Source organism: Pan paniscus, chromosome 18 (assembly GCF_029289425.2).
Source record: "Pan paniscus chromosome 18, NHGRI_mPanPan1-v2.0_pri, whole genome shotgun sequence".
Lineage (NCBI taxonomy): Eukaryota > Metazoa > Chordata > Mammalia > Primates > Hominidae > Pan > Pan paniscus.
In genome coordinates, this window is record NC_073267.2 from 82,555,300 (window position 1) to 82,606,452 (window position 51,153).

The 51,153-nt window shown below is 42.9% G+C and overlaps 1 protein-coding gene, 1 long non-coding RNA gene and 1 pseudogene across 6 annotated transcripts; 2 read left to right on the plus strand and 1 right to left on the minus strand.

Annotated features, from left to right (window-relative positions):
• Positions 1-18,464: 18,464 nt before the first annotated feature.
• On the minus strand, positions 18,465-39,423 carry LOC103783436 (uncharacterized). Of its 5 annotated transcripts, none has more exons than XR_008621454.2 (6): positions 39,262-39,423; positions 38,178-38,328; positions 31,892-32,357; positions 27,866-28,044; positions 26,150-26,309; positions 18,465-20,791 (listed from the first exon to the last, which is right to left on the minus strand). It is a non-coding gene; the product is annotated as an uncharacterized LOC103783436 (long non-coding RNA). The 5 variants fall into 5 exon arrangements; XR_008621455.1 differs by having other exon boundaries at positions 20,447-20,791; positions 38,178-39,041; positions 39,262-39,400; XR_008621453.2 differs by lacking the exons at positions 18,465-20,791; positions 26,150-26,309 and adding an exon at positions 38,713-39,038 and having other exon boundaries at positions 27,209-28,044; positions 39,262-39,402.
• TAT (tyrosine aminotransferase) lies at positions 27,948-38,719 on the plus strand. Its single transcript, XM_014341838.5, has 11 exons — positions 27,948-28,194; positions 28,349-28,453; positions 30,771-30,838; positions 31,689-31,847; positions 32,053-32,191; positions 32,719-32,771; positions 33,546-33,698; positions 33,980-34,108; positions 34,440-34,523; positions 35,569-35,667; positions 36,094-38,719. Exons 1-11 carry the CDS (start codon positions 27,960-27,962, stop codon positions 36,232-36,234), a joined length of 1,365 nt encoding a protein of 454 aa, XP_014197324.2. The 5' UTR covers positions 27,948-27,959; the 3' UTR covers positions 36,235-38,719.
• A 1,433-nt stretch (positions 39,424-40,856) lies between the features above and the next one.
• On the plus strand, positions 40,857-40,955 carry LOC112437525 (U6 spliceosomal RNA; annotated as a pseudogene).
• Positions 40,956-51,153: the final 10,198 nt, after the last annotated feature.

A 51,153-nucleotide genomic window follows, 5' to 3' on the forward strand; every position in this document is an offset into this window, starting at 1 on the left:
TTGTATTTCTGTGGGATCAGTGGTGATATCCCCTAAGCCAAAAGAACAAAGCTGGAGGCATCACACTACCTGACTTCAAACTATACTACAAGGCTACAGTAACCAAAAAAGCATGGTACTGGTACCAAAACAGAGATATAGATCAATGGAACAGAACAGAGCCCTCAGAAATAACGCCGCATATCTACAACTATCTGATCTTTGACAAACCTGAGAAAAACAAGCACTGGGGAAAGGATTCCCTATGTAATAAATGGTGCTGGGAAAACTGGCTAGCCGTATGTAGAAAGCTGAAACTGGATCCCTTCCTTACACCTTATACAAAAATCAATTCAAGATGGATTAAAGACTTAAACGTTAGACCTAAAACCATAAAAACCCTAGAAGAAAACCTAGGCATTACCATTCAGGACATAGGCATGGGCAAGGACTTCATGTCCAAAACACCAAAAGCAATGGCAACAAAAGACAAAATGACAAATGGGATCTAATTAAACTAAAGAGCTTCTGCACAGCAAAAGAAACTACCATCAGAGTGAACAGGCAACCTATAAAATGGGAGAAAATTTTCGCAACCTACTCATCTGACAAAGGGCTAATATCCAGAATCTACAATGAACTCAAACAAATTTACAAGAAAAAAACAAACAACCCCATCAAAAAGTGAGCGAAGGACATGAACAGACACTTCTCAAAAGAAGACATTTATGCAGCCAAAAAACACTTGAAAAAATGCTCATCATCACTGGCCATCAGAGAAATGCAAATCAAAACCACAATGAGATACCATCTCACACCAGTTAGAATGGCAATCATTAAAAAGTCAGGAAACAACAGGTGCTGGAGAGGATGTGGAGAAATAGGAACACTTTTACACTGTTGGTGGGACTGTAAACTAGTTCAACCATTGTGGAAGTCAGTGTGGCGATTCCTCACGGATCTAGAACTAGAAATACCATTTGACCCAGCCATCCCATTACTGGGTATATACCCAAAGGACTATAAATCATGCTGCTATAAAGACACATGCACACGTATGTTTATTGCGGCATTATTCACAATAGCAAAGACTTGGAACCAACCCAAATGTCCAACAATGATAGACTGGATTGAGAAAATGTGGCACATATACACCATGGAATACTATGCAGCCATAAAAAATGATGAGTTCATGTCCTTTGTAGGGACACGGATGAAATTGGAAATCATCATTCTCAGTAAACTATCGCAAGAACAAAAAACCAAACACCGCATATTCTCACTCATAGGTGGGAATTGAACAATGAGATCACATGGACACAGGAAGGGGAATATCACACTCTGGGGACTGTGGTGGGGTGGGGGGAGGGGGGAGGGATAGCATTGGGAGATATACATAATGCTAGATGACGAGTTAGTGGGTGCAGCGCACCAGCATGGCACATGTATACATATGTAACTAACCTGCACAATGTGCACATGTACCCTAAAACTTAAAGTATAATAAAAAAAAAAAAAAGAATTTTCCCAGATTGTGACGCCTTTTTCAAAGCATCCCTTGTTTTCAGAAAAGGTCTATAAAATCATGAATATATATTAATTTTATTTATTTATTTTTTTAGACAGAGTCTCACTCTGTCACCCAGGCTGGAGTGCAATGGTAGAATCTTGGCTCACTGCAACCTCCGCCTCCTGGGTTCAAGTTATTCTCCTGTCTCAGCCTCCTGAGTAGCTGGGATTACAGGTGCACACCACCACGTACAGCTAATTTTTGTATTTTTAGTAGAGACAGAATTTTGCCATGTTGGTCAGGCTGGTCTCAAACTCCTGTCCTCAAGCAATACACCCATCTTGGCTTCCCAAACAGCTGGGATTACAGGAGTGAGCCAGTACCCCTAGCCTTATTAATTTTAAAAGTAATGTAATAATGTAAAAAATAACCCCTCCTCTAACTATGTACTATTTTCATTTTTGCATATCCTATAAAGGCTTTGTCTGCAAAAATATTATTTACATTTTATTTATTATTATTATTATTATTATTTTGAGACAGAGTCTCGCTCTGCCACCCAGGCTGGAGTGCAGTGGCGCAATTTTGGCTCACTGCAAGCTCTGCCTCCCGGGTTCATGCCATTCTCCTGCCTCACCCTCTCCGAGTAGCTGGGACTACAGGTGCCCGCCACCACGCCTGGATACTTTCTTGTATTTTTAGTAGAGACGGGGTTTCTCCATGTTGGTGGGGCTGGTCTCGAACTCCCAACCTCAGGTGATCCTCCCGCCTCGGCCTCCCAAAGTGCTGGGATTGCAGGCGTGAGCCACCGTGCCTGGCCTTCTATGCACTGATCTTTACTGCATTATCTTACATATTTCTCAAAAACTCTGTGAAATAGGAAGATGATAATGATGATTATTATTATTATTTTGAGAGCAAGAGGGATCTCGCTGTTTTGCCAAAGCTTATCTTGAACTCCTGGGCTCAAGCAGTCTTCCTGCCTCAGCTTCCCGAGTAGCTAGGATTGCAGGCACACGCCACCATGCCCAGCTCAAAGTAGGAAAATTATTATCTTCGTTTTGCGGGTGAGGAAGTGGAAGTTAAGTAACTCATCCAAGGTCACAGTTGACTTAAGTGGTAGATACTGGATTCAAAATCTGGGTTTCTCTAATACTGAAGTCCAGGATTTTAAACACTATAGACCAAAGATTTATTTCCACGCCATTTATTTTTTAGGATACATTCTCAAGAGTAAAATTCCTGGACCGAAGAATAGAGATCTTTTTTTTTTTTTTTTTTTTTTGAGACGGAGTCTTGCTCTGTCGCCCAGGCTGGAGTGCAGTGGTACCATCTCGGCTCACTGCAAGCTCCACCTCCTGGGTTCACGTTGTGCTCCTGCCTCAGCCTCCCGAGTAGCTGGGACTTCAGGCGCCCGCCACCATGGCCGGCTAATTTTTTGGATTTTTAGTAGAGATGGAGTTTCACCGTGTTAGCCAGGATGGTCTTGATCTCCTGATCTCTTGATCTGCCTGCTTCGGCTTCCCAAAGTGCTGGGATTACAGGCATGAGCCACTGTGCCCGGCTGAGATCTTTTTGTGTCACAATGTGTTTTGCCACTTTGTTTTTCCAAACAAAGAGAACTGTTGTGGCCTACATCTGAAACATAGCCATAGCAGATTGGAGTCCTGTGTAATTATTTGTCTCTCTTCTGGGCCTCTCCACGGTTTCAGGACTGCACAGTGCCCTCTGAACATCGTTCTGTTTTCTGTCATAGCACCAATGGATGAAGTCCAGGAGGTGCTGGAGAAAACTGCAGTTCTCTAGACCTGAAGAGGTCAGTGATGACACATGGACAGTCCTTGCCAAGGAACGGCACCGGCATCAGCCCATCTGTGAGCCTGGGCGACCTTCTGCACACTGATGTCCGCTGTGTGCCCTATCCTGCTCTCAAGCCCCGCCTCTCCCAGTCGTACCCTGGTGTTGGTGATTCCCAACGTGGGTTTCACAATCTCCCAAGGAAGGTGGATGAAAGCAAGAAGCAGGCTAGGACCAAGGAGGGTGGAACTCTGGAACTCTGACTCTAAGAGCCAGTTTCCAGTACAGTCTGGACACAAACAAAGAGTGCTGTTCACCACGTTGAGACTTCTCCATTCAGCATCTTTTCCTTCTCTGGGAATGCATGTCACCCCCAGCAGGCTGCAGTCTTTACCTCCACATCCCCTATCCCCCAGAATTTGCTCCAAGTTAACTTTCACACAGAGGAACAAATGATCTATTTCTTTTTTTCTGTTTCTTAATTTTTTTTTTTAATTTAGAGACAGGGTCTTGCTCCGTGGCCGAGGCTGGAGTGCAGCGGTATGATCATAGCTCACTGCAGCCTCAAACTCTCGGGCTCAAGCCATCCTCCCACCTTGGCCTCCCAAGCAGCCAGGACAATCTGCAGGTGCTAATTTTTAATTTTTTTTTGTTTATTTATGTTTTTTTAAAAATTTTTATTTGTTTATTTTTTTTTTTGAGTCAGCCTCACTCAGGCTGGAGTGCAGTGGCGTGATCTCAGCTCACTGCAACTTCTGCCTCCCGGGTTCAAGTGATTCTCCTGCCTCAGCCTCTGGAGTAGCTGGGATTATAGGCACATGCCACCATATCCAACTTATTTTTGTATTTTTTTTGTAGAGACGAGGTTTCACCATGTTGGCCAGGCTGGAGCAAAAAGTTTTTTGTTTTTTATTTTTTTGAGATGGAATCTTGCTCTGTCGCCCAGGCTGGAGTGCAGTGGCGCGATCTCGGCTCGCTGCAAGCTCCGCCTCCCAGGTTCACGCCATTCCTCTTGCCTCAGCCTCCCGAGTAGCTGGGACTCCAGGCGCCCGCCACCACACCCGGCTAATTTTTTTGTATTTTTAGTAGAGACGGGGTTTCACCGTGTTAGCCAGGATGGTCTCGATCTCGTGGCCTCGTGATCCACCCGCCTCGGCCTCCCGAAGTGCTGGGATTACAGGCGTGAGTTACTGCACCCAGCCTGGAGTAAAAAGTTTTAAGCAAGGATGAAGGAGAGAAATGTGACATGATCAGAAAATACTTTGGGATGATATTACTCTGACTGCAATACTGAGAACAGGTTAGGATGAGGGAATATTACCAAGGAGGCGATTACAAATAGTTCTGCCAAGAGGTGATGGTGATGTAGCTAGGGGTAGGAGGAGATGATGAAATAAGGAGAAGGAAATGGATTCCGGAGATATTTAGGAAGTAAATTTTTTTGTTTATTTTGTTTATTTTTTAATTTTCCATAAGTTATTGGGGTTAAGGTGGTATTTGGTTACATGAGTAAGTTCTTTAGTGGTGATTAGTGAGATTTCGTTGCACCTATCACCTATGTGCACGCTGTACCATATTTGAAGTTTTTTATTCCTCGTCCCCCTTCCACTCTTCCCCCCAAGTCCCCAAAGTCCATTGTATCATTCTTATGCCTTTGTGTCCTCATAGCTTGGCTCCCACATATCAGTGAGAACATACGATATTTGGTTTTCCATTACTGAGTTACATCACTTAGAATAATAGTCTCCAATCTCATCCAGGTCACAGGCAAATGCTATTAATTCATTCCTTTTTATGGCTATGTACTATTCCATCTCTATATATATACCACAGTTTCTTTATCCACTCATTGACGGGCATTTGGGTTGGTTCCATGATTTTGCAATTGTGAATTGTGCTGCTATAAACATGCGTGTGCAAGTATCTTTTGTGAATAATGACTTCTTTTCCTCTGGGTAGATACCCGGTAGTGGGATTGCTGGATCAAATGGTAGTTCTACTTTTAGCTTTTTAAGGCGTCTCCACACTGTTTTCCATAGTGGCTGTATTGGTTTACATTCCCACCAGCAGTGTAGAAGTGTTCCCTGTTCACCACATCCACACCAACACCTACTGTTTTATGATTTTTTGATTATGGCCATTCTTGTGGGAATAAGGTGGTATCGCATTGTGGTTTTGATTTGCATTTCCCCGATTATTAGTGACGTTAAGCATTTTTTCATATGTTTGTCGGCCATGTGTATATCTTCTTTTGAGAATTGCCTATTCATGTCCTTAGCCCACTTTTTGATAGGATTGTTTGATTTTTTTCTTACTGATTTGTTTGAGTTGGTCGTAGATTCTTGATATTAGTCCTTTGTCAGATGTACAGATTGTGAAGATTTTCTCTCACTCTGTGGGTTGTCTGTTTACTTTGCTGACTGTTCCTTTTGCTATGCACAAGCTCTTTAGTTCAATTAGGTCCTAGCTATTATCTTTGTTTTTATTGCATTTGCTTTTGGGTTTTTGGTCATGAAATCCTCGCCTAAGCCAATGCATAGAAGGAGTTTTCCAGTGTTACCTTGTAGAATTTTTATAGTTTCAGGTCTTAGGTTTAAGTCCTTAATCCATCTCGAGTTGATTTTTGTATAAGGTGAGAGATGAGGATCCAGTTTTATTCTCCTACATGTGGCTAGCCAATTATCCCAGCACCATTTGTTGAAAAGGGTGCCCTTTCCTCACTTTACGTTTTTGTTTGTTTTGCAAAGATCACTTGGCCATAAGTATTTGGGTTTATTTCTGGGTTCCCTATTCTATTCCATTGGTCTATGTGCCTATTTTTATACCAGTAGCATACTGTTTTGGTGACTATGGCCTTATAGTATAGTTTGAAATCGGGTAGTGTGATGCCTCCAGATTTGTTCTTTTTGCTGAGTCTTGCTTTGGCTATGCGGGCTCTTTTTTGGTTCCATATGAATTTCAGAATTTTTTTTTTCTAATTCTGTGAAGAATGATGGTGGTATTCTGATGGGGATTGTGTTGAATTTGTAGATTGCTTTTGGCAGTATGGTCATTTTCACAATATTGATAGACATCCATGAGCATGGGATGTTTCCATTTGTTTGTGTTGTCTATGATTTCTTTCAGCAGTGTTTTGTAGTTTTCCTTGTAGAGGCCTTTCGACTCCTTTGTTAGGTATATTCCTAAGCTTTTTTTTTTTTTTTTTTTTTTTTGCAGCTATTGTAAAAGGGGTTGAGTTCTTGATTTGATTCTCTGTTTGGTCGCTGTTGATATATAGAAGAGTTACTGATTTGTGTACATTAATCTTGTATCCTGAAACTTTGCCGAATTCTTTTATCAGTTCTAGGAGCTTTCTGGAGGAGTCCTTAGGGTTTTCAAGGTAAACAATCATATTATCAGCAAACAGTGACAGTTTGACTTCCTCTTTACCAGTTTGGATGCCCTTTATTTGTTCCTCTTATCTGATTGCTGTGGCTAGGACTTCCAGTACTTTGTTGAAGAGGAGTGGTGAGAGTGGGCATCCTTGTCTTGTTCCAGTTCTCAGAGGGAATGCTTTCAACTTTCCCCATTCAGTATTTTGTTGGTTGTGGGTTTGTCATAGATGGCTTTTATTATATTAAGATATGTCCCTTGTATGCTGATTTTGCTGAGCGTTTTAATCATAAAGATATGCTGGATTTTGTAGAATCCTTTTTCTGCATCTATTGAGATAATCATGTGATTTTTGTTTCTTAATTCTGTTTATGTGGTGTATCACATTTATTGACTTGCATATGTTAAACCATCCCTGCTTCCCTGGTATGAAACCCACTTGATCATGGTGGATTATCTTTTTGATATGTTGTTGGGATTCAGTTAGCTAGTATTTTGTTAAGGATTTTAGCATCTATATTCATCAAAGATATTGGTCTGTAGTTTTCTTTTTTGGTTATCTCCTTTCCTGGTTTTGGTATTAGGGTGATGCTGGCGTCATAGAATGAATTAGGGAGTGTTCCTTCCTTCTCTATCTTGTGGAATAGTGTCAAAAGGATAGGTACCAATTCTTCTTTGAATATCTGGTAGAATTCTGCTGTGAATCCATCTGGTCCTGGATTTTTTTGTTTGTAATTTTAAAATCACCATTTCAATCTTACTTATTATTATTGGTCTGTTCAGGGTATCTAATTCTTCCTGATTTAAGCTAGGAGGGTTGTATTTTTCCCGGAATTTATCCATCTCTTCTAGGTTTTCTAGTTTATGTGTGTAAAGGTGTTCATAGCAGCTGTGAATGATCTTTTGTATTTCAGTGGTGTCAGTTATAATATCTCATGTTTTGTTTCTTAGTAAGGTTATTTGGATTTTCTCTCTTCTTTTCTTGGTTAATCTTGCCAATGATCTATCAATTTTATTTACCTTCAAAGAACCAGCTTTTTGTTTCATTTATTTTTTGTATTTTTTTTTGTTTGTTTCAATTTTATTTGGTTCTGCTCTGATCTTCGTTATTTCCTTTCTTCTGCTGGGTTTGGGTTTGGTTTGTTCTTGGTTCTCTAGTTCCTTGAGGTGTGACCTTAGATTGTCTGTGCTCTTTCAGACTTCATTTTTATTTATTTTATTTTTTTTGAGACAGGGTCCCACTCTGTTGCCCAGGCTGGAGTGCAGTGGTGCGATGTCAGCTCAATGCAATCTTCGCCTCTTGGGTTCAAGCAATTCTTGTGCCTCAGCCTCCCAAGTAGCTGGGATTACAGGCGCACGTCGCCACGCCCAGCTAATTTTTGTATTTTTAGGAGAGACGGGGTTTCACCTTGTTGGCCAGGTTGGTCTTGAACTACTGACCTTAGATGATCCACCCGCCTCGGCTTCCCAATGTGCTGGGGTTACAGGGCATGAGCCACCATGCCCAGCCTCTTTCAGACTTTTTGATGTAGGCATTTAGGGATATGAACTTTCCTCTTAGCACTGCCTTTCCTGTATCCCAGAGGTTTTGATAGGTTGTGTCATTATTGTCAGTTTGAAGAATTTTTAAACTTCCATCTTGATTTTGTTTTTGACCAGTGCTCATTCAGGAGCAGGTTATTTAATTTCCATGTATTTGCATGGTTTTAAAGGTTCCTTTTGGAGTTGATTTCCAGTTTTATTCCACTGTGGTCTAAAAGAGTGCTTGATATAATTTCAATTTTCTTAAATTTATTGAGGCTTGTTTTATGGCCTATCATATGGTCTATCTTGGAGAAAGTTCCATGTGCTGTGGAATAGAAAGTGTATTCTGCAGTTGTTGGATGAAATGTTCTGTATATATCTGTTAAGTTCGTTTGTTCCAAGGTATACTTGAAATCTCTTGTTTCTTTGTTGACTTTCTGTCTTGATGACCTGTCTAGTGTTGTCAGTGGAGTATTTTTTTTTTTTTTTTTTGAGATGGAGTTTCACTCTTGTTGCCCAGGCTGGAATGCAATGGCACAATCTTGGCTCACTGCAACCTCTGCCTCCCAGGTTCAAGTGATTCTCCTGCCTCAGCCTCCTGAGTAGCTGGGATTACAGGCATGCACCACCATGCCTGGCTAATTTTTTGTATTTTTAGTAGAGACGGGGTTTCTCCATGTTGGTCAGGCTGGTCTCGAACTCCCGACCTCAGGTGATCCACCCACCTCGGCCTCCCAAAATGCTGGGATTACAGGCATGAGCCACTGCACCCAGCCTCTAGTAATTGTTTTATAAATTTGGGAGCTCCAGTGTTAGGTGCATATATGTTTAGGATTGTGATATTTTTCTGTTGGACAAGGCCTTTTACCATTATATATGGTTCCTCTTTGTCTCTTTTAACTGCTGTTGCTTTAAAGTTTGTTTTGTAAGAATAGCTACCTCTGCTCGCTTTTGGTGTCTATTTACATGAAATGTCTTTTTCCACTCCTTTACTTTAAGTTTATATGAGTCCTTATGTCTTAGGTGAATCTCTTGAAGGCAGGAGATGGTTGGTGAGTTCTTATCCATTCTATGGTTCTGTATCTTTTGAGTGGGAGCATTTAGGCCATTTATATTCAATTCCATTCAATGTTAGTATTGAAATGTGAGGTATTGTGCTCTTTGTTGCCTGTGTACTTTGGTTTTGTTTTTTGTTTTTGCTTTTTTTTTCTTTTTGAGACAGAGTCTCACTCTGTCACCCAGGCTGGAGCGCACTGTTGGGATCTCGGCTCACTGCAACCTCCACCTCCCGGGTTCAAGTGATTCTCCTGCTTCAGCCTCCTGAGTAGCTGGGATTACAGGTACATGCCATTATGCCTGGCTAATTTTTGTATTTTTAGTAGAGACGGGGTTTCACCATGTTTGCCAGGCTGGTTTCGAACTCCTGACCTCAGGTGACACACCCGCCTTGGCCTCCCAAGGTGTTGGGATTACAGGCATGAGCCACCTTGCCCGGCCCTTATTTATCTATTTTTGTTTTGTTTTGTTTTGTTTTAAGGAAAGGAAACAGGAGTTCCTGGGAGACCCCAGAATAGCCAGCATTCACATTTCTTATAGTTATTGATTGTTGCTCTGACATCAGGCAATATTACATCACCATCTCTGCACATTCTGTGGGCCTTTGTACAAGGAACTTTGCAGGATCAATCATTGGTCACTGTTTGTTGGTTCTTTTGTCACCCTCTTGCATCCCTGGGTGGCCCCTAGTTCTTCCCCATCTCATTTACCAGGATTTAGCTTTGCTTTGGCCACTCGATTCTCATTTGTGGAGGGAGTCGGGGTGAGGGGGATGAATAGATTCATCCCTGTGGCACACGCAATAAGGTGCAACACTAAACTCATCGAGCTCAACATTTCCCAATATTTGCTCTGGCAGAGGTAGGGAGCTAAAGCTGATCTTTTGTTCCAAGGGATCAAAAACTATTTTGTAAAGAGAAGGGAGCAAATACACCCAGCTTTAGGTCTAGAGGGCAGGAGGTTTGGAGGGCAGTACGTCCAGTGTTCCTTTGTTTGTCCACTTGGCAAATTGTAATTCCTCCTTCAAGTTTCAACTCAAGGTAGATATGGTCCCCTCTCTTCCTCCAGGCTCATCCTGAACCTCCTACAGACCTCCATGGTGATAATCATTTGTTTACTGTCCTCTCACCTCTGTGTTGGGAATGCCTGTGTCTTATCTACCTATCCCCAGCAACTAGCACATTGCTTTTCACATCAAGGGCACCCAGCAAATGTCAATAAAACAAAAACCAACCAGGGCAGGTTGACTTGGTCTTACTTTTGCCTATTGATATTCACCAGCCAGGAAACAAAAAAGCCTAATCAACTGGGGGCTGAAGGGAGGTCACTTTGGTCACAAAAGTTAATAATTTTTGTTGCTTTATTGATTTCTTAAATGCCACTTAAGTACTGTACCAATAGAGAGAGAGAGGGAGGGAGGGAGGAAGACACACACACACAACACACACACACACACACACACACACACACACAGAGAGAGAGAGAGAGAGAGAGAGAGAAAGACAGAGAGACAGAAAAGAAAAAAGATCACCTCCAAAAAACAAGACCAAACAAAACAAACAAAGCAAAAACCTGGCTGAGAAAGGTACCACTGAATCTCGGTCCCATATTTGACCCTTCAAAGTAATTTTGCAGAAATAGGTGGAATGACCTCAGTTGGAGGGTGTCTTACTGGTCCTTTCAGGTAACTATCCTTTGGGAACAAAATATATTCAGTATCAGGAGGACAGCAGCTTGGTGTGGTTTTGCCGTTAGGAGTCTCCCAATTGAGGAATGTTTGCATTCCAATTTAGGGGACACAAAAATCCCTGTCCTCATCACCATTGCAATGTAAACTCAACTGGATTGCTCGCCCCTGGAGCCCATTCTCCATGTTTCATTGCCAGAAAGATCTTAAACTTCACATTCCTCCTTTAAACCTTCAGAGGGCTTCCCTTTGTACTTGAAGTAAAATCTAAGCTATCCAGAAGGCTCCCCCACCACCATCCTACCACATTCCCCCCAATTCTCCAAGCTTGGCCACACCAGCCTTTTGGGTCCTTGAACAAGCAGAAGTACCCATTTCACAGGGAAGCTGAGGACTGTTACAGCAGAGGAATAATCTCCACTCAGTCTTTGATTTCCAAAAAGGATTATTGAAATCCATTTTAGAGGTAATAGTTATAAAAGTCAGAGCTTTTGATTCTCTTCACTTTGGAAAAGGAAAGAAAAAAGGCTTTTGGCAAATCAAATGAAGCAAAGTTCATAGTTTACATGCAATGGATTGAAAAGACAGCTCAGATGAAAAAGCAGAACAACCCTTCTCTAAGCAGAGGATTACAACTGGGACCTGGGAGGGGGCAAAGCGGCTAGGAGCTCTGTCGCTCTCATAGTCCTCCTGCCACCATCCTGCAGATGACTTCCCACTTTAGAGACCAAACTTGGAGACTCATTGAACTGCCCTGTGTAGACAACAAGCTGTCCAACAGCCAGTGACATTCACTAAGATCAGGATACAGAAGGTGGGCCCAGAACATGGGATGGAGAGGAGGGAGGAGAAAGGGAAGCTGTCTAAGCTTGGATGGAAGAAGCCCAGGCCCAGCACTCAGTGCGGTGGGGGGTTGGGGATAGATGAAATCCAATTGGCCCCAGATAATTTCCTCCTAAGTTGTGACAGTCTATGTTTGCCCACTTCACCCTTGTTAAACCTGATTAAGAGAGAAATCCTATCTAGCAGTCAATTGGTCCATAACTAATTTCTAGAACAAGACTGAAACCAGTGAGGTGGCTCAAGCCTGTAATCCCAGCACTTTGGGAGGCTGAAGCGAGAGGACTGCTTGAGGTCAGGAGTTTGAGACTAGCCTGGGAAACATAGTGAGATCCCATCTCAACCATAAATAAATAAATAAATAAGCCAGGCATAATGGGACATGCTGTAGTCCCAGCTACTCAGGAGGTTGAGGTGGGAGGATTGCTTCCTAGCAGTTCGAGGCTACAGTGAGCTATGATTGTGCAACTGTACTCCAGCCTGGGCAAATGAGTGAGGCCCTGTCTCTAGCAGGGGGAAAAAAAAAAGAGTGGGATATTAAATAATTAACTAATTAACTAATAGCTTTCAAATTCCTCCTATAGAACCCAACAGGGACTGAAATCATTGTTCCTTGAAACCATCTGTCCATAGGACTCTCAGAGAAGGGCCAAGAAAATGACTGGATTTGAAGGTCCTTTGGTGAGATGGGTGTGTGTGAAATCCCTGTGCTGGGAGGAGTGCAGAGCCCTGGTTCTGTGCAGATGCAAGCAGAAGGACAGCCCTCATCTGCATCTCTTGTTTGATCCCACAAGTCTGAGCCCAACTCCCACAGAGTAGGGTGACCCTGCTGACCCACTCTGTTAGCAGCACATGCCTACTGTGGATTTTATTAATATTTTAGTTTCTGAGTGGGGCAGACACACTCTCCCATCCCTTCATATCCAGAGGCATTCATAGGTGACTAGTTGACATCTATACAACCGGGGACATGAAAACAAATTTATCTGTGTTGAACCAGTAGCCCTTGTTCATCCTCTTGGAAGCAAGACAAAGCAATTTCGCTCTGACATCCCTGCCACATTCTGCTTTGCTCACCCCAGCCCCCTTGGCTGGTTGTGCCTTGAGCACACCAAGCGCAGTCCCACCCCAAGGCATTTGCCCCTGCCATACCCTCTGCCTGGGGCATTGTTCACCCAGTCATCCACAGGAATCATTCCCATCTCCCATTAACCATCACTACCTTAGGGGACAATTCTAGTGATTATACACAAAATACTGCCCTTTCTAACCCTACATCTTGCTTTATTTTTCTTTATGGCATTGGTGGCTTCTAACATCTGTTTCTCTATTTATTACTTCTCTCTCCCAACAAGAATGTCAGCTTCATGAAAGTAGGGCTTGGTTTGGTTCTTTCATTGCATTCAGAACAGAGCCTGGCTCATAAACACTTACTGAATGAGTGTATTAATGAAACATGATTGCAGGACTCTTGCTATGGAAGAGCTTTAAGTGACAAGTAGGCACAATGTCCCACCTCTCCTGTCCCACCTCTCCAGGTTTGACTTGGTTCAAACCTGAATCCTCTTATTTGACTTGGTTCACTCTTATCCCATCTCATTCTTTTTCACTCTGTCCCTACCAGTCCTCCCACGAAACATATGTACTCATCCTCTCCAATCCTGGAGACCCCATTGTGTCTCATCTTTGTTTTGCCCATGGTGCTGCGGGAACTCGATGTTCCCAGACTTGGGTAATTCAACTGTCATTTGGCCCCATCGATGGTACTGTCCCTTCTGCAGATTCTGGAAGTGAATCTGGATAAAGTTTGCTGAGTTGCATCACCTCTGGCACTTGTTTCCAGGCAGAATAGGGAAGGAGTGGTCTTGAGGCCTCCCTGGGGGATGGCCATGACAAACCCTTTTACCTTTGGAGCATTCTATGATTCTTGGCTGACAGAATTCTTCAGAACTACAGACCATGGGGATCTACTCAGGCCTCTCTACAGCATAGACACTAAGCTCAGTTCCTGTCTCGTATGGAAAGCAGACCTTGTATTACCCACCAAAGCACAGAATAGGGGATGCTTCAATATACTGTGCTACCCCAAGATAATCTTCCTCATGAAAAGCCCTGTCTTGTGCTCAGAGCTCTCACTGCAGTGGAAATGTAGGCCTGAGTAAAAGGTCAAAGGATGGAACTCCCAAGGCCAGGGATCCCAAATAGGTCAGCAAGAGAGAGAAAGGTTTTGTATATCATGTCATTATTTATTTTTATTTTTATTTTTTTATTTTTTTTTTAATTGATCATTCTTGGGTGTTTCTCGCAGAGGGGGATTTGGCAGGGTTATAGGACAATAGTGGAGGGAAGGTCAGCAGATAAACAAGTGAACAAAGGTCTCTGGTTTTCCTAGGCAGAGGACCTTGCGGCCTTCCGCAGTGTTTGTGTCCCTGGGTACTTGAGATTAGGGAGTGGTGATGACTCTTAAGGAGCATGCTGCCTTCAAGCATCTGTTTAACAAAGCACATCTTGCACCGCCCTTCATCCATTTAACCCTGAGTGGACACAGCACATGTTTCAGAGAGCACAGGGTTGGGGGTAAGGTCATAGATCAACAGGATCCCAAGGCAGAAGAATTTTTCTTAGTACAGAACAAAATGAAAAGTCTCCCATGTCTACTTCTTTCTACACAGACACAGCAACCATCCGATTTCTCAATCTTTTCCCCACCTTTCCCCCTTTTCTATTCCACAAAACCGCCATTGTCATCATGGCCCGTTCTCAATGAGCTGTTGGGTACACCTCCCAGACGGGGTGGTGGCCGGGCAGAGGGGCTCCTCACTTCCCAGTAGGGGCGGCCAGGCAGAGGCGCCCCTCACCTCCCGGACGGGGCGGCTGGCCAGGTGGGGGGCTGACCCCCCCCACCTCCCTCCCGGACGGGGCGGCTGGCCGGGCGGGGGGCTGACCCCTCCACCTCCCTCCCGGACGGGGCGGCTGGCCTGGCAGAGGGGCTCCTCACTTCCAGTAGGGGCGGCCGGGCAGAGGCGCCCCTCACCTCCCGGACGGGGCAGCTGGCCTGGCAGGGGCTGACCCCCACCTCCCTCCTGGACGGGGTGGCTGCTGGGCGGAGGGGCTCCTCACTTCTCAGACGGGGCGGCTGCCGGGCAGAGGGTCTCCTCACTTCTCAGACGGGGCGGCCGGGCAGAGACGCTCCTCACCTCCCAGATGGGGTCGTGGCCGGGCAGAGGCGCTCCTCACATCCCAGACGGGGCGGCGGGGCAGAGGCACTCCCCACATCTCAGATGATGGGTGGCCGGGCAGAGGCGCTCCTCACTTCCAGGCAGAGACGCTCCTCACTTTCCAGACTGGGCAGCCAGGCAGAGGGGCTCCTCACATCCCAGACGATGGGTGGCCAGGCAGAGACGCTCCTCACTTGCCAGACGGGGTGGCGGCCGGGCAGAGGCTGCAATCTCGGCACTTTGGGAGGCCAAGGCAGGTGGCTGGGAGGTGGAGGTTGTAGCGAGCCAAGATCACGCCACTGCACTCCAGCCTGGGCACCATTGAGCACTGAGTGAACGAGACTCCGTCTGCAATCCCGGCACCTTGGGAGGCTGAGGCTGGCGGATCACTCGCGGTTAGGAGCTGGAGACCAGCCAGGCCAACACAGCAAAACCCCGTCTCCACCAAAAAAATACGAAAACCAGTCAGGCGTGGCGGCAGGCGCCTGCCATCGCAGGCACTCGGCAGGCTGAGGCAGGAGAATCAGGCAGGGAGGTTGCAGTGAGCTGAGATGGCAGCAGTACAGTCCAGCTTCGGCTGGGCATCAGAGGGAGACCGTGGAAAGAGAGGGAGAGGGAGACCATGGGGAGAGGCAGAGGCGGAGGCGGAGGCAGAGGCAGAGGCATGTCATTATTTAAACCATATTTTTGGTTGATTGCTCAGAAATCAGGCTTGATGGGAAAATAATCTCTTTCTTTCCCTTTGTACACATATTATAGCTGCATCTATATATGTTCCTCTTATTTACAGAACTAGTTAGATGTTTACAAGAGGAAATGGGCTCCATTTTGGGTACCAACATTCATGAAAGTTTTCCGGGAAGGACAAGGAATAATATGCAAGGGCTGACCAATTATGGGATCTTGGAGGAAGCTACAAAAAATTGATTTGTTTAGCCTGGAAAAGAAAAAAACAAACGACGCTTTCTTGAGAGTATAAGTAATTCAATATGTAGCAGGATCCTATCTCTCCTCTTGAAAGTGGCTTGTGAAAAGTCCTGAGATTTAAACACTGAGGTTCTCTGTTTAAAATAGGGTGAATAGAGACCCATGTATGCAGGATGACCTAAAGCTGATGGCTTTTCAGGATTATCCCAACCTTTATTACTCATAGGATCCTGTGATCCAGGTGAAAAGTTAGGGGTGAGATTTTGGTTTCCAGGCATTTTTGGTTGTGGTTTGGGGTTGTGGTCATGGGGTCCCAGAAGGAAACAGATGTTGTGCACAAACTAGGCAATTTGAAAAGAATTTAATAAAGGAAACATATGCAAAGATGTTCTGGCATAAAGTAATTTACTTTTGATGTCTTGTACTTCAGAATATTGACTGGGAATATTTGAGTGAATCTCACCTGGGATTTCTCATGCAGTTGCAGCCATCTTGGTCTGGTGTCATCTGAAGGCTCAGATAGGCTGGACATCCAAGGTAGCTTCCTCACTTACTTGTCTAGTACCTAAGTGCTTCTCTCTGCGTCCTCTCTCAACAGCAGAGTAAACTGGATTTCTTACATGGATGCTCAGGGTGCCAAGAGCAGGAAGCAGAAGTCGGCACAGTAACGAGCCCATCTCTGGAACTGTCACAGCGCTACTTCCCCCAACTTCCATTGATCAAAGAAGCCACAGGGCATGGCCAGAGGCAAGAGGGTAGAGAAATAAACTCTACGTCTCAATGGGGACCTGGCAAGGTTGCATTGCTGAAGAGCATGTGGGATAGGGGTGTTGCTGCAGTTATTTTTGGAGACTAAAGTCTACCATAAAAGGTGTGAAGAGGAATTACAGCAAACAACAGGGGAGCTGGCCCCAATGAAGCCTCAAGGGACAAGGGGAGGAAGTGATTCAAAGGACCCAGAAAGAATGGCTGTATGAAAACAGCCTCCTGATACTAGCAGTGGCCTCTGGAAGATGCAACCCAACAAGAAGGGAGCCGAGGATGAATTGCTCAACTTTGCACATCTCCCTTTCAAATCTCCTGCCAGTGACCCCCAATGGTCAAGAGACCCCTTTGACTGGGTTCCTGCAGGGCAGCTCCATGGAGCAATGAGAAGGATGGAGAAGGGCAAAGAGTAGATCTAAGGAGGCAAACAGAAGACATCCAACATATCAGTGGATAACAAAAACATCGAGGATATGTTATCCATGGGCAAGAATAAGGTTTAGGACCAAAATTACTCCTTTTGGGACTGGAAGGAAAACTGCCTACTTTTGAGCAGCTCGTAGGATTTCTAAATGCCCTGGTGTGTTGAGAGACAGTTCAAGCCTTGTTTTTTGGGGAAAAGTAGCTGCTACAGCTACTGATCACTTTACCCATAAGCACAGTCCAGCCAGCCCCCTCTACGTCTCTCTAGCCTCATTGTCCATGACTCCCCTGTTACTCACCCTGCACCACCACTTTCTCTCAGGCCTCTAGCCCATCAAGGCTTCGGCATGCTATTTTCACAGTTTGGAATCTCTGTCCCCCCTTCTGCCCAAACCCTCATCTTTCCAACTCAAATTAAATGCCACTTCTCCAGTGAAGACTCCTTTAACCCCTATCCTCACTCCAAGCTATTCTCCATGCACTTTTCCTTTATGGAACTTACTCTAATAGCAATTGAAATATTAATTTCTATAATAATTTGCTTCATGTCTATCTGTGACACTAGACTGTAAGCTCCATGACAGTGGAGTCTGTATCTATCTTCTTGACCCCTACATCTGTAGGACATAGAACGTTTAACCTGTAGTAGATACTCAGTAAATATGTGTGAATCCATTACTGTATGCATCTGATAGAAAAACCAGCAATGGTTTCTGTAAAGGTGATCTTTTTTATTGAGATGGAGTCTTGCTCTGTCGCCTAGGCTGGAATGCAGTGGCGTGATTTCAGCTCACTGCAAGCTCCAACTCCCAGGTTCAGGCCATTCTCTCGCCTTAGCCTCCCGAGTAGCTGGGACAACAGGCACCCACCACCATGCCCAGCTAATTTTTTTGTATTTTTAGTAGAGATGGGGTTTCACCATGTTAGCTAGGATGGTCTCTATCTCCTGACCTCGTGATCCACCCGCCTCGGCCTCCCAAAGTGCTGGGATTACAGGCGTGAGCCACCGTGCCTGGCTGTAGGTGATCTTTTGGTGTTCCTGTGTTTGTTTTTAGCTATAGCCACTGTTTGGCTATATTTTGTTTGTGGGCTAGACATGGGATTGACAAGGAAAACAAGGTGTGACACCAGGAACTGAGTCAATTAGTAAACACTGAGCAGCTACCAAAACATAGTCAACTAGGACATGAACCAAATTTCCATTAGCTGGTGAATAGATACGCAAAATGTGGCATAGTCCATGTGAATAATGGAATATTATTCATCCACAAAAAGGAATGAAGTGCTGGTACATGCTATAACATGGCTGAACCTTGACGACATTATGCTAAGTGAAAGAAGTCAGATACAAAAGACCACATATTATGTGATTCCATTTTTATGAAGTGTCCGGTATAGACAGATCCATAGAGGTGAAAGGTAGATTAGTGATTGCCAAGGGCTGGAACAGAGAGAAATGGGAGTAACTGCTAATGGGATAGGGCATAGGGTTTCCTTCTGGGATGATAACAAGGTTCTGAAATTGGATAGTGGTGATGGTTGTATCATTTGTGAATATAATAAAAGCCACTGAATTGTACTCTTGAAAAGGATGCATTTTATGGTATGTGAATTATATTTCAATTAAGAAAAACACAATCAACAATGTGTTACTATAAAAATAATAGGACATTGTGGTCCAGAGGTCGGCTGATAGATTGGACCATGGTTTGGACTCTAGATTATTCTGAATGTCAGAATGGCAAGAATGCAGAATGATTTCCCAGGAACCTAGGTGTATTTGCTTGGTGGCTTCCTCTGTGAGTACAAATGACAGCCTTTCTTGATGAATGCTAAGAACTAGAGTGGGGTTCAGGTTTTAACCATTCACAAGTGAAGGAACACTAAGTTCCAACGAAATGAAAATGACTGAGTTAATGGCCATGGTTTAAACGGTTATGCAAAGCTCAAAACAAACAGGATGATGTTATTTGCTAAGCTTCATGAGGAAGTGGCCCGCAAGCATTTCAATCAGCAAACAGATGAAGATTCTATTTCTTTTTTAACCTTTAGAGCTCTGATGTGGAATGAGTGGCTGTAACTTTGAAAGCTCAACTGGTCTTTCCAGAACCCATGAGAAAAATATCAGACAAACCCAAATTCAAGAATATTCTACACCAAAGCTGCCAAGGTCATGAAAAACAAAGTCTAAGAAACTGTCACAGACCAGAGGGGACTAAGGAGACATGACCACCAAATATAATGTGATATCCCAGATGGGATCTTGGAACAGAGAAAGGATGTTAGTAGGAGAAACTAGTGAGATCTGAATAAAGTGTGGAGTTTAGTTAATATTAACGGGCCAATGTTTGTTTCTTAGTTGTGACTAAGAATTTACCATGGTAAATATAATATGTTTGAAAAGGGAGAAACTGGGTGAGAGGTGTGTAGGAACTCTACTATCTGCAGCTTTTCTGAAAATCTCTTTTTTTTTTCATTTGAGATAGAGTTTCACTCCATTGCCCAGGCTGAAGTGCAGTGGCATGATCTCAACTCACTGCAACCTCTGCCTCCCAGGTTCAAGTGGTTCTCCTGCCTCAACCTCCAGTGTAGCTGGGATTACATGCATGTGCTACCATGCTCAGCTAATTTTTGCATTTTTAGTAGAGACAGGGTTGTTGCTCGGGCTGGTCTCGAACTCCTGACCTCAGGTGATCCGCCCATCTTGGCTTCCCAAAGTGCTGGGATTACAGGTGTGAGCCACCACCCTGGCTGTGAAAATCTTTAAATAAATAAATAGTTTCATTAAAAAAAAGAAAGCTCAACCAGGCTTACCTCTCCATTCTGACAGCCTTCTCCCTGTCTAGCTTATGGGGTGAGAGAGAGAGAGAGAGAGAGAGAGAGAAGGAGAGAATGACATAAGATAATTGAGATAATGAGTGGGAGATCAAACCACAAAGCCCTCTATAAATGTAAGGCATTATACATTATCAAAGTCCAACCTGGTCTCTTAATCCCTCCTAAATTCTTCACCCCACCATCTACAAATACAATAAATATGAAGAGACTTTGGTTTCCCTTCAATTACCACTTCTTCCACCATTTTCCCCCCTCTGTATCATGTACTGTAATTTATTGCCAACTGGCTAATGAGTATTGAACACGGCTTCTGTAAAGTGCTGGGCCAGATACAAAGGAGGATGTTGAAAGTATTAGGAATGTCCCCGCTGTGCACTTCCTCACGTAACATACAGTCGGCTAGGGGAAGTAGAACATGTACATTCTCTTTACCCAACAGATGAGTGATAACTAATGATGATTCAGGGTGCAAAGATACAAAATAATTAATAAAGATGAGCAATAAAAGGTCAGAGAGTAGTCCATACTTAATCCACATAGTTAATTCACTATTTTCTTAAGGCTTTCCCAGTTGGCTCTGTCTTCATGTTTTCTCTTTTTATATTCCTTAGAGAAGAAAAGACTGTGCTTCTCAACTTACTTTGTCCGCTAAAGAGAGGCAGACTTGTGTAGTGAGCTCTGGAGCCAGATTATGAAGCTTGAACTCCAACTCGCCACCAATTACCAGTGTGACTTAGCTGTCATTTGTAAAGTGGGAATGAAACAGGCTCTACTTCTAGGACAGATGTGAAGATTACATGACTCGATTCAGGTTCAAGATGCCAGACAGTGCTTGGTGTGGGATAGATGCCCAATCTGCATAGGTGGAGAAAAGAAAGGGTGTGGGAAACAGGTCTGTAAAAATGAGGGCCCTGGGGTTTTAGGCGACTATTGATAAGCAAGTTTACAAAAATTTTTATAGTCTTAGGAAAATGTTCACAATATATTGTAAAATGAAAACCACGGAATACAAAACTCTGTATATCTAGAAAAAAGTAGAAATTTCAAGATGTTAATTGTGGGCAAAATGGTTCACAGTGGTTATCTCTAGGTGATGGCGCTATTTCACAAATACTTTTCTATCAGAAAGTGGAAAGGTAGTTGTGAAGGGCTAAGGGGAAATTGAAGGGGGAATTCGTGCTTAATGGGTGTAGAGCTTCAGTTTTACAAGATGAAACAGTTCTGGAGATCTGTTGTACAACAACGTGAATAAACTAAACTGTACATTTAAAAATGTTTAAGTTGGCTGGGCATGCTGGCTTATGCCTATAATCCCAGTACTTTGGGAGGCTGACGTGGGAGGATCACTTGAGGCCAGGAGCTCAAGACCAGCCTGGACAACATAGCGAGATCCCGTCTCTACGATAAAATAAAAAATTGGCAGGGCGTGGTGGTGTGTATCTGTAGTTCTAGCTGCTCTGGAGGCTGGGGTATGAGGATCACTTGAGCCCAGGAGTTTGAGGCTGCAGTGAGCTATGATCACACCACTGCACTCCAGCCTGGGCAACAGAGCCAGGCCCTGCCTCTTAAAAAAAGTTAAGATGGTAAATTTAATGTTAAGTATTTTTTTTACCACAATTAAAAAATTTTAAATACAAAATGGCAAACAACAATTTTATACTTAAGAAAAAAAAAGGCCAGGTGTGGTGGCTCACACCAGTAATCCTAGCACTTTGAGAGGCTGAGGCGGGTGGATCACCTGAGGACAGGAGTTCGAGACCAACCTGGCCAACATGGTGAACCCCTGTCTCTACTAAAAATACAAAAAATTAGCCGAGAGTGGTGGTGGACACCTGTAATCCCAGCTACTTGGGAGGCTGAGGCAAGAGAAACGCTTGAACGTGGGAGGCGGAGGTTGCAGTGAGCTGAGATAGTGCCATTGCACTTCAGTCTGGGCGACAAGAACGAAACTTTGTCTTAAAACAAACGAACAAACAAAAAACGAGTGTTTCTACAGTTTACTGGGTCCTGACTTCCCTGTAAAGTTTATCTGGCATCAGGAAAGCTTCCTAAGTAGACTTGGGTCCTCTCACGTTCTCTCTGTCTGCATTTTTTTTTTTTTTGAGACGGAGTCTCGCTCTGTCGGAGCACTTTCGGCTCACTGCAAGCTCCGCCTCCTGGGTTCACACCATTCTCCTGCCTCAGCCTCCAGGTGGGACTACAGGCGCCTGCCACCATGCCAGGCTAATTTTTTTTTTTTTTTTTTGTATTTTTAGTAGAGACGGGGTTTCACTGTGTTAACCAGGATGGTCTCGATCTCCTGACCTTGTGATCCACCCACCTCGGCCTCCCAAAGTGCTGGGATTACAGGCGTGAGCCACCGTGCCCGGCCCTCTCTGTCTGCTTTCTACCAAGGGAAAACATTAGCTACAGAAGAGCGCATGACCAAAACTTGTTTGCCTTGTCTGTTTTTCCTTCTGATTTAGGTTTCGTTGTCAACTGCCAAAGCCGAGGCGAGGGTGTGTCCATGATGATGACCTTCTGGTACAGCAGCTCTTGTCCCCATCACACACCCCTTGGCCTGCAGATTCTGCGTCAGCGGCACTATTTGCAGGACAACCCGCCAAAATTTTGTGCTGCTTGCTGTTTTTTGATCTGTAAACCCGAGTCTCAGCCAGTCAGGTTGACACAGAGGAGACTGGGCCAGTGATCTCAAAGCAGCTGTCTTGTTGCTTTGCAGTGGCTTCCTAGGCCAAAGTCCTACCTACGAAAAAGATGAGTCCCCTTGTAGACAGACGGGTGAGGGACATGAACAGACAATTCACAAAATGGGAAGAGCAAAGAAACATGAAACATGACCACCCTCGCTAAAATAGAGGGGACAGAGTTAACAGAAATAACAGCAGCACTTGGATACCATTTTTCCTCCATCAATCAGTTTGGCAAAGATTTTTTTAAGAAAATAATTCCCAGGGTTTGCAAACAATTACTGATAGAAAGGTAAATGGCCTTTCTTAAAGCAATGTGGCTGTGTGTATAAAAAACTGTAAGAATGTTCATTCTGGAATAGCATATGCCAGAAACAGAGTCAAGAAGATACAGGAATTTAGTACAAAGTGACATTTTAAGTAAGGAAGAAGACAGATTTCCTTTTCTGGCTGTATTGAGGACAGGATAACCTAGAAAATCTTCCATTACAAAAATATTTAGACATACTTGATAAAATATAACAAAATGCCTGAGCTCCCAAGATAAAAAGGGAAGACCCCAGGGGTCACAACCTATAAGGGAATAATCTAAGTCTCCTGGTTTAATGTCCAGTTGGAGACAGGACACCAATCTTACAGGCTGTGTAAATGTGGGAGGGGGAGTTGGATCCATGTCTCCTTGAAAATCTGAACCTTGAGGCCAGGTGCAGTGGCTCACGCCTGTAATCCCAGCACTTTGGGAGGCTGAGGCGGGAGGATCACTTGATGTCAGGAGTTCAAGACCAGCCTGGCCAATATGGTGAAACCCCGTCTCTACTAAAAATACAAAAATTAGCCAGATGTGGTGGTGCGTGCCTGTAGTCCCAGCTACTCGGGAGGCTGAGGCAGGAGAATGGCATGAACCCGGGAGGCGGAGGTTGCCGTGAACTGAGATAGCGTCGTTGCACTCCAGCTTGGGTGAGGAGGGTGAGACTCCGTCTCAAAAAAAAGAAAAGAAAATCTGAACCTTGAGTGACAGAAATCAGTCATAGTAGCCTTCTCACATTGAGAAAAATCTGATCCTTACTTGATCTCTTTTAAAGATCAGTGGTCTCAACCTCTGACAAAGATTCTCTGATTGACCAGACTTTTGTCAGGCTTCTGGATCTTCTTCTAAGCCCATCTGCATTCCTTGCAAGATCCAGTTTTAGCAAAGAACCCTGAGTCATTTTGGCAAGATTTCCCACCCTGCATATCTGACCAGGTTCCTCATTCTTTGCCGTCCCCCAGGGAATGTTTGGTCACCATGGCCTGTCTTCAGCAGGATGACACTGACACTGGCCTTCTAGGTCAGTTTAGCAGAATCCCCCTTACTCCTGATGATTCCTCTTACTTTTTCCATCCTTGGCTATAAATCCACACTTGCCTGATCATCACCATATTTGGAGTTGAATCCAATTTCTCTTCCCCACTGGAAAATCCATTGCAGTGGGCCGTCTAGCTATTGGAACGGTCCTGAATAAAGTCTGCCTTACCATGCTTTAACAAGTGTTATTGAATAATTTTTTTTAATACCTCTGAGTCTCTGTCCACCTGGAGAACCACTACAGTAACACTCAGTGGGGTACCTGTGTCATCTCTCAAGCACAGTATATTGTCATGACAGGTAGTCTGAACTCCAAGAGGTTGTTCAAATTAAACATATTTGCATTGCTTTCGTCTTTGTATAGTCCATAATTGAAACTATCCCTCAAATAACAGGATATGCATAAAAGTTCTCTATCAATCATGAATGTACAAGGACATTCGATATGCTTTATTTTTTATTTAATTTATTTATTTATTGAGACAGAGTCTGGCTCTGTCGCCCAGGCTGGAGTGCAGTGGCGCGACCTCAGCTCACTGCAAGCTCCGCCTCCTGGATTCATGCCATTCTCCTCCCTCAGCCTCCCGAGTAGCTGGGACTACAGGCGCCCGCCACCAGGCTAGGCTAACTTTTGTATTTTTAGCGGAGACGGGGTTTCACGGTGTTAGCCAGGATGGTCTCCATCTCCTGACCTCGTGATCTGCCTGCCTCAGCACCCCCAAAGTGCTGGGATTATAGGCGTGAGCCACCACACCAGGCTATTTATTTTTATTTTTTATTTTTTGAGACGGAGTCTCACTCTGTCGCCCAGACTGGAGTGCAGTGGCACGATCTCGGCTCACCACAACCTCCACCTCCTGGGTTCAAGTGATTCTCCTGCCTCAGCCTCCTGAGTTGCTGGGATTACAGGTGTGCACCACTGTGCCTGGCTAATTTTTGTATTTTTAGTAGAGATGGGGTTTTGCCATGTTGGCCAGGTTGGTCTTGAACTCCTGATCTCAGATGATCTGCCTGCCTTGGCCTCCAAAGTGCTGGGGTTACAGGCATGAGCTGCCACGCCCAGCCCACACATTATTAAGATTTTTTAAAAAGCAAGCTACAGAACAGCCCCTGTCCAATAGACAGAATGCAAGCCACATAGTGACTTCAAATTTCCTAATAGAAATATTTTAAGATATAAAAACAAATAGGTGAAATTAATTTTAAGAATGTATTTTATTTTACTCAGCACACCATATATTTTATTATCATATATTTTATTATATATAAGGTGTACTGAGTAAAATAAAATACATTATATATATATATACATATATATATATATATTTTTTTTTTTTTTCTGAGGCAAGGTCTCATTCTGTCACCCAGGCTGGAGTGCAATGGCATGATCACAGCTCTCTGCAGCCTTGACCTCCTGGGCTAAGGTGATCTTCCTACCTCAGCCTCCCAAGTAGCTGGGACTACAGGTTCATGCCACCATGCCTGGCTAGTTTTTGTATCTTTTTGTATGGACGGGGTTTCACTATGTTGCCCAAGCTGGTCTTGAACTCCTTAGCTCAAGCGATCCATCCACCTTGGCCTCCCGAAAGGCTGGGATTACCAAAGGTGTGAGCCACCATGCCCAGCCCCAAAATATTCTTTCAACATGTAATCATACAAAATTATATGAGATATTAATATTCTTTTTTTATACTAAGTCTTCAAAACCTGATGTGTATTTTACAACACATCTTAATTCAGACCAGTCACATTTCAAGTATTCAACGGCCACTTATGACTAGTAGCTACAATATTAGACAGTGCAACTATAGACCACGTTTAGTCTCTATTTTTTTAGCAACTCCCAAACCAGCTTTATATGTATTGTAATAAACATAGAAAACATTTGGAAGGGTACACAAGAAATGACTAAAAATGATTTTTTTATATAAAATGAGAATGCAGGGAGGGAAGGTGATCAGGGTTTAATTCACGTACATCTCTATTTGAATTTATTATATAAGGATATATCATATTTACTAAAAATGTAACAGAGAAATGCTTATTCTTTGCAACACAGTCCTTGTATAGAAATCTGTCTTAAGGAAATAATCAAATATGTAAACTAACATTTATGACAAGGATGCCCTTGGCCCAAGACGTGAATAATTTTTTCTAGTGTATCCATGCTATAGACGTTACCTGCCATTACTGTATAAGAAAAAACATAGTGTACCGAGGGCTCAGTACTACCCATGGTTTCAGACATCCATAATTTCAGGCATCCACTGGAGGTCTTGGAGTGTGCTCCCTGTGGATAAGGGGGGACTACTGTATTCAACCCCACTGGAGGCTTGACTCCCTGAAAAGTGAATGGAGAAGAACAAACTGATGTGAAAAATCTTTGTCTTCCAACAAATAAACAGACAGGATCTGAGCCCTGGGGAGATCACTGAGGCTTCTCTTAACCCTTCAGTGGGTGGTATTTTCCATCTGCTCACAGGAATGTTGAGATTTTGGCTGTGGACCTTGTGTTTTGCTTAGCAAACTTGTTTTGTGTGGATCGCACCTGACATTTTAAATTCTTCCAACAACCATAGGAGGTAAATGAAGAATTCATGCACAGTGCAAGGATAAAACTGCACAGGTTTCAGCTGCCTTGGACACCCTGTGCTTTTCAGCTATTTGTTGAATGGAACTTAAGTGCCCAATTTGTTCTGATTGGAGCAAAACTTTGTGGACTGACAAGGATGGGCGTCCAAGATGTAGGAAGTTAAAAAAAAATGTTGCCAAACAAGGTGCAGAGCACGATCCTATCTGTGTTTTGAAATCTATGAAATTATGTATCTATGCACCTATATGTAATGTATCTATCTCTGAATGGAGGGAAAGAGCCTGACCATTACCACCCTCTACCCCTGGGAGTGAGAATGAAGTGTACAGGGAGCAGGTGCAAGGAAGAATGCTCACTTCTTACTTTATATATTTCTGTACTATTAAAATTTTAACAGGCTGTTTTGTAAAAAAAATTTAATAAAAGCTATCAACTGTAACCAGAAGTACTTTCTGACAGTAGATGTTCTCAAACCATCTCACCAAGTGCCCAGAAAGAGTTAACACAGGAGAATTCCAGATGTTTGAAGTGAGGACAAATTCCTGCTTTGAGGGTGGGAGGTGGGCTTAGGGATGAGAGGCAATGAGGAGGGGAGAAGAGGAAAGAAGCTTAGGGGAGAGCTGGCTGCTGAGTTGTCATTCCAACCAATGGCATGAAAGTTTCAAGCCCAACGCCCATTTGTGGAGACTATTTCAGGAGTTAGGATTTGCATCTGAGTTCATTGCCCCTGTAACCTGTCAAAGAAGAGCTAAGGGAGCTTTCGAGGTTGGCTTCTTGGAGGCTGCTTTCTCCTTTACTTGGAAGGTAAAAATCTCAAGCCCAAGCTGATCAGGCAGTGGTGACTGATTGAGCTGTTAATTTTTTTCTTTTTGGTGTATTGATTTCTTTTTCCAGCTAGGGCTGTAACATGCTTATGGAATAAGGTTTTACTTTTACTAACAATGATATTTACGTGGAACTTCTAACAAGATGGAGTGGTTCTTCCTGGTCCTCTGCAGATGACAAGAAGCATTAGGTAGATTTTCTTGGATAGGCTCACATGGAAAGGAAGGAGAACCTATGCTTTGACTGATTAACAATTTTCATGTTATTCCTTCTTGGTTTCACATAGAGCATGGTTAAGCTTTGACAGGAATTGCAGATGCGTGTAGCAAATCCTACTTAAGTAGAATGGGTTCTTGCTTTATTTTCCATCTCAGTAAAAACTCTTAAAACTCCCCTCATTCATAGTAAAGCTACTTTACAAGAGAAAGTAGAAAAAAAAATAAAGAGAGAGTTTGGAAAGACACTTTTAGTGAAGTCACCCAATGTTTAGGTCCAAATGTAGCTCCTCTCTCCCCCAGCGCTATGTTATCAACATCACAGGGACCTTCTTTCCCCTCGCAGGCTTCGCTAGTGATGGACCCATACGTGATTCAGATGAGCAGCAAAGGCAACCTCCCCTCAATTCTGGACGTGCATGTCAACGTTGGTGGGAGAAGCTCTGTGCCGGGAAAAATGAAAGGCAGAAAGGCCAGGTGGTCTGTGAGGCCCTCAGACATGGCCAAGAAAACTTTCAACCCCATCCGAGCCATTGTGGACAACATGAAGGTGAAACCAAATCCAAACAAAACCATGATTTCCCTGTCCATTGGTGAGTTGGGGACACTACTGAGGGGCTGTCATTGTCCTCCTCTACTCTCATGTTCACAGGCTGGTTGGAGAAGATGGCAGTTGGGGGTGAGTCTGAGTACTGAACATGGGAGAATAACCTCTTGGCTCCTTTTGTGTTTTCCTCCCATAAAAAGGGGACCCTACTGTGTTTGGAAACCTGCCTACAGACCCTGAAGTTACCCAGGCAATGAAAGATGCCCTGGACTCGGGCAAATATAATGGCTATGCCCCATCCATCGGTAAGCTCCTCCTGCGACTCCATACCTGGTGACTGCCAAATCTTTAGTGCTCTTATAACAGGACTAAATGTCTAGCAATCCTCTTCACTTTCCTGATGCACAATTCCTAAGGAGAGGCTAAGATTACATGGTCCTTTGGATTTGGGAACGGGGTCTCGGGATGCTTAAATACAAGGCATAAAGGTCCAACTTCTTTCCTGGCTTTCTTTGACATATGGGCACTTCCCCTCTAGGCTCCCAAACATACTTATTTGTCAAGTAAAGCTCCTATCCTATCATTACTAATTCTAATCTGAAGGCCTTGAGTCTGGCAGGAGCTTTGTGTTTGCTGAGCCTCTAGGTCCTAAATGGATTTACTTATTGCTCTGTGTATATAGCTCCTTTGCTTCATTTCTGCTTCTCTATGTATTGAAGGCCTATTGTCATTATGGTCCTGAGCACATTGAAATGCAATTGTTACCGTTTATGACTAACGGGTTTAAACAAACAAATAAACAAACACCCAAGAACAACAAAAAATGGGCTGTCAAACTGAAGGATAGAAGGTTGTTTCTGATAGACTGAAATTACTCCTTTTTAGGTTTCTCTCCATCTATTAAAAATTTCTACCCTGAATATTTTGGTAAAGTACATGATTCCTTGACTTTCAGTATTGAACATTTTTTTTCCTTATGTGTACATAGAAACACATTCTTAATGCAGAATAAAACCCCAGTTTCATGATAAAATCAAATTTTAAAAACACTTTAAAGAGTTATATCGGGGACTTCGTGGTTTTTCGGTTGATTACTTACATTTTATAAAGTTTCATACAACAAAAATGAAAACAAAATCAAGACCAAAAGTTAAGTTATAAAAAAAGTTTCTAATGACTTTAACATCCAAATGTTAGGAAACTGATTTAACCTGAAAAACCAAAACCAAGTCTCCATTTGACAAATGTTCAAAGGTTCTGAACATTTCATTTCAAAGGAGATACAGGTGTTAATATATGTCTAAAAAAGTGTTCTTCCTCATTAGTAATTAAGGAAGTGCTGATTTGTATAACTTTGAGACACCCATCTATACCTATTAAATTAGTAAACATTATGAAATAGTGCCTCTAGCCTTGCTAAGTTGTCTTTTTGAACATAAATTTTGCAAAATATTATGATGGGCATGAAACTGCTGATACTTGAAGCTTGCAAGCCAACATTTGGAAATATTGTACAAAAATAATTTGAAATAAAAATTTGTACAAAAATACTGATAAGAATATTACATAACATAAAAAACTTAAAATGGACCACATGAATTGAATGCACTGATTACAACTTCTTTTTTTTTTTTTTTTTTTTTTTTTGAGACGAAGTTTTTGCTCTTGTTGCCCAGGCGGAGTGCAGTGGCGTGATCTTGGCTCACCGCAACCTCCGCCTCCTGGGTTCAAGTGATTCTCCTGTCTCATCCTCCTGAGTAGCTCGGATTACAGGCACGCGCCACAATGCCCAGCTAATTTTTGTATTTTTAGTAGAGATGAGATTTCTCCATGTTGGTCAGACTGGTCTCAATCTCCCGACCTCAGGTGATCCACCCACCTTGGCCTCCCAAAGTGCTGGGATTACAGGCGTGAGCCACCGCGCCTGGCGATTACAACGTCTTAAAAAATACAGTCCCTAAAAAAGATATGGGAATAATAGAAATCCTTGTATTACACAGAATAAAATATAATCACAGAAATCAAGATGGTGCAGAGTATTTGGGGAGCTCTTCCTTGTTATCATTTATACATTCGTGCTTATACTAAAATTGTAAAACATAAAATGTGAAGTGAATCTCCTTTATCCACAATGGCTGAGAGCTGAACTAAATAGAATGCCCTCTGAGCAGGGGCAGAGGCAGCCTGAAGCCCATGCTGGGCCTCCAGGGCATAGCTGTCAGTTGAGGGATGAAAACTTCATCTTCTTGCCAGGCACAGTGGCTCACCCCTGTAATCCCAGCACTTTCAGGAGGCTGAGGTGGGAGGAGCCCCTGAGCCCAGGAGTGTGAAATCAGCCTGGGCAACAGAGGGAGATTCTGTCTCTACAAAAAAAACAAACAAAAACAAAACAAAACAAACAAACAAAAAACAAAACAAAAAAATTCAAAAATTAGCTGAATGTGGGGGAGCACGACTATAGTCCCAGCTACTCAGGAGGCTAAGGTGGGAGGATCCCTTGAGCCCAGGAATTTGAGGCCGCAGTGAGCTATGGCTGTGTCACTGCACTCCAAGTCCGGGTGACAGAGTGAGACACAGTCTCTAAAAACCAAAAAAGCTCCACTTTCCACTCTTTTCTTTCAGGCTTCCTATCCAGTCGGGAGGAGATTGCTTCTTATTACCACTGTCCTGAGGCACCCCTAGAAGCTAAGGTGAGCCTTATACAAGACACCAGCTCTGAAGCAATTTAGGGCAAACTATCCCCTTTTCCTTGTTTCTGTTCCACAAGAAGTACGGGTGTCAGAGGGGGAAAAGCTGAGAACAATTTCCCTTTAGCAATTAGAAGACTTCTCATATAGTTGGGGTCACTAATCAGTGATTATAGTTAATGTCATTACAGTGTGATAATGACCATCCCATACAACTTAATGTGGTGTCTGTCTCAAGGAGGCCGAAAGGATCCAGAGAGCACCTATATTTGATTGTCTGTAAAAGATCATTTGAGAACAACTCATAAACACTAAAAAATTATTTTAAAAAATTTTACCAATAGGATCTTTCTTTTTTAAAAAAAATTGTAGCTTTTCTCATTTACTGTAAGGTCATTTAGAGAGAAAGATAGAAGTACCAGGACATACTGAATTGATGGCAGTGCCAAGTTTAAATGATGTCCTTCCCTCTATAGTCTACTGTGTGGGGTCAGCATTTTCTAACATAATGTGTGTCTGTCACCTGTATGTCAGCGAAGAGCCAGGCTTCAAATCTCTGGCCAAAAGTAAATAAATAACCAAGCGAAAAAGGTCCAAGGCCAGCATGCTCTCTCATGGAAGTCTGCTGAGTCACAGCCAACCTATCCTTTTTAAAGTGATTTAAGTGGCCAACATTTCAACAATAGTTATCAACATATATAAATTTCTTTTGGTTTTGGCTTAGTACATTTCCTACTACTTACAACTTGTTAAAGGAAGTTCACAATTGCTCCCAACTCACCCACCTAACAACTTCTTTTCTCCTGTTGCTGTTGGAACCCCTAATGAAATTAACCTTTTATTTCCTTCACAGGACGTCATTCTGACAAGTGGCTGCAGTCAAGCTATTGACCTTTGTTTAGCTGTGTTGGCCAACCCAGGGCAAAACATCCTGGTTCCAAGACCTGGTTTCTCTCTCTACAAGACTCTGGCTGAGTCTATGGGAATTGAGGTCAAACTCTACAATTTGTTGGTAAATGACTTTTTAATCTTAGACTCAAATGCTCAGTTACTAACCTGTAAAAAATATATGAACATTACTTCAGCAGAGGAAGGTCTCAAAGTGGTGGTTGAAGCCAGAGACAGACTTTATTGCTTACATTGGACCCTTGAGATAAGTGAGGATTCCCCCTAAATGTTTCAGAATCATCTTAGTCTCATCCTTTCTTTCTCTCCAGCCAGAGAAATCTTGGGAAATTGACCTGAAACAACTGGAATCTCTAATTGATGAAAAGACAGCTTGTCTCATTGTCAATAATCCATCAAACCCCTGTGGGTCAGTGTTCAGCAAACGTCATCTTCAGAAGATTCTGGCAGGTACGTCCAGCAGACTTCACAGAGGACGAGGTGGGGACAGAATCCTTCAGCTGTTGTGTGAAATGACAAAAACCAGTCATTCCCTAAGTTCCAAGCCTGGGGTGGAGGTGGGGAGCTCCACTGATGTCTCTCATCAATACTGTGCCATAGGAGTGGTAGGCCTGGCCTAAAAGAAGAAAAAGAAGAAATACTTGTCTCTTCATCACTCCCAGGAGAAAAAGAAATAGTACTTGCCTCTTCATCACTCCCATCATGTTGAAGATAGGGTCTGAAATATCTAGTTACTTAAATGGTGAATTCAGGCTCTGCACTCTGGAAGAGTATGTTAAGAATTTACAGTTCTTAAATAGGAAGACAAAACACACAAACATGAAATGCAAATCACACTTTGCTTGTGCTTTTTGTCTTTCTCTTTAAGAACTGTAACTTCTTAATATTACGGGATAGGGAAATTACATGATATTATGTGACTATTACATGATAAAGCAATTCACATTAAAACTGATTTCAGCATGTTTTATTTTCAGTGGCTGCACGGCAGTGTGTCCCCATCTTAGCTGATGAGATCTATGGAGACATGGTGAGTCTTGATCAGGATATATCACTACAGTAATCTCAAATTATTTTATGGGAACTTTAGAAGTGGAATAATCAGAAACAACTCCTAATCGTTTCATTACAGCAAATCAGCATCCCTGCACTTTTTACAAATATATAGACCCACAACTCCTTAGCCAGTTTTCTGAAACCCAAAGAACTTTGGAAATCCAAAGATTCCTGGAATTCATTTGGTTACAAAACCTGATTTGACCTGATATTTGTAGATTTTTATTTTTCCCACTTGTGGATCTATATATTTGTTAAGAGTGTGGGGAAAATGGCAGAAATGTTAATATGCTTGATTAGGGGTACTATCCTAGACAGCTCTGGGAGTGTTACATAACGTATGGTAAGTGTGCTACATGGCCTTTCTGAAGCCCAAACCATTTTGCATTATGAAAATACCTGGCCCCAGGAATTTCAGATAAGGGATTGTGGACTCATATTTTAAATCTGTAACTCCTATAGACAGTAATTTCATAGAGCCAGCTTCATGGAGTTGTAAATATTACTGGGCTAGGGTCAGTTTCCTCATTTTAGGCTTCCTTTAATCCAGTCCAGACACCAAATTAAATGTCTTTGTGTAGTCCCCTTCAAAGCCTCTTGCAATCCCAGTCATGCTTCAGGGTAGGGATGATCCCATTAATCCAAGGACCTGTCCCTAGTGATAGAAGGAAATGGGTGGGAGCCACGGGATCTGGGATTGCAGTGAGAAGTAGACAAGAAAACAACCATAACAAGTGCCTCTTCTCAGGTGTTTTCGGATTGCAAATATGAACCACTGGCCACCCTCAGCACCGATGTCCCCATCTTGTCCTGTGGAGGGCTGGCCAAGCGCTGGCTGGTTCCTGGCTGGAGGTTGGGCTGGATCCTCATTCATGACCGAAGAGACATTTTTGGCAATGAGGTGATAATATGGTGAAAGAGTATGTGTAATTTAGGGTATATATTTACTTCGTGAGCACAGTGGGGACAAGGGAGGCTTTTTTCTTTTCTTTCTCCTTGTCAGTCACGCAGCACGTGTGCGGCAGAGCTGGGCTACGAACCCAGAGGGTCTGATCTAAGAATGCCACTAGACACCATCACTTTCCAAGATTAAAAACCTGATAGAAAGGTCAGAACAAGAAACCCTAAGACAGAGATGCTTAAGAAAAGCTAAACAACATGTTTCTTGTGGGTGTCTTTTAGATCCGAGATGGGCTGGTGAAGCTGAGTCAGCGCATTTTGGGACCCTGTACCATTGTCCAGGGAGCTCTGAAAAGCATCCTATGTCGCACCCCGGGAGAGTTTTACCACAACACTCTGAGCTTCCTCAAGGTAAGGGCAGCTCCTGCCCTCCACTTTGGGAGTTTGGGAGTCAGAGAATGCCGCCCGTGGAATTAGGAATAATTGGTTCTCCTTTCTGGAGCCATGTTCCAATATTAGGAGACGGCATCGGTGTAAGCATCCACACACACGTTTCTCACTTCCGGCCATTCTCTCTGCCCCTGGTGAAAAGCTTCAAGTAATAGAGCTTTTTCTTTTTCACTCCTTATGCCAGAACATCACACCTACGTTCCCACTCTTCAATGAGGGGTCTATTTTTAATGACTTGGCTTTTCTTTTACTTAAATTTTGATCCTTGATTTCTCCTTGCCTCCTCTTATAGTCCAATGCTGATCTCTGTTATGGGGCGTTGGCTGCCATCCCTGGACTCCGGCCAGTCCGCCCTTCTGGGGCTATGTACCTCATGGTGAGTATGTGGGTGGCAGGCACTAGGTCAATGCATGTTGTAAGGCAAAGGGCAGTCATTCAGCAGAATTGCCACAGGCAGTCACGCAGGGTACAAAGACAACCAGCTAGCCTCCTAAGCCAAGCAGTTTAGGAGTTGTCTTATTCTGAATTGTCCCACTGAGGTAATTTAGCCTCTATCAGTTCTCATAAAACTCTTTAAATGACTTAATTAGGCAGGGCATGGTGGCTCACGCCTGCAATGCCAGCACTTTGGGAGGCCAAGGTGGACGGATCACTTGAGCGCAGGAGTTAGAGACCAGCCTGGGCAACATGGTGAAACCCTATTGTCTCTACAAGAAATAAAAAAAATGAGCTGGGCGTGGTGGCACACTCCTGTAGTCCCAGCTCCTTGGGAGGCTGAGATGGAAGAATGACTTGAGCCTTGGAGGTTGAGGCTGTAGTGAGCCATAATCGTGCCACTGTACTCCCGTCTGGGAGACAGAGTGAGACCCCATCCGAAAAGAAAAAAAAAAAAGATTTAATTCTTCAGTACAGAGAATCATTTTATATATGTAGATACAGGGAAGATTTAAGACACAAATAAGAGGCTTTTCATACCATTGTAATTCTCAACTGGGAGTGATACTGGTTCCCTAAGGGTATCTGGGAATGTATGGGAATTTTGTTTGTTTTCAGAATGACTAGGGGCTGCCATTTTGTGGGTCAGGGATGTTAAATATCCTGCAAGGGGTGGGCTAGTCTCATGCCATAAAGAGTTGCCTGGCCCTAATGCCAGTAGTGTCTCTTTTGAGACATACTAGCATTCTATTTCCAGCTTTTATTTATCAGCATCAGGGAAGGAACTCTTTAATAAATTATTAATAAAAATATATCCTCTCTTCCCTGAGAAAAATTCCATAAATATTAGCCCTCTTATTTATCAGTGATCAGTAGCACAGGTCCAAGATATCTTTTAAAGTAGCCCCTACCTTAATTTCTGGCACAGGAAATTGGCCTGTTCTCCCTCCTTCTGATAAGTTGGCCTCTCCCTCCTGTTGGTATAGGTTGGAATTGAGATGGAACATTTCCCAGAATTTGAGAACGATGTGGAGTTCACGGAGCGGTTAGTTGCTGAGCAGTCTGTCCACTGCCTCCCAGCAACGGTGGGTGCCTGTGTCTCTCAGGACATTCTCAACAGTTTCTAGAGCCCCAGAAGCAAGCTCTGAGCTGGTTTTTAGCCTGATCTTTTCTCCTCCAACAAAATGTCTTCTCATTTGATAAGATTCAAACTGATGTGTCTCATGGATCCTATTTAAAATTTGCTTCTCCCCCCCATCATAATCCCATCCATACTGGGAAGAAAAGTTGTAAACAAACGTTCTAGGTGAGAGGAAATTGAGCCTGTCCCACAAGTCATTTTAAGATGAATGAACTCAGTTGCTGACTTAGCATCCCAGTCATGGGAACTGAATGAACTGATGGCCCTGATGAAATGGTACCACTTCTTGTGGATCAGGGTCCTGACCATTTTAGGGTGGTCCAGTACCAGACTCAATTGCTCTGAAAGTAACATACTCTTCTTTTTGCAGTGCTTTGAGTACCCGAATTTCATCCGAGTGGTCATCACAGTCCCCGAGGTGATGATGCTGGAGGCGTGCAGCCGGATCCAGGAGTTCTGTGAGCAGCACTACCATTGTGCTGAAGGCAGCCAGGAGGAGTGTGATAAATAGGCCTGCATCCATTCTCCTGAGGATGTGTCCCATCTAGGGAAGGCTGGACTAGGCCTTGCGGCTCCTCAGGGACTCAGGTGGCCCTACTGGGAGAGGGGCCTCAAATGCACCATGTCGAGGGTTCAAGATTGTTCCTGCTTTTCCCCAAGTACAACCACACCCACACTCAGATCCTCTTCATTCACATCGCAGATTCTCCCTTGCTCTGAGCTGCTAGAGTGACTCACTAATTCATTAATCTGCCTCCCTCTCGTAAGATTTCCTTCTTTTTTTCTTGAAAGTACCAGGTGAACAAAGTTTACCAGAAAGCAGTTGAGACAAGAAAATAAGAGCTCAGGATGAGGGAAAAGAAAAAGATTGAGAGAATTTGTGCCCCCAACCATTTCGTCAGACTCTAAGAAAGAACACGCTCTCTCCAGGCAGGTCTGAAGCTCAACTCTCTTATTGCCTCACTTCAGGTATACCTCACTTTACACAATAGAATTATAACTGGAAAGAAGTTGGGGACACATGTATTTGGTAATTACATTTTAAACACATTAGGAAAAGTTGCTATTTGAACTTTTTATTGATTTTTGGGGGGAGTAAAGAATTATTTTGTGATGCAAATAAATATCCTTTAATTGATCGACTTCCCAAATTTAGATTTGTGTGCATCAGGCTTTCTTTTTTTTCTTTTTTAAGAGAAGTTCAATATAAGCTTTTCTTTTCTTCGTTTGTTTCTTTCTTTATTTTGAGATGGAGTCTTGCTCTGTCGCCCATGCTGGAGTGCAGTGGCACGATCTTGGCTCACTGCAACCTCCACCTCCCAGGTTCAAGCGATTCTCTTGCCTCAACCTCCCAAGCAGTTGGGACTACAGGCGTGTGCCACCACGCCCGGCTAATTTTTGTATTTTTAGTAGAGACAGGGTTTCACCATGTTAGCCAGGCTGGTCTCAAACTCCTGACCTCAGGCAATCTGCCCGCCCGGGTCTCCTAAAGTACTGGGATTACAGGCATGAGCCACCAAGCCCAGCGGCATCAGGCTTTCTTAAAGTGAGAGCACGTCTGTACTAGAGCAAGCAGGAATCAGAGACCTTCCAGAAATACTACTGTGTAAGGGCCAGAAATATCTTCACTTGTCATTGTTATATAATCATTATTACTTTTGCTGTAATGTTAATATTGATTTATTAATATATATTATCTTTTCATACATTTTCTAAGAAACATTTATATTGATAAGATCTTTTATTTTGCCAAGGGCATAAATTATTGTTTTTCTTTTTTTTTTTTTTAATAAATTTTACCAAGTATGGCTCTTCTGTGATGTGTTTTTTTTCTCCGTTTGGGAATTTCTAATCCCAGGCACTCCTCAGTCTCATTGTTTCATTACCTATGAGGTTTCATTTACTTCTTTGTAAATGTACTGACTTTTGGAGTTACTTAAGAACCACAGTTCCTAAAACATTTTATTTGGGAGCTCAACTTCTGGCTTCCTACTTACCAAGAGGCAGTAAGTTATAACCTCTGGCCTTTGTCTTTACATTTTCAACTTTCTGGATCCCTAACCTCTGGTCCCAAGTTACTACCCTTGCCTATATCCACTAACCACTCACTAGGTCACAAAGTTGATGGCTCTGGCTTGACCCAGTGAATGAGAAGTGTCCTAGATGTTTTGTTTTTTTTTCGCCAATCTTCGTAGGCACAGTTGCCTGTTTAATTTTTTCTTCAGCCCTTCCCTTAGAGGAGGGAGCCTTAAGTTACCTTTCAAGGTTGGGGGTTAGGAATCTATCATAACCAGTCTAGAGATTTCTCACCAAGGGAAATTTTCCTTATCTAAAAGAGGAACTTCAGGTCTCAACCCTGCCAGTCACACCCAATTAATGTCCTTCACAAAAATAAACAGCATATGTTCCCTTTCAATTTAAGTTTGAGTTCAGTGAGCTCACAGCAAAATTTACCTTTTAATTTTCTTCAGCAAATCCAAGATGAATACACAAAGGATGAGATTAGATAAAGATTTCAGTTTCCCGTATGCCACCGCTGCCGCCAATTTTCCAAAAACGCCTGGCTCCTCTTTTCCTGTTCCTCCATCCAAGCCCCCAAAGATCTCTAACCAGAAATAAACAGGAAGACTCAGTGATTTACAAAAGACGTTTTAGTTTTACACGTACAGAAAATTCTACCCAGCATTACAGAATTCTTAGACTTCTTAAATTCCTGATTTTCCTTGGTATTTACATTTTGATAAGGGAGCCAATGGTTCTTCAAACATTTGAAAAGAACACATACACACTGGACAATTTCAAACGATACAAACAAACGCAACTGTCCTTCTTTCTCATTCCTGTCCTTCAGCCACCCAGTTTCTTCTCCCCTGAGGGAATCAGTTATCATTTGCTGGTCATACTTCCAGATTATCCTGTGCCTATGTAAGAGTGTGTGTGTGTGTGTTTGTGTGCACTTTTCATTTTTTCAAATAAAGTATTACTCAACTTTGTAATTCTGCGCGCTCTGGAGGTCAAAGGAGGGATGGCATTGCTGGGGTGTCCCCCACATCCTGAGTGTCTCTAGATAAAAAGGAGCTACCGGGCGGCGGCTGCTTTCCACACAAGCTTAAAATTGCCAAGAGTCAACTGCCAGTTGCTTTGGGTGGTGGCGTCAGAGTGTCTTCAGATAACACGAAGAATGCGTGTAAAGATCGGAGACGGCCGGGCGCGGTGGCTCACGCCTGTAATCCCGGCACTTTGGGAGGCCGAGGCGGGCGGATCACGAGGTGAGAAGTTTGAGACCATCTTGACCAACTTGGTGAAACCCCGACTCTACTAAAAATACAAAAATTAGCCGAGCGTGGTGGCGCGCGCCTGTAATCCTAGCTACTTAGAAGGCTGAGGCAGGAGAATCGCTTGAACACCGGAGGCAGAGCTTGCAGTGAGCCGAGATGGCGCCACTGCACTCCAGCCTGGGTGACAGAGCGAGACTCCATCTCAAAAAAAAAAAAAAAAAAAAAGGACCGGAAACAAGGGCTGTCAGCTGCGAATTCACCTTTTCTTTGTGTCCGAGCCCCGCCTACCGGGTAACTGGAGAGTATCAGGACTGGGTGCTACCAAGCGCCTCACAGCAGCCCCCAGCCGACACCAACATCCCAACCCTGGGCGACCCGCGGCTGCGCAGGCGCGGATGCATGTTTAGGGGGCTGCGCTAGTCAGTGCGCATGCGCCGTCGCTAGGCAACAGGGCACAGCTCCGGGCGCCGGCGTAGAATCTGAGCTGCAGGTGAGGGTTAGTTCCTTTATTCGGCCTCTGCGTTCTCTTAGGATGTTACATTTTGTTTCCTTTTTCAGCCTGTCTACCCTGGTCACACCCTGCTTCGAGTTTCTCTTCCTCCTTTGCCCCCGGTTTGGGCTCTGACTGGTGGAATTGTTCCAGGAAGTTGACAAAACATCCTAGGCTTTTGTAATCACATGTTAACCTTTCCCAGCTCTAGATCAGAACCAGCAACTTCCATGAGTTGTGACGCAGAGCAGACAATTCCATTAGCTGGTGTTAGTTTCCAATGGTATAGCCCCTTGGAACTTTTCTCCAAAGAATCGTGGCCCTCACCGTCCGCAGTGCCTGACATTAGGATCTCTACTCAGCCAGAAAAATAAATCCACCCCCGTGCCTTTGTCAAAGACAAAGCAGGACAGTAAAGCGGTTGAGACAGGTTTTAACCAGTAATATACTAATGGAATAAGGAGGAGTCCAGCACGAACTGAACTCAACTTTGATTTGTACAAATGTTACTCAGACTTTAAAGGAAAAATGGGGAAATAGGGAAGGGGAGAGGAATGAGGGGGCGCTCAGAAGAGTGAGGGAAGTGAAAGATTACAAAAAGTGCGAAGTAGGGGTTAGTCCACGTGAAACCCATCTGGGTTTGTTAAAGGGTGTTTCTGGAAGTTAGGCTTTTATCCTCCTACAGATGCTGGGAGATAGGAGCCATATCTTAAGGTGTTGGCTGGAACAGTAAATTCCTTTGGCAGCCTGAGTTTTTTTTAGGCAGGCCCTTTAAAGCGGGGCTGGAGTCATCCTAGAGATGCTACCTTGAACTGTTAGAGACTCTGTTAGAGTTTTGTTCAAGTCTGTTGAGGCCTAGTCCACAAATGGCTCAGAGGAACCTGGCTAGAGTTTGGTCAAGGAGAGAATTTTTGTTACTCCGCATATTCAGCACATTATTCTGCGTGAGGTGTTGTATTTTACGTACCCTGAAGTTTGAATTATTGCATATATGTTGGAAAAGAACTGAATTCTCAGTACATATTATTTATATCCTTATTTATTTTAAACAATTTAGGTTTATTTACAAACAAGTTTCATATAATGTTATAGAACCTGCAAATACAGATGCTCTCTATAGGCCAAATTGTTTCACAGCACCTTCCAAAGAGGCAGTCAGTCATTTGCTAAGGTTAAGGTTGAAGCTGTATAGGAGGTGATGCCCAATTCCTCAAAGAAAACAATAAACAGAAGAACTAGCACATGTGTGTCTTAATTTTTGTGTGTTTCAAATGTAGAAAAGAATTTTTGGTCTTTAACTCATTTGATAGCCTAAATTTAATGTATTTTTACGTTATACCATATTTAAAAAGTAAAGCTGTGGGAGTGTTCCCTTTGGCAGTGCATATGCTAAAATTGGAACAATACAGAGAAGATTAGCATGGTACTAGCAAACCAAATTCAACAGTATGTTACAAGGATTATACACCATGATCAAGTGGGATTTATTACTGAGATGCAACATATAAAAATCAATCAATATAATATGCCACATTAACAGAATGAAGGACAAAAACCACATGATCATCTCAACTGATGTAGAAAAGTTAGTTGACAAGATTTGACACCTTTTCACGATAGAAACACTCAACAAACTAGAAACAGAAGGAACCTACCTCAAGATAATAATAAGGACCATCTATGAAAAGCTTGTATCGGCCAGGCAAGGTGGCTCACGCCTGTAATCCCAACACTTTGGGAGGCCGAGGTGGGTGGATCACCTGAGGTCAGGAGTTCGAGACCAGCCTGGACAACATGGCGAAACCTCATCTCTACTAAAAATACAAAAATTAGCCAGGCGTGGTGGCACATGCCTGTAGTTCCAGCTACTCAGGAGGCTGAGGCAGGAGAATTGCTTGAACCCAGGAGGCAGAGGCTGTAGTGAGCCAAGATCGTGCCACTGCATTCCAGCCTGGGTGACAGAGCAAGACTCCATCTCCAAATAAAGAAAGAAACAAAGAAAAGAAAAGCTTATATTGAACTTCATACTCAATGGTGAAAGACTAAAATCTCTTTTTCTAAGATCAGGAAAAAAGCATGGATGCCCACTTTCACCACTTTGATTCAACATAGTATTGGAAGTAGTGGCCAGAGCAATAAGACAAGAAAAAGAAATAAAAGGCATTCTGTTGCAGGAAGTCAGGGACCCCAAATGGAGGGACCAGCTGGAGCTGAGGTAGAAGAACATAAATTATGAGGATTGCATGGACATTTATCAATTCCCAAAATTAATACTTTTAAAGTTTCTTACGCCTGTCTTTACTGCAATCTTTGAACATAAATTGTGAAGATTTCATGGACATTTATCACTTCCCTAATAATACTCTTATAATTTCTTATGTCTGTCTTTACTTTAATCTCTTAATCCCGTTATCTTTGTAAGCTGAGAATGTACGTCACCTCAGGACCACTATTGTACAAATTGATTGTAGAACATGTGTGTTTGAACAATATGAAATCTGATTGTAAAACAGGTGTGTTTGAACAATATGAAATCAGTGCACCCTGAAAAAGAACAGAATAACAGTGATTTTCAGGGAACAAGGGAAGATAACCATAGGGTCTCACTGCCTGCGGGGTCAGGCTGAATACAGCCATATTTTTCTTCTCACAGAAAGCCTATAGACGGATGTGTGAGTAGGAGAAATACTGCTGAATTCTTTTCCCAGCAAGGAGTAACCCTGGGGAAGGAATTCATTCCTGGGGGTAGGTCTATAGACGGCCGCTCTGGGAGTGTCTGTCTTACACAGTTAAGATAAGGACTGAAATACGCCCTGGTCTCCTGCAGTACCCTCAGGCTTTGGGAAATTCCAGCCTGGTAAATTCTAGTCAGACCGGTTCTCTGTTCTTGAACCCTGTTTCCTGTTAAGATGTTTATCAAGACAATGTGTGCACAGTGGGACATAGACCCTCATCAGTAATTCTAATTTTGCCTTGCCTTGTGATCTTTATTGCCCTTTGAAGCATGTGATCCTTGTGACCTACTCCCTGTTTGTACACCCCCTCCCCTTTTAAAATCCCTAATAAAAACTTGCTGGTTTTGTGGCTCGGGGTCATCATCACAGTCTTACCAATATGTGATGCCACCCCCAGAGGCCCAGCTGTAAAATTCCTCTCTTTGTACTATTTCTCTTTATTTCTCAGACCGGCTGACACTTATGGAAAATAGAAAGAACCATGTTGAAATATTGGGGGCTGGTTCCCCCGGTAGCATTCAAATTGGAAAGGAAGAAGTAAAATTTTCTTTGTTCACAGATGACATGATCTTATATGTAGAAAACCTTAAAAGATTCCACAAAAACTCTGTTAGAACTAATAACCAAATTCAGCAAAGTTGTAGGATACAAAACTGATATGCAAAAGTCAGTTGCTTTTCTATACACTAATAATGAACAATCCAAAAAGAAAATTAAGAAAACAGTTCCACTTACAACAGCATCGAAAAGAATAAAATACTTAGGAATAAACCTAAGCAAGGAGGTAAATTATTTGTACAATCAGCTGGGCATGGTGGCTCATGCCTGTAATCCCAGCACTTTGGGAGGACAAGGTGGGTGGATCACGAGGTCAGGCATTCGGGACCAGCCTGATGAACATGGTGAATACCCATCTCTACTAAAAATACAAAAATTAGCTGGGCATGCTGGTGCACACCTGTAATCCTAGCTACTCAAGAGGCTGAGGCAGGAGAATTGCTTGAACCCATGAGGTGGAGGCTGCAGTGAGCTGCAATCATGCCACTGCACTCCAGCCTGGGTGACAGAGTGAGACTCTGTCTCAGAAAAAAAATAAAAAGATTTGTACAATCAAAACTACAAAACATTGCTGTAAGAAACTAAAGGAGACACAAATAAATGAGAAGGCATCCCATTCTCATGGATTGCAGTACTTAATGCTGTGAAGATATTCATGCTGCCCCAAGTGATCAATAGATTTCAACACAATCCATATCAAAATCCCAATGGCATTTTTTTTTCAAAATAGAAAAAAATCACCCTAAAATTCACACAAAATCTCAAGGGACCCTGAATAACCAAAAAAAATTTTGAAAAGGAAGAATAAAGTTGAAGGAGTCACACTTTCTGATTTCAAAAGATATTACGAAACCACCGTAATCAGAACAGTGTGGTACTGGCATAAAAACAGATAAATGGGCCAATGAAATAGAATAGCCAAGAAATAAACCCTTGTATATATGGTCAAATGATCTTTGACAAGGGTGCCAAGATGACTGAATGGGGAAAGAAAAATGTCTTCAACAAATGGTTTTGGGAAAACTAGATATCCACATGCAAAGGAAGCTGGGCCCTTATATTACACCATATATAAAAATTAACTCAAAATAGACTAAAGACCTAAATGTAATACCCCAAACTATAAAACTCCTAGAAGAAAACATGGGAGGAAAGCTTTATGATACTGGATTTGGCAATGATTTCTTGGATATGACACCAAAAGCATAGGCAACAAAAGGAAAAATGGAACTTAAAAACCTTTGTGCATCAAAGAACATAATCAAAATGAAAAGGCATTTTCTTCTGCCTATGGAATGGGAGAAAATATTTAAAAATTATATATCTGATGAGGCATTAACATTTAGAATATATAAAGCACTCCTGCCACTCAACAACAAAAAAGTCAAATGACCCAATTTAAAAAGGCACTTGAATAGGCATTTCTCCAAAGATACCCTAACTCATTTCTCTCAAGTTCAAAGTTCAACAGGTCCCTGGAGCAGGGGCACAATGCTGCCAGTCTCTTTGCTAAAGCATAGCAAGAGTAACCTTTACTCCAGTTCCCAATAAGTTCTGTGAAAGAAAAATACACTTTGAGGCCCCAAAATCACTAAGCTAAAGGGAAAAGTCAAGCTGAGAACTGCTTATGGCAAACCTGCCTTTCATTCTATTCAAAGTCATCCTTATGCACAATGAGGTAAATGCATATCTGATTGTCTCCTTTGGAAAGACTAATCAGAAACTCAAAAGAATGCAATCATTTGTCTCTCACCTACCTGTGACTTGGAAGCCCCCTCCCTGCTTGAGTTGTCCCACCTTTCCAGACAGAACCAATGTTTATCTTACATATATTGATTGATGTCTCATGTCTCATGTCTCCCTAAAATGTCTAAAACCAAGCTGTGCCCCAGCCACCTTGGGCACATGTTGTCAGGACCTCCTGAGGCTGTGTGATGGGTGTGTGCCCTCAACATTGGCAAAATAAACTTTCTAAATTTACTGAAACCTGTCTCAGATATTAGTTTCACAGTACCTCATCTTCATCTGAGACCTCCTCAGCCTGGACTTCACTGTCCATATCACCATCAGCATTTTGGTCACAACCATTCAAGAAGTCTGTAGGAAGTTCCAAACTTTCTCCCATCTTCCTATCTTCTTCTGAGCCCTCCAAACTGTTCCAATCTCTGCCTGTTATCCAATTGCAAAGTTGCTTACACATTTTCAGGTATCTTTATAGTAATGCCCCACTTAGAAGGAAAAGAGGTTTAATTGTGCTCACAGTTTTGCAGGCTGTATAGTTTTCTGCTTCTGGGGAGGCCTCAGGAAACTTACCACATGGCAGAAGGTGAAGGGGAAGCAGGGACATCTTCACATGGCCAGTGGGAGTAGGAGGAGGTTCTACACACTTTTAAACAAGTAGATCTTGGGAGAACTCTATCACAAGAACAGCAAGGGGGAAGTCCACTTCCATGATTTAATCACCTCTCACCAGGCCTGTCCTTCAACACTGGGAATTACAATTCGACATGAGATTTGGGTGAGGACACAGAGCCAAATCATATTACTCATAGAGACAGAAAATAGATTAGTTACTTCTAGAGCTAGAGGTGAGGCCATATGTGGGAGATGGAGAGAGATGGCTAATGGGTACAGAGTTTCTTTTTGGAGTGATGAATATATTCTAAAATTGATAATGGTGATGGTTACACAACTTTAAAGAAAGTAAAAACCATTGAATTGTACAATTTAAGTGGGTTGAGTTGTGTGGTATGTAGATCATGTCTCAGTAATACTGTTTTTTTGTGTGTGTGGAAAAAAAGTTATAAAGGAGTCAGACTTTAGGGAGATCAACTCAAATATCTGTGTGGCATTTAAAGGATTTTTAGGTTTTTAAAGAAAAGAAAAAGCATGTAAGATTGCCAGTTTGTAGCTATCTGTTCATGGTGGAAAACAGTAACTTTTTCTCATGTTCATCCTAGTCACAAACATTGTGATGTTACTTCAGACATAATCATTCTAAAAGGCAGAGATAACTTCAGTTTTTTAAAGATAAGGAGTGCACACTTACAGGAATTAGTTTGGGGAGTAGAACTAGATGGGGTGACCTCATCATTGTTGTTTCATTTAAGGGTACAAAGTGCTTATTTTTCCTGACTCTGGTATTTCATAATGGAAGCAGGGCAAAGTGTCAGTTGGGCTTTCACACTGGGAGCAATAAGAAATTTCTAGAAAAACATCTGAGATGTTTCTGTAAATAGCAGAATTAGCATGTGTGATAAACTAGTGGTTTTTACACTTTTTCGTTCATGTGTTCCCTAAAATAATTTAGAATTCTTGACTGTGAAAATTCAAACATATATAAAAGTAGAAGCAGTAGTATAATTAGCACCAATATACCCATCACTCAGATTTAATGACTCTCAAGATATTGCCATTTTTGTTCCTTCCTTCTTTTTCTTGTTTTCTTTGCCAAAAGATTGTAAAGCAAATCCTGGACATCGTTAGTTCTCCCCATACGCCTCAGTACACATCTCTAAACACATAATTTCTTAACCACAGTGCCACATCACATCAAATAGTAAGATATTTTTGGTTGCCTCCAAAATGTCTTCTTATAGTTGGTTTATTTGGATCAGGATTCAAACAAAGTTTAAACATTACTTTTTAGTTTTATGTCTTAAGCTTAAATATCTCTTACTCTAGAGAAGGCTCCTGTTTTTTTTTTTTTCTTTTCATACCATTGACTTGTTGCAGGAATGGCTGTCTTACAAAATGTTCTACATTCTGGATATGTTTGTTGGCTTCCTTGTGGTGTCATTTAACTTGTTCATTTAACTAGAGCATGCATTTTTCAACAGAGATGATATTGGATATTTACTAGAAATTTGCCTTCTTTTTTTTGTTGTTGAAACAGGATCTTGCTCTGTTGCCCAGACTGGAGTGCAATGACATGATTACAATCATAGCTCGCTGCAGCCTTGACCTCCTAGACTCAAGTAATCTTTCCACCTCAGCCTTCCGAGTGGCTCGGACCATAGGTACATGCCACCATGCCCGCCTAATTTGTGTATTTTTTGCAGAGATGGGGTCTCACTATGCTGCCCAGGCTGGTCTCCTGGGCTCAAATGATCCTTCTGCTTTGGCCTCCCAAAGTGCCAGGATAATTTTCTTTCTTCATCTTGTATTTCTGTTTTATGTTTTACCCCAGTTTTATGTTAACGTTATCCTTATCTTTGAAAGTATTTTATTGATCATACTTCTTTGCCACAAAAATACTGACTGATATGGCAGGTTGCTAGAGGTTCCCCAATGACTTTCTCTTCTTCTTTTGTAGTATTAAAACTGCTGATGGGGCTGGGCGTGGTGGCTCACGCCTGTAATCCCAGCACTTTGGGAGGCCAAGGGGGGCAGATCACCTGAGGTCAGGAGTTCAAGACCAGCCTGGCCAACATGGTGAAATCCCATCTCTACTAAAAATACAAAAATTAGCCAGGTGTCGTGGCAGGCACCTGTAATCCCAAATACTGGGGAGGCTGAGGCAGGAGAATTGCTTGAACCTGGGAGGCGGAGGTTGCAGTGAGCCGAATCGCACCATCACACTCCAGCCTGGGGGACGAGAGCAAGACTTTATCTCAAAAAACAAACAAATAAACAAACAAAACAAAACAACAACAACAAACTGCTGATGGAATGGATCAGGATCACTTTTCAGTGAATTTCTCAACTTTGGGGTTTCCAGACCATACAGGTAGGTTACATTTGAACACTAAACCCATGTAAAGGAATGCCTATGCTTACAAACTGTCATGGGAGAGTTTTCTTTTTTCTTCCCAGGGGCCAGAATAAGAAAGATTTCTTTATAATCCATTTTGTTACTCAGGCTTAACATTTGGAAGGGCTTGGCTTTGTGGAGAGGTCTAAATTTTAAATCCCTGCCTTACATGGGTCTAAGTCCTCCTCCGCTAGTGTTAAACTCTAAACCCATCATTACTGAGATGGTACCAGCATAAGCATACTCTTATTTTCCAAATTTTCAGGCCCCTCTTTGTTTTTGCTTCTTTGGAGATTCTGTTACTCTCTTGCAAGCTTGGCTCTGAATTTGAAAATACGTTTGTTAGATTTTATCCATCATATCTAGATGTTTTGAAGCCCAAACATTTTCATATGATCTTTCTTGTGATGTTGCTTTGGAAGTCTCCATACTTCTCTTACATCTCTCCATCCTGATGTTTCCTCCTTCCGTTCTCCCCCTGCCCAAAATCTTTGTTCCATAGCAGGTACAATTATCTGCCATTATCAAACTGGTTACTTCTTTGCCTTAACTGTAACTTCGCTCTTCCCCTAAAGTCACTGTTTGTTCTTTTTTTTTTTTTGAGACAGAGTCTCACTCTCTTGCCAGGGTGGAGTGCAATGGCACCATCTCAGCTCAGGGCAACCTCTGCTTCCCAGGTTCAAGCAATTCTCCTGCGTCAGCCTCCCGAGCAGCTGGGATTACAGGTGCGTGCCACCACACTCAGCTAATTTTTGTATTTTTAGTAGAGACGGGGTTTCACCATGTTGGCCAGGATGGTCTCGATCTCCTGACCTCATGATCTGCCCGCCTTGGCCTCCCAAAGTGCTGGGATTACAGGCGTGAGTCACTGCACCCGGCCAACTCACTGTTTGAAATAGCTTTTTTTCCCACATAGCCCAGACTCTAACTTATTGTCTTTTTTCATATCTATACTCCCCCAGACTCACACAATAACCAGCTTCCTTTAAAACATGTGCTGAATTACTTTATATCCTTTCTGTGCACACTCCCTTATTTATTTAGGGCCTGATACATGGGAAATTTCAACACTTGGGAAATTTCAACATCTCTGTGGATAGCCTCACCCACACTCTAACCTCAAGGCCTCTTGCTTATTCCAAACATGAGGAGCTGTACAATCTACCCCACAATGGCCGCACTCCCAAAGCCACACCTGTGTTCCTTGTCATCACTTGAACTAGACTATTTTAGGATTATTAATCCCTAACATGTAATTTACTAACTGCAAGCTGCTCACCCTCCAACTGGCTCACAATCTGACACCTGGACATTATACAGCCCTTTAATCTCTTCAAACATTTCCCAAGTCCATTAACTCCCTTGCATTGTTACACTTCTTTTTTTCCTCATGGTGCTGTACTCTGCCCACATTCCTGCCAGCGACCTCAACTTCTTAGCTTCCTTATTCCACAGCATCTACTGTGCACAGCCTCTACCTGGGATTAATCTGATCCTGAACCTTCTCAATTTCTATACTTAAAGTAAAAATAAAGGTAAATGGGTGCCACTGGTACACGGTCTCTGGCCTCGCTAGGGCCTCAGCACTCTTTTGGCAATCCCTTTACAAACACTGGACCAGTGCTTCCTTGAGTTGAAGATGGCAGGCCCATAGAATGAGAGGAGCCGGGTGCTTCAATTACTGCTCGGAGAAGAGCTATTTACTGACCATGTTGGTCTTCATTTGAGCAAGAAAACACTTCAATTGTGTTTGAGCCATCAAGCTTTTGGTATCTGTTTGTTGTAACAATTACCATTACTTTAACAAATACAATGAGATACCATTTAAAAATTTTAATTTTCATCAGCAATAAGAGAAAATGTTATTTTATTTATTTATTTTTTTGAGATGGAGTTTCGCTCTTGTTTCCCAGGCTGGAGTGCAATGGCGCAATCTCGGCTCCCTGCAACCTCCGCCTCCCGGGTTCAAGTGATTCTTGTGCCTCAGCCTCCCGAGTAGCTGGGATTACAGGCATGTGTCACCACGCCTGGCTAATTTCGTATTTTTAGTAGAGAGGGGGTTTCACCACGTTGGTCGGGCTGGTCTCAAACTCTGGACCTCAGGTGATCTGCCCACCTCGGCCTCCTAAAGTGCTGGGATTACAGGTGTGAGCCACCCGCCCGGCTGAGAAAATATTATTTAAAACCAGCAATACAAAATTTAATTTCTTCTTCTTTTTTTTTTTTTTTCAGACAGGGTGTCACCCTGTCGCCCAGGCTGGTCTCGAACTCCTGGCCTCAAGTTATCCTCCCGCCTCAGCCTCCCAAAGTGCTGGGATTACAGGTGTGTGCTACCACACCTGGCCTAGGAAATGTCCTTTCATTTTTGCTTCTCATCTCCCTGGTCCTACCTGCCTTATCCCCTATAGGGCTCACTATTTTTAGTTTCTCATGTATTCTTGAGAGTTTCTGTACAAGTATATAAGCAACTTTGAGTATAGTTTTATTTTCCCTTAAAACAAAACATAGTGTGTAATCTCAATTTTATACTTTCCTTTTATTTCTTCTTTTCCTTCTCCTTCCTCTTCCTCTTTCTTTTCCTCCTTCTCCTCCTCCTCCTCTTCCTCCTCCTCCTTCTTCTTTGCCTTGCTCTGTTGCCCAGGTTGACGTGCAATGGTGTGATCATAGCTCACTGCAGCCTTGAACTCCTGGGTCAAGTGACTCTCCTGCCTCAGCCTCCCAAGTATCTGAGACTACAGGCATGTGCCACCACGTTTAGCTAATGTTTTTGCATTTTTTTTTTTTTTTTGATGGAGTCTCGCTCTGTCACCCGGGCTGGAGTGCAGTGGCATGATCTCGGCTCACTGCAAGCTCCCCCCCTGGGTTCATGCCATCCTCCTGCCTCAGGCTCCCAAGTAGCTGGGACTACAGGTGCCCACCACCACGCCCGGTTAATTTTTTGTATTGTTAGTAGAGACGGGGTTTCACCGTGTTAGCCAGGATGTTCTCAATCTCTTGACCTCGTGATCCACCCGCCTCAGCCTCCCAAAATGCTGGGATTACAGGCATGAGCCACTGCACCTGGCCTTGTTGTTTTTAAATTTTTTAATAGAAATGGGCTCTTGCTATGTTGCCCCAGCTACTCACAAACTCCTGGCCTCAAGCGATCCTCCTGCCTAGGCTTCCCAAAGAGCTGGGATTACAGGTGTGAGCCACCATGCCCAGCTTGCCTTTTCGTCTTTAACAAAATATATTGGGGAATTGGGGAGTTTTCCGTATTTACACACAGAGAAATTTCTCTGTCTGTCCAGCTGCACAATATTCTATAGTATGGTTATACCATAATTTTTTGCCCATCAGTAAGAGATTGGTTGATAAGATGATTGCTTAATAAAGAAATTAGGGTGTACTTTGTTTTCTAGCTTTGGGGAACGTGGGGACAGAAGCCCAAGGGAAGAGCAGCTTGCCCAAGAAGCAGTAGCAACAGACACGTGCCTGGAGGGAGTGTGATAGCATCTGCCACGTGGAGGAGAGCATGAGCCATTCTTCAGCACTAGAGAAGATGGCATTGCAGCCAGCAGGAATGTGGCATCATTCTGAAAGCAATGAGAATGACACTAATGCTGTCCCCAAGCTC

Bases quoted from the DNA above. Each gene is read 5' to 3' on its own strand.
- TAT (XM_014341838.5), top strand. From the start codon at position 27,960: ATGGACCCATACGTGATTCAGATGAGCAGCAAAGGCAACCTCCCCTCA. The intron at 34,109-34,439 runs GTAAGGGCAGCT...CTCCTCTTATAG, and splicing joins ACACTCTGAGCTTCCTCAAG to TCCAATGCTGATCTCTGTTA. The intron at 34,524-35,568 runs GTGAGTATGTGG...CTGTTGGTATAG, and splicing joins CTGGGGCTATGTACCTCATG to GTTGGAATTGAGATGGAACA.